We start from the raw sequence: 71,404 nt of genomic DNA on the forward strand, positions 1-71,404 counted from the left end.
TGATTGTAATTATATTTCAGTACATCACAGAAACAAAACAACTGAAACAAAGATCTAAAAGCAGTTTAGCAGCAAACTTTTTGAAAACTAATATTTATGTAATTCTCAAAACTTTTGGCCACGACTGTAGATCTCGCAGATCTAAATCACGTGAAATAAAATGGGAGTGCCCTTTCGGCCCAGACGTTTTCTCTGATTGGTAAGAAACGATGCATTAAATTATAATTCATATTTCAATTGTTTAATGTGCATTTACACTTCAGTGAATATTAAAGTGTATGACTTTGATTATATAGGAGAGAATTATTTTTTTTATTATGCTTTCGCAAACGTGCTTACATGTGACTTCAGTTACTTTACTCAACGATTTGTCAAGATGGACCAATCACAATCGTTGTGATTACAAAAGTCAAATAATGCTATTTGCATCTATTTCATAGATGTCCTGTGGCACATTTCTAATACGTAGAATTTAAATATGTATACATTTACTGTACTAATGTTTCCCATCAGTCAATTAAACGTCTTAAAGATTTGAACGCTGCTCATGTGGCATACAGCTTTCTGAGCCTCAAAGCGCCCTCTGCCGTAATACAAACAGAAACAGTATTAGCTAGTAACAAATACTCCCTCAAACACTACAAGCATTGACACTTCACGACCGAAATCTCAGCTCACGCTATGATTTAATATATGACTGACAGTTTGACTCTACTAGTCTGATAGCAAGTCACACATTAATGACAGTGTGTGTATGACAATTACTGTAAGAACCAAAAGTTAAAAATATAAAATGTCAGGCCAGTCATAGTAAGTGTGGAAAATATTGGATAACTATTTCTATTAGTGGCAATTAAAAAATAAATAACTATGCAACCCTTCAGATAGATAGCTCTGGATTTACAAAATGTACCAATGGTTTCTACCAAAATTTTATGCGTGTTACCTTGACAACATACAACCCTAAATAACTATGCAACCCTTCAGATAGATAGCTCTGGATTTATTTTTGCAAATGCACTTCTTTCTGAATCATAAGGAATCACAAAAATAATCATATTTGAATGTTTAATGTTAAAATACAGTGTAAATAGCTGGTTAAAACATATTTACAAAGCCATTGAAAAACTATACATTTTGTAAAAGAACAAAAAAAAAAAAAAAAAAAGGATTGCACACCAACATGACAAAGCATAATCAGCACACCAGTAGCAAACAAATTGTGAGTCACAGCCTGGTGCTTAGGGAAATATTAACACGTCATCATTCAGAGCAACACTCAAAATAACATGACAACGAAACACCTCTTAGTTAATCTGCGTGGTTGTGGCGGTGTGAGATGGTGTAAAACTACAAAAGCATCAAACATCAAGAACTTCAACACAAAACTGAGTACATAATTCAACGGTTTGAATTCTGAAAGTACCACTGTTTCAAAACTGTACATGAAATACCACGGAAATAACGGTTTTGGTGGGAAAAGGTCCTGACGGTCATTTAAAGCATAAAAAATGATGTGACCAAATGTGTGACCACATGTAGTGCTTAAAAAAAAAAAAAAAAAAGAACTGCCAGATCTACCAGATTTACCAAAAAAAAAAAAAATCCAAATATGCATTTACATCTTTATTTAAAAACATAAAACCAATGGAAGAAATTAAGGTTTAAAGGTGTATATTCATATACGCCATTAGAAGTTCAACTTTGCCAATAAAATGATGGGAACCGAGCCGTTACTCCAGTGTGGCCTGTGCTCCTTTTTCAGTCATCCGCAGTAAGAGCATCTCTGAATATTTCTCCAGGAGGGCCACAGCCCTTTCGTCCCTGAGCTGCCGGCCGGGGGATTCCTCCGGGACGGGACGGGTGCTTTCGATCGAGGGGCGCATCTCTTGTGGGCACAGGGACTTCAATTCACTCTGTACCCCCACAAACACCTCCTGCAAAATACTCTTCATCTGTTCCTGCTGCTCTGACAACTCCGGGGTGGAGCACAACTACAGAGAGGGGACAGAAGAAGTGTTTTACCATTTGATGGATTTTATGGTAAGGTTTAGCTATAGGCATTTCCATTCACTCTCTAAGGCTATGTTTACACAACAACGGTGTAGTCACAAAATGGAAACGTTTTTCCCTTGCATTTTTAAAAGGTTTCATGTATAAACGGAAACATTTTCAAAACTATTTGCGTTTACACATCAGTGAAAACGGCAGATAACACTGTATTACGTATGCCAGGCCAGTAGTTGGCGCTGTCAGCTTGTTAGTAAACAGTACCTGTAGGGAAATGATGATTCTATGTTGTATATGAGCGTCTCCGCTGTTGGTTGTAATATTGGTGAAGTAAATCCACACTTTGCTGAATAAGCATTAGCAAACTCTTGAGCAGCAACAACAGTACCATGTTCTCCGCCATTGTTGTGTATGTTTGTTCATGCTTGCCTTTAAAATTAGCTCGTACTGCAAGTCTTCTGCAACTGTTGTCAAAGATTCCCATATTGGGTGTTTACACGGAAACAATAATGGTGCAGTTTTCAAAAACTTGCACTTTTAAACCCATCTTTGATTGGACTTTTCCAGCAGACTGTGATCTAGATCTAGTCCCCAAAATGCCACTGTCGTGTAAACGAACAGTCAAAACGCTGTTTTTGGCTGAAAATGTCATGTAAACGACCCCTAAGAATGCTACAGAATTCCTTTTCTGAGAGTGTTATTGTTAAATAAAATATGTATTAAATATATTTTCCAAAAAGAATATACATAAATGACAATTTTTTTCCTTGTCAACCAATGCCAGGTTCATAATGCACGATTTTAGCCCCGATTGTCACTCGCAGACAGCTTTTTGAAAAAATAAAATAAAATAAAATAAAAAATAAAATAAACCAATCGCAGACAAATGCCCGGAAATTGCTAAACATCTGGACATGCTTAACATCTGGACCTGTCGGCGACTCAGAGTCCTGCAGTGTAAAATGTATTTTGACTTGAAATGACATTGGCAATAACCTACAGCCAATGAGAGAGCACAATAAAGGGCAAAAGAAAGATCTCCAACGAAACATCAGCATGAAAAACTGAAAGATTATACTATATAAAAAAACTGAAAACTATATCTGTTCTCCCTGACAGAGGTAGAGATTTAGATAAATCACCTTGTTATAAAAGCCAGTTGCTTTATGGATGGTCTGCCAGAGTTCATTCACCATCTCCTTACACATCTGGACACTCAACGAGTCTGCAGAAAGTCCTAAAGACAAAAATGAACATTACCATCAATGGCCGCGCAGATAAATAAAATCCCAATATTAATCAGAATTCAGTCATATTCTGATAAGGAACATGAAATGTCAACAGATTAACCCAATTGGAAAAACCTAATTAAGTAGAAATGTGAAGCAGACAGTGAACACCCTCAGGCTACCCAAGATGTAGTTGGGTTTGCGTAAATATATTCTGCAAATTTTAATTTTGGGGTGAACTATTCCTTTACTCTGAATTTTGAGCAATGTAAACATGATTTGAAATCTGTGCACATCTATATGTAATTACTTATTTCCCTGATACTATGGAACACCAGAGCCCAGGTGTTCATGGTCAACTAATTTCTTGCTATCTTAATGTATTGTAGCATGTAGAACACAAAGTACCTGTGTCCTTTTGTGAAGGATCTTTTCTGTCTAGAGTCACTGAGTTGGTCATTGAGATCCGATCAGTGGCCTGTGTGTTCCCACATGACTCTGTAAGCCGCAGGTCTTCAATCACAGAATGACTGGTTTCTGACACTGTGGAGTTCCTGGCAAACATTTCAGACCCAGTCGAGAACCTGCTTGAAGTCTTAGAAACCAAACTCTGCTCAATATTAATGATCTGCTTCCGACACTCTTTCCCCAGTGACCGCATCTCTGTGGGCGTCACCAAAGCCTGTCGACGTGGAGACTCGGGACGTTCAACTTTCCCTAGATGGCTCTTGAAGGCCAACGGTGACAGACTGGCACGATTGGGCTCAATGAGGTCCAATCGAAGAGCTGCCCGGGCACTGTGGTTACCCAAAGCAGGAGTGGAGAGAGCTGGTGTCGGTTGAGACGATCCAGAGGAAAGAACTGAAGAGGAAGGAGGAACAATGTTCTCTTTGCTTTGGTCCACAGTTAGGTCCAGAGACGAAGACGGGGTGTTTAACTCGGTTTCTTCTGATGTACATGTCTCCACAGAGTTGCTCTGGGTTATCTTAGCACGGGAGCTTGCAGTGAGACCCATGTAGCTTTGGCGGGAGCGTGTAACAGATGTGTCACATGCACTGCTGGTAGATTTGGTGGTGAGAATGCCTGTAGTGTTATCATGAGCTTTGGACAGAATGCTCTTATTTGTGATTTCTGAAAAGACATATTAGAAGTTTATTAAAAGAAGAAAACCCAGATGTCAATTTTAAAGCTTGTGGTTTAACCCCAATTGCACAAGGCCAACCAAGAACCAAAAACCAAGATGTATACAAACTAAAAGAGAGAGCAAAACAAGCATGAAAACACCAAGACACCCATGTGAAACCATTCTGATTTGGTAATTTGGTAAGCCCGGACAACACACTCTCACAGACCTCCCAGAGCATTTTTCCAGCGTAAAAAGGATAAGTTCTGGCAAGATTTCCGAGCAGCCACTGAGGAACGTTTCTTGGTAACTGGAGGACAAGAGTTCAGCATATATATTGCATACAGCATATAAATTATAATTCAGCATTATATTTACAATTACAAAACAGTGCAAGAACTTCTGATATCTTCTAATTAGACTAAGTAATAAATTCTAAGAGGAAAATCAAGGGCAATAAAAGCAGTTGTATTTAACATGGAGCAGGGCACCTCATGGGGGCCGATATGTTGAGATCACATGACCAGTCAGATACTGTCAAGGCCTGATATACTATAAGAACTAAACAACAAACTGGTATGCCTCTATTTCGATCAAAATCAGTTCATTGAGTTCCGATGCGAATAAAACATGAACACACTGGAGAGCTGCTTCATAGTAGAAGCTAAAGTTTGATTGCATTTTTTTCATGTCTAATACTGTAAAGCTGCTTGCTTTAAAGCAATCTATTGCATAAATGCTATATAAATGCCAAGTGTCATAAATGGAGTGCTGAATTGCAGAGCTTGTGCAAACATATCCACATCGCTATGATCACATGCTTTCTTAACCACTGTTTTCTCACTGCTGTCGTTATTGTTGTGTGTTCTTTTTGTTATTGAGAGGAATAAGCGCAGCACATATTAACATCTGAACACTGCTTGCAGCTGTGTGGGTGTCGTCAGAACGCTCGAAAGACAACAAAAAAAAACAAAAAAAAACTTCCGCCATTAGTATTTTGGGGCCTTTAACCTCCCTGTTACGGGACACTTTCACTCATGGAAGTAAAATTCACTATTAACAGGCAAAAGGACATACCACTTTTCTCATTTTCTTCAATGGTTCCACTGTTGTTTGAAAGTACCTTGGACTTGTCTTAAAAGCAGGAGAAAAAGAGAAAAATTAACCCAAGATAAAGTCCCACAGACAACTTTAAGTCTCATCACCTCTGAAAGATTTTGTTTCTACTAAGATAACCTACAGTATCTTATCCTAACGTAATATTTCTAGCTAACAGTTTCACTTGAAAAAAGTTTTGTGGTTTTTAATACATATTTTTGAGGTCAATTAAACTAAAAGTGTAATCCTAAATAAACGGAGCAATTCCAATAGGGTCCTCGCACTGCAGTGCTCGGGCCCTAACAAGGACAATTAACTATTAGCAGATATACACTTAAGATTTAGGCATAGTTCACCCAAAAATGAAAATTCTAACATACACAAAATATATAAAAAAAAAAATATCACATTTTTTGTGTGTGTGTGTTTTTTTTTTTTTTTTTTTTTTTTTTTCACAGTTAAACATTTATCAATGCACAGAAATAGAGCACATCAAATATTGCCACTGCTGCTCAATTATACTGACTTTACACATAAGGACAAACCTCATTGGTTCTTGCGGAAAGTCCAATCATGCTTGAGTGAGACAAAAGAACAAACTTTGTTGGTTCTCTAGCATCAGACAAGCATGTCTGAGCTTCCATTTACCATTTCTGATGAGCTATATATACTGTATACATTTATCAATGTTTATATAAGAATACAAGTCTAAACTAAATCTTTTCATCATAAAAAGCTATTGTGTTTTTTCAGAAGACCTGGATTAAACCGCTTGATTCATGTAGATTACCTTTAGGATGTGGTGTTATGATTTCAGTAGAAAAAAACTAATGTATGAACAGAAAACATTCAGGTTTCATTACATATCTTCATTTGTTTTCTTAAAGAAACTGCACCCTCATTCAGAGTACATTATTCATGAAACTAAGCATCCTACCATTGTTTCATCGAAGGTTGGACAGCTATCACTGGATTCATCCGGTATACTGGGCAGGCAGGCTGCAGGCCGGCAAACAGCACTGCTACTAGTCCCAACAGTGCTGAAACAGCAGATACGTATAATGTCATCTACACTATGACACACTACAATATGTAGTTACACACTGTTTTATTTAGATCTCAAAAGGGAAGGAAAGGACTATAAATGTAAAATTATATTTCTCTATTACACAGTTTGAACAAAGGAGTCAAAACATGGATGTTTACTCACCGAAAGCGGCTCTGAAAGCGGGAGAGGAAGCGCGTGGAGATGCTGAGACGAGGATTGAGGAAGTTACTCTCTGTTGTGGGCTGCAGACTGCTCAAGTCCGTATTGAACTTTTCTACAAGAGATTGCACAGCAGATAAGATTTGCAATACGGGTTTCACCATCATCATAAAGGAGTAAAAAAAAAAAATCCTGAAAATTTAGTTCCGTTTATATCCAAGATGTAGATGAGTGTTTCTTTATCACACTGGTTCTTAATTCCAGTCCTGAGGACCCCCTGCTCTGCACATTTTGCATGTCTCCCTTATTTAACACACCTGATTCAGAACATCAGCTCGTTAGGAAAGAGATCCATGAGTGTCAGATAAGAGACATACTGTACTAAATGTGCAGATATTTGGAGAAAATTAGCATTACACCACTTACTCGCCAATGGGTCCTCTGCAGTGAATGGGTGCCGTCAGAATGAGAGTCCAAACAGCTGATTAAAAATGCACAAGTAACCCATACAAGTAATGCACAATTATTTCACATGTCTCAGTTAAGCAAAAAGCAACAGTTAAAATGCCTAAATGATGGATTTCTTTCTTACAAACATGCAGATTTTCAGTTCACAAGACATTAAAAGATGGACTGGAGTGGTGTGGTTTACTTGTGGATTGTGATGTTTTTATTAGCTGTTTGGACTCTTTCTGATGGCATCTCTTCAGTGCAGAAAGGATCAGAAATCTGAACAGATTTAAAACACCAGGCAACACACACTCGTCGACTTTGTAAATGGTAACAGTGAAAAACTGGGCATCATACACTAAAGACTGAGAATCACACACACTATCAGATTTTAGAATTGTTTTAAATGCAACAAACTCATGCAATAATGTGCCTTGGTGCTAGGAGACATAAAAAAAAAAAATCCAATGTGTTTTATAAAATCAATCATAATAACAAATGCATTTAGTATACATCATGTACAACATGACATTTTTGAAGCCAATAAAATGTTAATTTCCACTTATACAGTAAAAGAGCAAACATCTACTAGGACTGTGAGATATGGGGAGAATATCTAATTGCGATTTTTTCGACAGATATTGAGATTGCGATTTGAGTTGCGATTTTAAATTTGCAAAGGTCAAGCTTCAGCTCAATATTGTCAATAATGTGCAGCACAGTATGAGTATCATTACCCTGCTGGAAAAAAAAAAGCAGAAATTCTTACATTAAAACCAATACAATTCCCATTATAACCCTGAAATCCATTCAATTTTCAATTGTGGTTTGGTAGGGGTTCAATAAATTTTTTTGTTATTTAAAAAAAAAAAAATGCAGAAGACACGATTATAATGGTATAACTACTTTTACAGAATTAACTTAATTACTGAATTTCACTGGAAAGATTTGTTTATTTTTTTTTATAAATAAAGAACTGTGTTTCTTTAGTCAATTATTAAAGTTTATTAAATGTTTAATTTCATCCAAGGGATGCTCTTGATATACATTGTGATGCAGCTCTTGCAAACTATCTTTTTTGTTTGTTGTCTGTCGTTTCGAAGCTTAAGTTACATAACGTTTTTCTTTAGTTTTAATTTGCCTAACTATTGATCTGACCCTGTAGACGCCATAATCCCACTCTGTCTCCCGTTTAGTTTTTGTTTTTTAAATGGTGGGCGTTTATGCAGTTGGCTAGAGCTGTGCTGATTGGGGAGAACGAAGGTGCGCTCACTCTTTTGGTTAGTAAGACTGCCACTCAAGGCTGGGAGTCAAGCATATGCTCTGGAACAGAGTAATATCGCGTCCACATCGCAGGCTTTTGTGATTAGCAAATCGCAACGTCTCAAATCGCGATTTCGATTTGATTTCAATTAAATCGCACAGCTCTATCTCCTACCATTAGCAGCCACACCCAGGGTGTCAAAATGTTGGCGAAGCAAAGTTCCAGATTCTTCTTCATCCTCTTCAACTCCCGAGCTTCCTGTGGAGCTCACTTGACTGAGGGAGTCTGTGTCCTCTACAAAAGCAACAAAACAGAGGAAGCCACATCAACAGGTGGACCTGCAACCTTTTAAAAGGCCACTACTAGTGTCTTACTACCTTAGGTAGTTTCATACACTAAACACAGCGTGTAATAAAACTCACGGTCATGGGGCTGGTCACTATGGGAGGCCGAACTAGCCGAACAAGCGCTATCTGGGCTCAGCTCCTCTTCTTCTGGGTCCTCATCTGCACCCTCACACAAAGCTTTAACATCAAACTCTCTGGAGGGAAGAAAAAAAATCATTGAGTGAAAAATTCTAATTACTATGGACTTTCATTTAGCAATATTTAGTTTACTCTGTGTACAAAGTGCAGTTTCACTGTATGTAAATGAAAGAAACAGGGTTGTATAAAGACTGTCACACAGTTTAGTTGCTTGGTCCCATCCAGAGCTTGATTCCAGCGCATCAACTTTTCATAAATTGTGTAAAAATACCTCCAATCAAACTAACTCATGGGAGACTGGTGACAGTCATTTCAAGCAACAGCCGGGATTCCTCAGGGCTCGATGCTTGGCCCCCTTCTCCTTTCAGTAAATACCACAATACTACTCAAAGTCACCATCCAAGCATTTTTTTAATATTAAACCAAAAACAAAATGCATTGCAGCATCTCTCATGTTGCTGGATATGTATCTGCTAAATTAATGAATGTAAATACACCTATTTCCTAAATGAAAAATTAACCAAGCCAAGATGCCATTAAAAGCAATTTACCCTTCTCCAGTGGACAGGGCTGTGCTGTTGGCTGGGTACAAAATATAGCCCATCTTCTCTGGTGAGCTGAGCTCTGGATGGAAGTTCTCCTCTCCATGTGGCAACTGCAGAAAATCTGGCCCTTGGAGCGAAGAGCTAAACCCAACTTGGGTTTCCTGTAACAAATGTTACAAAGTTAATTATAAGGGATAATCATTTGTCTAATACATGTTTTGAAATTATTTGCAAATATATGTGAGTTTAAATTAGATAAACTGTTCATCAGGTTAATGTTTTAACACACTAGCACTGCTGTAGTTTACATAACACTCTCCAACAGTAGAATGTTACTTCTTTAGCGACAACTATTACTAGTTAAATTATAATGATATTTTTACATTTTATCAGCAATAAATCTCATCTGATTCCAATCTCCAATTGTGCAGACTACAGCATAGAGATTAGGGACATGTAGCAGCGCTGGCAGTGTGAATGGCGCATTAAAGAACAGTTCACCCAAAAATGAAATTTTGAAAATTTACTCTCATGCCCATCCTGTATAAAATACAGATGAGTTTGTTTCTTCATCAGAACAGATTTAATTATTCCCACATGATGAAGAAAAAACGGCTAGTTGGACACCAGCTTTGCATAACTTACACTGCAAATCTTTTCCTCCTCCTCTTGATCATCATCGTCAACATCTTCATCCAGCAGGCTGTCCAAACTCTGCGGATGAAAGCGAGAGTCTTCCTCAAACTCTTCCTCTCCCACGGCTCTGCTAGGAGTGTGTGAAAGGGGAAGCTGCATGCTCTTCATCTCCAGTACTGTGCGGATGGCTAGTGGATCTGACTGCACTGCCCAGCGTCCCTGTGGCTGGTACTGAGATCTACTAGTTATGCCACTACCATCATTTTCACCTCCTCCACCCTGTAACATCCAAGAGATCCATTAGTCATGAAAGAAAACAATCTGCACAACATTTTATGATAACAGGAACATACATACCAGTCTACGAATCCACATGGGCATTTTGCCATTGGTTTGGAGCACCACCGAATCCACAGATGCTGAAGTAGAACAGTCAAGCCCATTAAATTCCATTCTAAACTGCATTCTATACATTTTGCTTTTGCACTTAATGTGACCAAGAGGCCCATGACTTCTCAATATCACCACAGAGGAGATAAATCAACACACCATCAGTAGAATCAAGCCTGTCTGGAGTTCTGCAGTCCTCCACATCTTCGTCTGGAGTCTCCTCTGGCATCAAGCTGCCTTCCTCTTCCTCCTCCATGTGAGGCAAAGCACTACAGGGTACAGTGATGTAGGTCTCTCTCCTGAGCAATAGGAATTTAATTATAAAATGAAATGAGACACCAATTTGAATTGCTGGCAATATTTAATCATATAACCTCAAATTAAATAAATATTTTAAAAACAAATAAAGTAAAAAATTCATTGGTATCTGCAAAATTCATTATTGGAACCTCTAAGGACTGTGTTAAGCCCGTAGAATGCACAACAGCGACGATTTTCATTTTTTTTAACGTGCAGTGCTCATATCCATTTTAGGGATGTTCATTTTAACTGGTTAACTGTCCGTAAGAATTTTTGACTGATTAATACAATCAGTTAAATCATTTTAAAAACACACTATTCATATATATAAACAAAAAAAAAAAAAATTTAAAAAAAAAAAACTCGCATACAAGTCACATTTTATTATTCGAATAGTATATATATATAATATAATATATACACAATATTATATATATATATATATATATATATATATATTATATATATACACATATATATACACATATATATATATATATATATACTATATATATATATATATATAATATCATATATATATCTATATATAATAAAAAAAATCATTAAAAAAAAAAACAAGTAACTCGCATACAAGTCACATTTTATTATTAAAAAAAAAAAAATCGCATACAAGTCACATTTTATTATTTCATTCAGAAATAGGCCTAATGCCGACACAAAATGTTTACAAACATTATAATAAACACTGTAAACATAGCTAGGCTATTTTAGTTCCCCTCACTCTACAACAAATCCTTTCAATTAACAGTATTTAGAAAAGAACAAGAATTAAAAATATAAGCTGCTATAGCTATATAAACAACAAGCCAAAATGAATTCATTTAGGCTAAAATGAAACTGAAATCAACATTGGATCTCTCATTCAACACAAAATAAAACGTTTCTGTATTTGCAATGTATTTGAATGCCAAAACATTATTTATTATGTAGCCTACTTCACTCACGTTCCAATATCCACGTAAAACAAAATGTTTTACATAACGGCAGTAAGGTGATAACGCTTAATGGCACAGATTTTACTACATATTTAAACTGAACAGTGTTTTTTTTTTCATATGTCTGACTGACTGTATTTTATTATGATAATGAACAGGCTGCATTGTCAAATTAGCAAAGCTTAACTGTGTGGGTGCATGCAGCAATCATTTGAATTTTTTACTTCTATCAGTGGAAGCAACTACTCATTTTAGTCAAAGATAATCGGAATTGTAAAAGGTTTGCTTTTATTTATGTACATTCACAATAAAAAAAAATATATATATTTGTGCTTTTGTAAAATAAGCCTAAAGAGAAAAAAAATGGGATGCCACTTTCTGCTAGATAGATAGATATAGATAGCCTAGCTTTATTATGTTTTTTTTCCACTTGCAGAAACACTGCAGGTGCGTGATGTGATATGATGACCATGTGAATCCTCATGTTCTGTTTGCTGCTTTTTGCAAATGTAAAATGAATCCCTGGGAAACAAATATTAGTATTTTTAATGGGTCACAGACACTTATCCTTTCAAATTGAATTCAATAATTTAAAATAATCTTGTCGGTTAACAGTTAATAATCGTTTACCAAGCGTCGGTTGTCGGTTAGAAAAAATAACCGAAATGAACATCCCTAATCCAATTTAATAAAAATAATAATTAAAAATTATTTAATCATCACATAATTACCAATGCCGCAGGGATGATGTATTTTTGTACATTTAGCACTACCGGTTCCATTCTCCCAAAGTCTAATGGTTTTTTGAATAGGTTTTTGGTTAAATGTCTGGAATGATGTCTCATGCGCAAAATATTTTTGATTTATTTTATGGCATAAATACATAAGTAATACCCTCCTTTATCTCTTAAAAAAAATTTTTTTTTTGCTTGTCTTGAAAAACATGGTTGCTAACAAGTGGCTAAATGGGACTGCAGACAAACAGGTAAACTCATCTACAACCACGTTTACGGTCTCATTTTGTTTATAATCGTGCTCTTCTAAAACTATTCTAACAAACTTTTGGGGAAAATGACTGGAAGAGCTGTCAGCAGCTTAAAGTCTAACTTTGTAATAATACAACCCCAAATCAGAAAAAGTTGGGACAGTATGGAAAACGCAAAAAAAAAAGAAAAAAAAAAAAAAAAAAAAAAAAGAAGTGATTTCTAAATTTACTTTGACTTGTATTTCATTGCAGACAATATGAACAAAAAATATTTCATGTTTGTCTGGTCAACTTCATGTCATTTGTAAATATGCATCCTTTCCTGGTCATCCAGACCTGCAACACATTTAAAAAAAAAGTTGGGACAGTAAAGCATTTACCACTTTGTAATGTTGTCATTCCTTTTCACAACACTTAAAAAGACGTTTAGGGACTGAAGACACCAAGTGAAGAAGTGTTTCAGGTGTAATTTTGTCCCATTCTTCCTGCAAACAAGTCTTAAGGTGGGCAACAGTACGGGGTCTTCGTTGTCGCATTTTGTGCTTCAAAATGCGCCACACATTCTCTATTGGAGAAAGGTCGGGACTGCAGGCAGGCCAGTCAAGTACCTGTACCCTCTTCCTCCACAGCCAGGACTTTGTAATGTGTGCAGAATGTGGTTTTGCATTGTCTTGTTGAAATATGCATGGACTGAAATACTGATTCATCTGACCACAGTACACGTTTCCACTGTGTGATGGTTCATCCCAGATGCCTCCGAGCCCAGAGTAGTCGACGGCGCTTCTGGACACTGTTAACAAAGGGCTTCCTTTTGGCACAGTACAGTTTTAACTGGCATTTGTGGATGTAACTACGTATTGTGGTACTTGACAAAGGTTTGCCAAAGTAGTCCTGAGCCCATGTGGTGATATCGCTTATAGATGAATGACGATTCTTGATGCAGTGCCGCCTGAGGGATCGGAGATCACGGTTGTTCAGCTTAGGCTTGCCCCCTTGTCCTTTATGCACTGAAATTCCTCCAGATTCCTTGAATCTTTTAATTATGTTATGCACTGTTGAATGTGAAATATCCAAATCTCTTCCTATATTTCTTTGAGGAACATTGTTTTTAAACATTTCAATTTTCTCACGTATTTGTTGGCAAACTGGCAATCTTTGCTCCTAAAGGATTAGACCTTTCTTGGATGCTCCTTTTGTACCAAATCATAATTACAATCACCTGTTGACATCACCTGTTTCAAATCACATCATTATTTAACCATTTTACCTCATTACTAGCCCTAAATTGCTCCTGTCCCAACTTTTTTTTGAAATGTGTTGCAGGTCTGAATGACAGGAAAGGATGCATATTTACAAATTACATGAAGTTGACCAGACAAAACATGAAATATTTTGTGTTCATATTGTCTGCAATGAAATACAAGTCAAAGTAAATTTAGAAATCACTACTTTCTTTTTTTTATTTTCGTTTTCCATACTGTCCCAACTTTTTCTGATTTGGGGTTGTACAAAGCAGGTTGAAAATCAGCAATGTCGGTAGCATATGTAAATGAACAATGTTTTCTCTTTCTGCGCTACCTGGACTAAAAAAAATCATGTTTTTTTTTCAGCAAAAGTCCACCAGATGACACAAAACAAACTTTACTTCCGCATTTTTGTACCCCTAACCACAGAAAGTCAGATCGACATGCCATGGTTTTGTTTACTACACATAATAAAGCATGCGTTACGCTCTTTTTTCATTGCCTGCGTATCACTATATGAGACATAAACACGTGAACATCATCTCCAGAGTCAGACTTGTAACCCAAAGGTTGTGAGTTCGAGTCTCAGGTCCGGCAAGAATTGTAGGTGTGGGGAGTGAATGACCAGTGCTCTCTTCTAATCTCAATACCACGACTGAGGTGAGACCCTTGAGCAAGGGACCAAACCCCCAACTACTCCCCGGTGCTGCAGCAATATGGCTGCCCACTGCTCCGGGTGTGTGCACTTGGATGGGTTAAATGCAGAGCACAAATTCCGAGTATGGGACACCACACCTCACTTCTCTTTTACGTTACTGTTTCATTAGAGAAAACTTCATGGTCTTCACAACAACCCTTCAAAATAAAACCTCACTCCGTTAAATGGATTCGACTCTGATCAAACCTATCCAATAGAAGCAGACCGGGAGTGGCCTCGGACGGTAATATGCCCAGTGCATTATGGGTGAAGTTTTCCTACCTACTTGGCAAAAGACAAGAGCCTTTTTTCTGCTTTCTTTAGTCAGTTGGCACACTTTTCCATAAAAAAAAAAAAAAAAAAAAAAAAAACTTTCTATTATTTAGATCAGATTTGCAGTGACTCTACCTGATGGCTTGCTGTTGGCTGGGGGCCTGTTGAACCCTCAGGCCTGCTTGCTGCTTCCTCTCTGCCAGCCTCTTCCTCATGGAGTTGGTCATCTGAGAGTCCAGCCGCCACACAAACACACAGCTGGATACACACACAAACCCCAGAATAAGACTTAGATTTGAGGAGTTCTTAAAGGGATATTTCACTCAAAAAAATGAAGATTGTGTCATTATTTACTCACCCTCATGCTTTCTTCTATGGAAATTAAAAGAAGAAAGTTGGTAACCGAACAGTTTCGGTTCCCACTGACTTTCATTATACCTTTTATGTTCCACAGAACAAAGAAAGTCATACAAGTTTGGAATGACATGAGTTAATGACAGAATTAATTTTTTTGAGTGAATCACCCCTTTTTTACACACATTGAGGTAAGGTCAATCAATATTGATCGATGTGAATCTTAAAAATACCAATAATAAACAGAAAAAACTAAGAATAATGCAGGACGTTTAATTATAAGCCCAAAATACACAGGGACTCTTATTTTGCAATGTTTATGCTTCACTACTTCCAGCTGCTCAAAATAGGACAGTTAAAAATAGCACTTTCAACCATCTACATATTAAAGGGTTCGTTCACCCAAAAATGAAAATTAGGGGTAGTCGGTGATTTAATTGCCGTTCGAATCCAGGATGTCAGTGTTTTTTTCTCACCACCCCCGTAAAAATCCCCAGCCAAATTACTGTTTTTTGACAAACAACAAGGTCGTGTGGGAATTTAATTGCCGTCCGAATCCACATCTGAGTTTACAAGAAGAAATTTATTCAAAATTCAGTGCTTAAACCCTTTTGAGCACTCCCGAACACCGTAAGGTACGTTGACTGTTGTACTTGTGTAATTTGCATACATATTTACTTCTTAAATGCTGGAAAGTATTTAAAAGAACAATACTTCATAACTGCTCACAGCGACAGGGAGCAGAAAGAGAAGAAAAGCACGCAAACATTCGAAATGGGTCTTTATTATGGCAGCAGCAGGTATGTAATAGTTTCAAAATGTGTATTATAAATGGATATATAGACTACATAACTATATCGCGTATAATTATATACAACTAGAGCGCATCTTTTTAAACAGGAGATTTAGTAAATCAAATAATAAATAGGATTATACATTATAAAATATGCTTATAGGAATAATAAGAATACATTTTACATAAGTATTTTTAAATGCATTTTACACAATAAGAATACATTTTGTAAATAAAATTCATCTTATTTACAGCAGACAATTATGTGACTGTTCACGTGAGCAGCGCGTTCCCAGGTTCGTAGGATCACAGAACTCACTCACTCCTCTGTGAACAGATCGCCATCCTAATCTCTGAGTTTTATCACTGAGGTGATATGTAAATTCATTTTTACAGGCATCCACATGAGAAACAATTACCGTCCGAATCGGGCTTTAGGCTGTGTTTTACCCACCCCCAAGGCAACCAAGGTGTATATGACTTTGTTCTTTCAGACGAATCCAGTCGGAGTTATATTAAAAACTGTCCTGGCTATTCCAAGTTCTATCATTGCAGTCAGCGGGTGTTGCAGTGCATCAGTCCAAAAGAAGTGAAATAAAAAGTGCCCATCCATTAAAAAAAAAAAAAAGGCCTCCTGTAGGGAATTAATGCGTTTTTGTAAGAAAAATATTCATATTCAAAAAGTAATAATCACTTGAATCTAGCTTGCACTCACTATTGTTAACGGAAGCAGTTCCGGGCAGATTACGTATGAGGTCGGCATTGCGCATGCACCGCTCAGAAGTGACGAACATGGAAAAGCAGCAGCGAGATCAAGACAAAGGTCACTAATTAGAAGTACAAAACGAGGATTTGTAAAGAAGAATGTCAGAGGATTTCGATATAAGCCAAGAGGTTTTCCTTTGCTAAAGTAAGGAAACTTTTGCTTCCTTTGCACCTGTTAACAAATGCTGGTTTTCACGAGACTCACCGGCGCATCTGCAACGCTGACCCCATACGTCATGCTCTCGGAACTGCTTCTGTGTACAACTGTTGGCGCAAGCTAGATTAAAGTGATTATTATGTTTTGAATGTGGATACTTTTCTTACAAAAACGCATGGATTCGCTACAGGAGGCCTTTGTTCACCCGCCCCAGAGCCGTGTGAGACACTTTATTTTATGGATGGGCGCTTTTTATTTTACTTCTTTTGGACTGATGCACTGCAGCACCCGCAATGAAGAAAGGAGAAAGTCATATACACCTAGGATGCCTCTGGGGTGAGTAAAACACAGCCTAACTTTCATTTTTGGGTGAACTAACCCTTTAAATGTCAACATATTAAAATACACACACCATGAACTCACAATTCATCAACAGTAGATCATAAACAACTGCTTGGCATAAACGCACAATTATTCATTGACAGCAAACTGCTGTGAAACCATGAGTCTGTATAATGGGCAACAGCACTACATTTTGACCTTGAACATTCAGCGTTCACATTAATTTAACCAGTCTTTTAATCACATTAAGTTGTGTCACGCTAAAAAAAAAAATAATATGTATGATATATTAATAACCTAAAAAAATAACAAAAATTATTTTATTTTTTCCTATATTTAATACTGTAAAAAATAAATAAAAAATAAATAAAAAAAATTACAATAAAACATAAAAAAAAAAAAATTATTACATCAATAATTAAAATAAAGTAGTAAAATATATACATTTAAAAGATTTACCTGTCACCAGAGACTGTGATCAGATGCCTGCAGTCCTGGCTGAACTTCATACCTGTAACAATTTCTGTGCAGGGATAAAAGTTTGTTCAACAATAAGGAGATTTATGTGGAGAAAGAATGAATTCAGCGATTAAGAACAACAATCTTACCCGAATGTCCAAATAAGGTGGCTACACATTCGCCTGACTCATAGTCAAAGATACAGATATTTTTGTCTGAACAACTGGTGGCCAGAAACATCCCAGAGGGATCCAACTGAACCTGAGAGCAAAAAAATGAAGTCATTGCCAAAAATGAAAAGATTTTTTTAATGAAAGCATAAACTACCATAAACGCATTATTCACACCACACACAAACCTTAAGCAGTGTCCCATCATCATTCAGGGAGCCCTTGAAACACTTTTTCATCTTGCCACTCTGCACATTGTACACTCTGAAAATGTAAAAGTGGCTTTAAATGGCATTCATGCAAATAACTCATGCCTTATGCCTCTTAAACGGGCACAATTTATTATCATAATATCAGCGTTAAAAAAAAAAATGTAAAAAAAAAAAAAAAAAAAAAAACAATAAAAATGTATAAGTAGAAGGAAGTAAGAACTCACACAAAGCCCTACCTAATGTTCCGGTCCTGGCACGCAATGGCCGTGTGTGTGCGTGTGGCGTCCAGGTCCATGTCATACAGTGTGCTCTTCTCCACTATGTGATGGGATCGTGAGAAGCTCAAGCCTTCCGAGGTCTTTCAGAAGAGAGACACAAACAGATGAAATCAAACGCAAAGCCAAGGCATCTATTTGCATGTTTACTGATTAACCGTCTTACATGTCCACTGCCATTTTATTTTTTTCCCAAAAATTCCATCTTACATTTTTTTTCTGGATTTCCTTTTATTTAATGGTTTAATTAAATTTCATTAAACCAAAATGTGTGTCTGATTAATTGAAACTGAAACACATACAATCTAACAACAATACACCAAAAGTTCATTTTTTAGGGCTCTATTTTTTCCAAGCTCTGCGTTTTCCCATCTAAATTTTTCTGGATTCCATTTCTTTGGTTTAATTCAATTTTTATAACAAAAATTATGCCTTTTTTTGTGTTGCACATCTACTGTTAAAATTAAAGAAAAATAGAAGAAAAATAATGAATTATGGAGAATCAATGGGGAAAAAGCCTAACTTTATATTTAAAAGTAAATAGGCATAAAACATTCTGTATGTAAGTAGACCATGATGTTTATATAATATATAATTTACTATTACATTTCATATTTTTGATTTTTAATAAATTACATTTAAAACATTGAGCAATTTTATCCTTTTTCTTCCTCATTTACTAATTCATGTATCAGAGGCTTAACAAAAAAAAAATTAAATGTTGAATATCTCCAGAATCATGGCAATATTCTGAATTATCTGAATTATTAAATATTTCTATTTATCACTGGGTAATCTCTACACTGTTTATGTAGTAGATAGAATAAGAAACCTCTATAATATAGCAGCAGTAACACAAAAAAAATAAATGAAATGTAATTCCAGCATCCTTACCTTTTCAGCAGATCGAAAATAGATGCTCTTGTCGGCGCCACAGCTGACCAAACACAACTCTGAACTCAGTCCTACAAAGATACATACATAATATGCTTGAGAAATGTATGATATGTCATAATCCAAAATCATTAAGTGCTTATATCTATTGTGAAATCACCTGTAAACTTGATGGCAGTGATGGAGGCCGAATGATCGTAAACTGTCTGCACTAGATTGCATTTCTTCTCCATGTCAAAGATGTGAATGAGTCGATCACGACTGGCAGAAGCCAACAGATGCAAACCTGACAGGAGAAACACGCTCATCTACACTGACGATAATAGAAATTTGTAGTTTTTCACAGCTCCACTCGGCATGCTTAACACTAATATCCAGATTTCAACTCAAATTAAATTAAATTGTTTGTGCAATACAATATATGCATTTGGAAAAAAAGACAAGGTTCATTACCAGTCTCAGTAGGGGAGAAGGCTAGACACAAGACCTCCGAATCATGAGCCTCGATTTTCTGCAGCTCGTCCATGAAATGCAAGCCAAAGATTCTGCAGAAGTTACCGTTGATTCAGCATATGTTCAGTTATGATTTAGTTCTCTACACAGATCCCTTATTCCTCTCACCTCAGGTTTCCACTGCGGTCTCCGGCAGCCAAAAGTTGCCCATCTGGGCTGATTTCCAGCACCCTGATCCCAGATTTACCATCCTGGCTTGCTCCCTCAGCTTTCTCTGCCTCGGCTTTGAGGTATTGCGTGTCGCCGTCCACATACACTATCCTTGCGATATCCTGGAAGATATTCACACACAGGGAAATCGGTGAAGACAAGAATCATCAATTACTCACCCTCACATCATTCCAAACCCATAAGCCTTTAGATAAACTAAGGTATTTCAATGAAACCTGAGAGATATTTGTACCTCCATTGAAAGTTTTTTTTACCAAAATTAAAAAAAAAATGTCAAAGACATAGTAAAGGTAATAACAAATGAATTAAGCAGCTTAAGTCTTCAGAAACAGATGTATTAATCAAAGATTTGGTGGAATAGACTGTCAATGGAAAGAAGAAAATGTCTCGGTTGAAGATGAGCTAAAGGCTTTTGAAAGTTTCTTGAAAGTCTTTGTAAATTTCATTTTTGGACGAGCTATCCTTTTTTAATTTTTCTTTGTTTTTGGCTTCAATGTTATTTAGTTTGTAACAGTTTAGGTCTGTTTTATTTTTTTTAATTCATCAAAGTTACAAATTAAATATTACAAGTACAAATATTTAATTCAGTCTCCTAATTAATATTAGGTTATAAGATCTGCATACACAATTATAGCTACTTGGGGTGTGTGCGATATGGCAAAAATACAATAACACCAAAAATCATAACACACAAAAAAAACAATCAACTATAATAACACAATTCTTTTACAAATTTGCAATACAACATTACAACAAAACTAAGCATTACACAATTACAAACTTACCTATTTTAGAAACAAAGCCTTACAAGGTAACAAAATATTAAAATAAAAAAGAATGGCAGATATTAGGCTAAATTGGGCAAAGATAAAAATTGTTGTCATCATTTTATCGTAGTTATTACAAAATAACAAAGATACACATGACCAAAAAAAAAAAAAAAAAAAAAACAGTGCTTTATTTTTCGGGTACAGAAGGTATTTAGCAGTAGCATTAATATGAAAAAACACTAACACAGTTGCTTTAATAAGAATTAATGTATAATTTATACAGTGAAGTGACATAAGAATAAAAGTTTTAGTATAAATAAGGGGGAAAAAAAGAATTATGTATGCCAACAACAAAACAAAAAAACAATTCTATAAATAAATCATTCACAAACAAAGATGCTCTTATAGTCAATAATCACATGCTGATGGCCAGTTATACAGATGGTAATCATACAGATGTGCCATATAGTCAATAATCACACTATTCATATAGACTGCATTCACACTGATAGCTGCGATTACACAGTAATCACACGCTGATGAGCGCTCAAACAGATGGTAATCATGCAGATACAGCCACATTCCCCACAAAACACACACGAAAAATGTTGAAAAAAAAAAAAAAAAAAAAGAAAATTGTTTGTACAAAAAGCCGATCGATAAGTAACGCCCCCATCAGATCACATGCGCCACACAACAACTCAATAAGCCGTCACCATAAATAGAAATATCCAAAATAAAAAAAAACAATATTATCTTATACTTTACTCTTTTTTACTGGATGGTCTTATTCTGTTTGTGACACTGTATGTTACAAAACCATGCTGTTTTTTACTACCAAGATGCATTTTTTTTTTTTGAGCGCAAGATATTCCATAACGGATACAAACAATACTGTCTGCGAAGAACTGAGACGTAAACAAAGGAATTACCATCCATATTACAATGTTATTGCTTCGTTTGGGATGTCATTCAGTGGACCCTTACCTTTCTAACTAAACCAGGATTTACAGCTGTGGATGCGTTTATGACTCATTATTACGACGAATCTGGTATGTACTGCATTTTGATTATGCATGTTTTGATGTGTACTGCGTACACAAATTTAGCAAATACATTACTTATAAGCTTTCCATTGAAAAACAGCGATCTGTCGTCGATGCTTGAGGCTTAGACCTTTATAATGATATATAATTTGTAAAGATTAATGCTGCACGTTAAGGTTAAGAGCTGCACGTATCCAATTTACAGGCACGCATCAGTTTCTCTCAACTGTTTGCTTTCACTTTAGACATAACCAGTTGTGTTTATATGTAAACCTTGTGTGTTTTTGACAGTATTAGCGCAATCAGATGTGAAAGATAACTTAGTCCAGTAATCAGGCGCTGTTGGACAGGCTTTTTCGTGGATGCACTCTTCAGGTGTACACGCTCAGAACTTTACTATCATTACCTGCCCTTATGCAGTCTAGCAGTAGTCAGTACCTGGCTGTAAAGGTTGTGGCGAAGGCCTTGTTCTGAGCCATGACTCTGCGTGGACTCGCTCTTCCACAGGCGGATGGTGTTATCAGATGAACAGGTGAGGAAAGAGCCAGGTGACAAACACGCCACAGATGAATCTTCAAGCTCAGGGTAGGTCTGCCGAGAATATTCATGCATTAATAAACTGGCCTATAGCATATTATTCATCTGATAATCTCAACATGAACTGGTTTGTCACCAACACACCTCCACACTCCACACACATCCGCTGTGGTACAGAGCTGAGTAGACCTTCCCTACGTTTCGAATGTCCTGCACGTCCCATACGTACACACTGTGGTCATTATACACACACGACAAGTGCCTGGTCACAGGGTCAAAGGTTAAAGCCAGGGTATCTGGATACTGTGCTTCTGGGTTGGCGCCAAACAAATGCCTATGAAAAGAGTTAATCAAAGAAAAATGTATAACATTTGATATTATTATGTTGTTTTTAACAAAAAATTATGTTTAAACCATTATACAGATAGATAATTCAAACCACAAGAACTCAGGTAATGGACTGATCTTGCCAGCATAATATCTGGACTTTGAATATTTAAGCCATATGTTGTCTTTACATTCTGTTTTTCAAGGTGTTCACCTGATTTGCCTCAACTTTATTCAGTATTCAACGTGTCATTTAAAAACACGGTAGATCAGTTATATATTTTTTACTTGTCAAAATAAATCATTATCTTATCAAATTCGGTCAATGCAACAGTTCAGATGTTGGCAAATTAGAAATGAGCGGTCTATGCGTTCCTACAGAAATGCTTTATCTTGAGGGTTTCAGTTTTTATCTCTCCTCACATTTTTAAACATTCAAGTTTGAGCCATGTCAAGTTTATTTACATTTATTTCCCACCGTTTATAATGAATGGCAATTATAACATTGTTCTCTATACAGAGTTAAATTGGAAGAATTTTTTTTTTTTTTTTTTTTTTGTGGAGTAAGGGAAACTAAAATACTAATTTAGAGTGTTTAAAACATTTGTAAATGTTTTATGCACCAGCATTTTACATTTCAGAATGTAATGAAGTGTGTTTTATTTTATATTTAGATCTTTTTTCTAAACTATGCAATTTCAACCTGTCACGACTATTCCAAAAAATATGGTACACTGAAAACTGAACTAATTTTAACATGTGACTTAAAGAAAAAACACCACTGGCATGCAACCACACAATAACATTTGTTTAAATAGCAAAGAAAGGAAACAAATGTGTTTTGTGTGATTGATTAAAAATATCAACAGATTAATAGAGTAATAGTTGCAGTGGTATTACATTCCTCATTAGTCCAGGTTTTTCTGATGTCTCTTACCCTGGCTGGGTGCCCTGAGACACATCTACTCCCAAGCAGTGCGGCCGGTGCAGAGTGCTGATGTAACGCAGGTCCTGTGGGCTGAACACACGCACTGTGCCATCTGCACAACCGCAGAAAACAAACGTCTCGCTCACCGATAAGCACTGTGCTGATGTCGTCTACAACAGCAAAACAAAGACACATGACAGGATGCTTTCTGAATAACATCCAATAAATCCAATCCTACTTGTCTCCAAGACGTGTTATGCATTCAGTGTTTGAATTTCTTATACTGGCTTTAAAGAAATAGTTCACCCAAAAATCATTCACTGAAAATATAGTCAGGCCATCCAAGATGTAGATGTGCTAGTTCATACTGGAACAGATTTGAAGAAATTTTGCATTACATCACTTGCTCAATGGATCCTCTCCAGTGAATGGGTGCCGTCAGCCAAACAGCTGATAATAACATCACAATAATCCACACCACTCCAGTCCATCAGTTAATGTCTTGAAGAGAAAAGCTGCATGTTTGTAAGAAACAAATCCATCAATAAGGCGTTTTTACTTTAAAACGTTGCTTCTTGCCAAAATGCCAGAATAATCAAGAACAATGCTTCCTTCAATGAAAAAGTTCATCCCCTGTTGTCCTCTCACTTCAAAATCTACTGACATATTTGTTTAGAACTGTTGTCACTTGTAAACAGTGTTTTCTCTGTGCATATTTCTCTCCTGATTCAGACAATGGAAAAAGCAATATCGTGGATAAAGGACTTGGATATTTGCCGGAAGTAAAAGCGAATCAATGTGTTTTTGTAAGAAAAAAAATCCATATTTAAAACTTCATAAACAATAATCTCTAGCTTCCACTGGCTTCCTCCATCGTACGCACATTCATCATAGAACGCCTTTCTGGTGAATGACATACAACAGTTAGTGGAAGCTAAAGATTACGGTATATAAAATGTTAAATAAGGATTTTTTTTGTTTGTTTTTACAAAAACACATTGATTCGCTACAGGAGGCCTTTATTCACCCCGGAGCCATGTTTTATGATGCAATGATGCGCTTTATTGGACTTCTTTTGGACTACTGAAAAATAACACCCACTCACTGCCATTGTAACGCATGGAAGAGCCAGGATATTTTATTTTTAATATAACTCCGACTGGATTTGTCTGAAACAAGAAAGTCAAATACACCTAGGATGGCTTGAGGTTGAGTAAATCATAAGCTAATTTTTTTAAATTTTTGTGTGAACTATCCCTTCCAGCAATAAAAGTGGGGCAAAGTGTGTTACTTGCCTTGAGATCAACCCAGGAGTCCAGTTGTCTGTTGCTATTGAACTGGCACAGCAGACCCGTGTGTGTGATGCAGTAGGTGCTGCTGGCCATAGAGCCACGGCCACACGCCAAACCACAGAACTGACTGTTCTGATGCTCCCCGAGCAACCCTGAGCGACCAATCAGAGGCACTGTGCTATTCACCTGGAGGAGCCAATCAGTAAAACAACAGATGATCTTCACAAATGCTGCGAGAAGAAACTGTGTGCATATTTGAACAGAAGGTTTGTGCTCCATTTGGCAAAACAAAGAACCCAGAGCCACAGAAGGATGTGCGCATCACAGGAAATGCAGGTATGAATCAAGAACTTTTTACATACAGACTAGGGATATAACGATTCACTTAACTCACGATGCGATACGATTCATGATACTGATTTGACGATAATATTTTGTCACTTTTTTTTTTTTTAAGTATTGATTTTATGTCTCACTTGATGACTTTTTTGGCGCAGGGTGCAGACTCTTTTTCTAGTGTTCTATTCAATCACTTAGTCAGCAATCATTTAGTTAGCTATACTGAATTAGTTTTAGGTCAGCAATTTTTTTCAGGCATGTATACACACACATGTATATGTATGAAACAAAATACTCAAAAACACATATGCAAGCATAAAAATATACAAAATATATATTGTTTGCATACGTATTTGTTTAGTATTGTATTTCATGCATCAGCCTTTTATGCCTCATTTGCAAATTATTGCAATTAAGTGATTGAGAGATTTTTGACATTTATTTTTTAACATGAAAAAAAAAAAAAAAAAAAAAATGTACATAAAAAAAAGTTAATCCAAAATTGAGAAAACCCTAGCTGCTTCAGCCCAGTACACGTTCATCCTGAATTATTACTAACAACATAAAAGTTATTCTTACTTTTACATTATAAGTCATTAATGATTTCACAGCAAAAAGACTTTACTTGTTAAAAAAGCATGAACTGTCAATCACAGGGCAGGAGCATCAGCAAAGTTTTGATCATGTTGATCATTTGTAGGCCCTAGAAATTTGCATTTCAAATATGATACAGCAGCCTAATATATTCATAAATCGACATTATACTTATTGGTTAACAGAATGTTACAACAAATGTTTACTGTAAGTTATGAGAGAATAAAAAGTTTCAAACAAGCATTCTGTTCAATCTATTTAAACCCCCAAAGGGCACAAACATTCAAATAAATTTAAACTAAAAGTCTTGTTATTGTTTTTTTTTTTGTTTTGTTTTAAATGGTTTATGGTCTTGCCCTTTTTAGGGTATGGTTTGGGGCAAGATCAAAAAAAAAAAAAAAAAAAAAAAAGAAGAAAAGTGAATACTTTTATTCGCCAAGGATGCATTAACTTGAAGTTAAGTGACAGTAAAAGACATTTATGTCACAAATTATTTCTAGTACTAATAATTTCTGTTCTTTTGAACTTTCTATTAAAAGAACGCTTAAAAAGAACCCTAACCCTTTTCACAAAACCATTAAGCAGCCAGAACTGTTTTCAAAATGTATAATAATAAAAACTATTTTATCCGTTTTCTCAATAAAACCTTTACTTGCTTTTGATACTTTATTTGAACTAATTGTTGTTGCCTCATTATGTATCTTAAGTAATTTTAAAAGCTGTTGTTCACTTAGGTCCATTTTTATTACCACAAAAAAACTTAATTACAATTATCCGATTACTCAATTAATCATCAGAATAATCGACTGATTACGCGATTACCAAAATAATCACTAGTGACAGCCCTGAGTGTGTGTATCAGTGCTTTTTGCACATTTCCAGCACATTTTAACAATACTGTGTAAAACAGTTTGGACTGACACATTATTTAAGAGACTCAAATATTGTATAACTTTGGTAGATCTCAGCCAGGTTGCAGACCCCTGGCATATATGAAAAGTAAACAAAACATTTTCAGTAACTGGAATTTCAGTGCATCTGTAGGCTGTAGCAATATGTCAAATATGCCAAATGTCTCACCCTTCTTTCCTTTGAGGCATCAAGGTACCAGAACTTCACATGTCTGTTCCCTGCGGTTACAAAGTAGCTGTTGTCCTCTGAGAAAGATACAGCAAGCACGCGGCTGGACACCTTATTGGATGCAATAACAGTCCCCTTCTACAAGCAAAAAAAAAAGGAATGAAAAGCATTATTTCTTAAACGTTCTTGTAAACCAGACTCAGTGTTCACTGCTCCCTATGCACTGAGAATGGGACATCTGTTAAAGTTCAGTTCACTTCACAAAATGCATTCATTCGGAACTCTCAACAAACAGTGATGGAGTCGATAACACTTTGTAAGGGACGTGTCAATTCGAAACATGGCCAAAACTCTAATCTATAATGTATAATATTACATAATACAGTAGAATAAAAAAAATTAACTTTGTAATATTATTAAAATCCAATATCAGTCGGGTCATTTTCTTTCGGATCTGTGTCAGCTCGCTGTCATTTAGTACCCACCTTCCACTCCCAGACGTTGACTGTCCTGTCGTGCTGGTATCCCACAGACACTATGTAGCTTCCGTTAGGGGAGAAAGATACACACGCCACCCCGTACTTATGGCACTGGACCTCTGCCACCTGTGTCCGCTCTGCCACGTCCCACACCCGCACACAGGGCATGTGCCCGCTCTGCCCAGCAACAGAGAAAGAGACACTGAACAAAGGAACAATGATAATGCACCAAATCATCATCATATATATATAACAGACTCCATGCACAGATATGTCTATCCAACTATATAACAGAGTGACACAGTCAGGTTTCGGAAGTTAAAATGGCATTCATTTTCTCCATAGGGAACTGATTTTTTAATTGATCATTTATAAAACTTTTATGAACTACAAGGTTTGCTGAAGCAAATCTAAATTTCCCATTGATCTGCAAATAATCTCCACCAATCAGGTAAATGAAACAAGCAAATTCTGCCAAAAAAACATCTTTAGTGCCGAATTGCCGACCCACTCGCGTCTTTTTTTTTTTAATTGTTCTATTTCAATTGTAAATAATTCTTTATTTACAATGTTTCCGTTTACAGCTTTCATTCCCATTTATATTCATTTCTATTACAAATAATGAGTTCTGATGTCAGACATTGAAACATACCAACTGCAAATCAAATCAACTAAATCTCTCAAGATCTCAGCAGAGAATGATTCAATAACACCAAAATCAGCATCACTTCACTGGGAATACTGAAGTTTATAAGTTCAGATAACTACATTGGTCAAGTTGAACAAACTTAGAGTCAGTGCAAAAAGATAAATCAAAGTTGAGTGAACCTTTTTTTTTAATGAGTGTAATAAGTGTGAGTGTAGCATGTGTGTATATATACAAATTTATATAGTTAATATTCTGTTTCTATAGACATAACATTTGAATTAAAAGTTGTATTTTTAGTCTTAATTTTTGTCATTAACAAGAGTTATTTTTCAATCTTAATGAATGGGAAATTAATTACATTTAATACGACTATTAAATAAAAAGTATATAGTACTAGTAATATGCAAAATTTTATTTTGATTTTCATTTATTTTAGTGTTCAACCAGGTCAGATGATGAAAAGCATGAGTGGAAAAAACAGCCACTAATAAATAATGCTGTGTATCAGGAAGTAGGACAACATGTGCCTTCCGCGAGTTTAAATGGTGACTAATACTCATCTAGATGCAGCTGCAGTGATACGAATACAACATAAGAATCTTCAGATTACACTCAGACCTAAACCGCTACAGCAACAGCTCACACAAAAAATTACAATTCTGCCATCACCCTTCTGCCAACAACAACACACAGCTGACATACACTACATGAGAACAACATTTTCATTTTTGTGTGAGCTATTCCCATTTGCCACCTCCCCTGTGCAACATGCACCATTATTAGTCAGATGCCTAAAAAAAAGCAAAGCAGCCATTGCACTACATTTGTGATCTGCTGTTGCTACAACGATTCCCTGTTGGTTTAGTTGGGACAGACACTGGGCCTCACGATGGCAACCAGGGAGCTGGAATGTGTCTGAACGTGCAGCACAGATATCCGAGCAGCCCAGTCAAAACTCCTTTACCACATATACATCATAACCATACGAATCAATGATAGACTGCCTCCCGTCCCTTTTAAACGTTGCACAGAAGGTCATTTAGCACAGTCATTTTTTTGGCCCTCATAAAACATCCCAGAGCACTTACCTCACCAGTGACCAAATATTTTCCATTCTGTGAGAAAGCCAAGGCACTGAAGGTTTTCCTGGGCAACAAGCACATGATTTGGACTTAATTAAGTTGCAATGTACAACATAATGCTGAGGAATTAAAGATAAGAATGTTATTTACCTGGATGTATTAAATATGTGAGTCTGCTTGTTTTTCTTTGGACTCAGGATGACAATAACACAACTGAAACATACACAACCACTGCATTAGTTTACAGATGATGCATTATATATATTAACACACACACACACGTTTGAATACATAACTACTGTTCAAAAAAAAAACTTTGGTAAGCTGTTCATTTTGAAGAAGTCTCTTATGCTCATTTAGGCTGGATTTATTTAATCAAAATACAGTAAAAAGAAAAGTATTGCAAAATATTATGATTTAAAATAGCTATTTCCTATTGTGATCATTTTAATATTGGCTGATTTGGTGCTTGAGAAACATTCCTTGATGTTGAAAACAGTGCTGCATGATATTTTTATGGAAACTGTGAAATATAATTGAGGATTCTTTAATTAATCAATGCAAAGTTCAAAACAGCAGCATTTATTTAAAAATGGAAATCTTTTGTAACCTTGTCAATGTCTTTAATTTAGTTTGATTTAATATGACAATGTGTCTTTAATATGAGAAATGTCTTTAAAATCGTTTAATTAATTTAATAAATCTTTACTGAATAATAATGAAAAAAGAAACAAGTTACTGCCCCTAAACTTTTAAACAGTGGTGGAAGTCACACCTAAAAAACTCGTGAATGTATTTGGACTACCTTATAATGAAAGTGAATGGGGGCTGGAGCCATGAAGCTCCAACCACAGGAAAAAAGCACAATAAAAGTCCCCCAAACAACTTTTCTCTAAACAGCTTTCAGTCTTCTGATGTCATAAGAAAAAATAAAAATAATATCATCCAGAATTAAAATTGTTATAAGCTCTCAAACTGACTTAAAGAAAACATGTCTCATGATTAACCATCATTGACAAGACCATATTTGACAGCTACTGCGAAAGGAAGATTTCATTATTTGTCTGATCAACAAAAAGTATGGCTTCAGAGGACTACAAATATAGCGCACAAACCATATGGAGTACTTTGCTTCCCTGATAGCACACGTACATCACGGAGACGTCTATCTGACGTCTACAAGACTTGTTATTTTTTTTTTTTTTTTTTTTTTTATTTATTTTTTTTAAAGAGTATTTGCTCACCTGCAATACGTCTATAGGACGTTCCTATCAGATGTCAAATAGACATTTCGAAGATGTCTTTAAGATGTTTACAATTTAGAATGCATGTAAAAATTACATCTTAAAAGGTTACTCCACTGCAAAATGAAAATTTTGTCATTAATCACTTACCCCCATGTCATTCCAAACCCGTAAAATCTTCGTTCTTTGGAACACAATTTAAGATATTTTGGATGAAAACAGGGTGGCTTCAGACTGTCCCATAGACTGCCAAATAAATAACAGTGTCAATGTCCAGGAAAGTATGAAAAGCATCGTCAGAATACTCCATCTGCCATCAGTGAGTCAACCATAATGTTATGAAGCGCCAAAGATACTTTTTTTTTTTTTTTTTTTTTTTTTTACACGAACAAAACAAAAAATACGACTTTATTCTGAGCAGTACGCAGGCGGCGTATGCTCTTCTGTGTCAGCCACACTGTGCTGATGTCTTTCAAACCAAAGCATAAATACACGTAAAAAAAAAACGTATCCTTGTGGCGCAGCCGACACAGAAGAGCGTACGACACCTGCGAACTGCAAAAATGGTGCTATGCTGATTTGGAGAGACACAGAGGAGAGGAATTGTTGAATAGAGTCAATATTTCAGTTTCCATTGTGAAAACAAAAAGTATTCTCGTCGCTTCATAATGTTACGGTTGAACCACTGATGGCAGATGGAGTATTCTGATGATGCTTTTCTTACTTTCCTGAACCTTGACACTTTTACTTACTTTGCAGTCTATGGGACAGTCTCAAGCCTCCCGGTTTTCATCTTAAATATCTTAAATTGTGTTCCGAAGACAATCAAAGTTTTTATGGGTTTGGAATGACATGGGGGTAAGTGATTAATGACAAAATTTTCATTTTGGGATGAAGTATCCCTTAAAAGACGTCTATCAGAGGTTTGTACAAAGCGATCTTTAACAGACATCTTGCAAACGTACGTGTGCTATCTGGGGTTTTTTTTTTTTTTTTTTTTGATCAGCTTTGAACTTGACAGCTCCAAGTCCCCATTCCCTTCCAATAGAAGAAAAAAAGCAGTAAGGATATTTTACAAAGACTCACCTTTTGTTTTACATAAAGAAAATCACGTTTGGACGAGAAAAGGGTGAGTAGATAATTTTTTTATTTTATTTTTTTTTTAAGTGAACTATTCCTCAAGTATGGACTTGGACACAGAAAACATGTTTAGAAATGGTCCTACCCTGCCGGATAAGCCACTAAACCAGTGCTGGGCTCACAGGTTAAAGCACTGCTGCTGGAGGCAGTGATGCCCAGGACCTTCTCCAACACAACCTGCAATCACAACAACTCCATCAACTGTGGCATACACAAACACTAATGCTTAGAAACTGCGTCAAAAAGTTGATTGCGTAAGATTGGCCGTAAAAACAGGAAGACTCGTTGTGCGTTCTCTGGCCTGCTCTAAAGTATCTTTACGGTCAACACAACAGCATCGTACCCGGCTGTGAATGTCTCTTCTGTGGCTCTGTCGGGTCTTTCTCCTCGTGTTCGCTGCTGTTGAAATGCTGCTGCTGCTGTTGTTGTTGACTTTCTTTGCTCGAGAGGTCAAACAACTTGAGTTTGGATTCGCTCCAAAGACCAAAGCTCCATCCGCCATAGTGTAACGCACTTCTTTAAAACGGTTCAATAAATAAACCAAGCTCTATGATCACATATTAGTTTACATTTAAAAAACAAAGTTAAATGCTGTCCATTAATCAAAAACGCAAATGTGCGGCTATTTTATACTCCGGCCGACTTTTTAATACTGGTTGCGGGACAGAAGTTTTAATTCAGCGAGTAGGACGAACCTCTATTTTTTCAGCCGAAAACGAAACTTCGACAATGTATACAGCTGTAAGCAATGAAGTCCGTGTAACGTGATCTGATGCTGGCCGTTTCAAACATACACCGTCTCCTGTGATTGGATGAATCGCGCACGGGAGGCGGGCTCGTTCTTGTATCTCACTTACTGTTGGTCAATTTATTATGACATCATTTATAGAGTTGTTCAGACTTTGCTACAGATCATAAATTAATCACGGATCATTTTTAAACACAAAATAATCAAGACTAAACAAAATGAAAGCAAGGATCATTTACAATTTTTCAAAATTACAGATACATGAATAGTTTCAAACATTACTGCATGAAAAAGCTATTTACATGTGTGATGTTATTAAGTAAACAGGGCACAACTGCTTTACTAAGAGCGTTTGTTTATGTTTTAAGTTTATGTTTGGATGCTATATTTTCATTCACTGATTTTTTTTAATTTTTTATTACAATATTGCATTACTTCCTAAAAAAAAAAAGTAACCAATTACGTTAGTTAATTTTTATGGAAAGTAATGCGTTACGTTACTTTTGCGTTATTTTTTCTCATCTGCCTTGGCCTAATTTATTTATTTTTTTCTATTCAGAAACAGAGAGAGAGATGTTTTAAGTCATTTTTGCTCATTAGTATGGCTGAATTAGATCATCGGAGGTCAGCAGCAAAAATACTGGTTAATAAAATGGAATTAAATGCATAAAGGATATTTGTGTTATTTAACATGTTTGCGTCATGTCGCGAGATTGCATTTGACTGTTTATACTGATTTTGAAGAATACTGAATCTTTACTAGTTGAAAAAAGTAATCACACTTTTCTGATTGGTGGGCGGCTTTTCAGGATTATGGGTAGTGTAGTTCATCACCGGAACAAGATAATTTGTTTTATTTTATTTTATTTTTGTAATTAAATACAATCACACTCGTGGCTCACTTAATCATAGATCTAAAAGCTAAAAATCAATTCATAAATGAATGGGATCGACTCTTGCGCTCTATGACTGTAACTGTAGGCAAGCAGGTTCTTAACAGCATCTGGTGAATGTCATTCAGAGAAGTGCTGTGTGCCTCCATGAACCATGACTCTAGAGAACAGCTGAAGAGTGTCCACTGCTGAGCAATGTTCTTGGGCTTTGTGGTCACATGTCTGGTGACATAATCTTAGGAAGTCCTTTCTTATGCCTTCATCCATCAGAATAGCGTCTACAACACTTGTACGTGGCAGTATGATGCTCGTGACCCATTTTAAAATAGCTAAGGTGCTGCTGTCATCATATGGCTTCTCCGTCAATGTCTTGAAGCCCCACTTGAAAATTAAACATGCAGTTGCATCATCTAGATTCCTCGACTCAGGTTTGGATTCAGGATTCAAGGATTCAGGCTTGGAACAAGAAACCTCTTTCTCTTTGGGTTCCCAGTGTATTAGGATGTTTCTAAGAAGAGGTTTACACTCGTCCAGCAAAACCTGCTTCTGTTTTCCCCCTTGTCCATCTCCAGTTTCTGTCTGTTTTTTCAATTTGAAATTGAGCATGCTTCGCTGAGTGGCATTTTCCTTGCCCTTTCTCTCTTCCATAGCCTGAATAAACACAGGAAATATTTAGTTAGGAACAAGAATGTGTCAAAACACGTGATCTGTGTGTCTAACATTCATCTAGTTTCCAGAAGGCCAAGAACTGGCCATGTACACTACTGTTAAAAAGTTTGGGGTTGGAAATATTTATTTTGTTATGTTTTCAAAAGAAGAAATCACTTTTGCTCACCAAGGCTGCATTTATTTGATTAAAACTACAGAAAAAACTGTATATTGTGAAACAAAAACAACGTTGCCCAGTGCTGCAGGAGCCCGAGGACTTCAGAGCACAATAGTTTCTGTGGGTGCAGTTTCAGCCAGCAGGCCTCTTTGTGAGCATTCAGAGCTGTCCCCCAACACAACAGTACAGAGGACAGTGTGTGCAGGAATGCCTTCATCTGAAATGCATTCACACCACTCCTGATCAGGAACAGAAGAAAAGCAAACACCTCATTAAAAACTAGATTTTTGCATTTGATGAGTAGTGACTGCATGTGGCAGATAACTGCCTCAACCAGCATGCAAGATTTTTTATATCAATAACATTCACGCATTAGCTTTCGATGACCATTTCCCCTCTCTTGCACTGTTCCTCATTGTGTGTAGCACCTACTGCTCTGCATGTTCTAAGATCCTGTATTTCAGCATGAATTGTTTTATAAATCTATGTAATGTAGGCTTTGCAAAGATGCTGTTGAAGAGGATATGTGGTATGCGTTCATAATTAATTAAATCACATGTAACATTCAAATAAACAAACTGTGCAGCACAATGAATCGAAATAAAACTGAAATTGCAATATATAGTCATATTAAAATAGATCTAAATAAATCAAACTAAACACTTCCTAAAAAAACTGGAGAAAAAGGTAGATATCTATTTACTTGAATTGTGAATGTGTCACTAAATTATTGCAATATTAACTTCAAATATTAGGGAGTATTTCAAGTAAATATTTCACATCTAACTCCGGTTCTAAGGCTAAAAGAGAGAGTGCAAAATGGATGCAAAAAACACATCTCATAAAAATGTATATATAAAAAAGGCATGCATTTTTTATTGTTATTATTATTATTATTATTATTATTAATTTTGTCATTAAGTTGAATTTTTCCTCACAGGAAGCCCGTCTTTATCTATGAACCTGTGATTGCAGACGTACCCCGGGTGTCTGATGATGGTGTGCACAGGAACTCATTGATGATTTGCAGAGGAAGACTTTTGCCTGAAGTCTGATGTAATGCTGTTTGCTTCTGGTTTACTCTCTTTATCACCCAAATTAGTGAACCACAGAGCATGAAGCAACTCAGTGACTGAACTCATCAGCTTGCTGTCAAAAAACCTACAGGAAACAAATAGAATCAGTTGCTACAGGGGGCCCATGAAGAAAATTAAGCTAACGCCTGTAAAATAATACTCGCTGTACTATCCATGTTAAGATGCCATGTTCTTTGGTGAGGTTGTAAGCTGCTTTATTAACAATGAATCCGGAATGGCAGAGCAGAAAAGTCGTTTAAAATTTAAAGTTGGAAATAAAGTTTAGGATATTAAAAATTTTAAAACAAAAATTATCATACAGACATTACAACAAACATTAAGTACTCAAAATTCAGGTTGAGGACAGGTTTAGACCTGTAAACACTTTAATATTTAATTTAACACATTTTTACAAGTTCTTCCTGATTAATTGAATTTAAAGGGGTCATATGATGTTGCTAAAAAGAACATTGTTTGGTGTATTTGGTGTAAGGAAATGTGTTTATGCTGTTTAAAGGGTTACTCCATCCTTAAAATGAAAATTTTGTCATTAATCACTTACCCCCATGTCGTTCCAAACCTGTAAAAGCTTAGTTTGTCTTCGGAACACAATTTAAGATATTTTGTATGAAAACCGGAAGGCTTGAGACTGTCCCATAGACTGCCAAATAAATAACAGTGTCAAGGTCCAGGAAATTATGATAAGCATCGTCAGAATACTCCATCTGTCATCAGTGATTCAACCGTAATGTTATGAAGTGATGAGAATACTTTTTGTACACAAAGAAAACAAAAATAACGACTTTATTCAACAATTCCTCTCCTCTGTGTCTCTGCTGATGCTTTGGTTTGAAAGACAACAGCGTACTCTCTTCTATCAGCGGAGGAGTACACAGAGCTGATACACAGAGGAGAGGAATTGTTGAATAAAGTCATTATTTTTGTTTTCTTTGTGTACAAAAAGTATTCTCATCACTTCATAACGTTACGGTTATGAACTTTAAAATTTTTAGATAACTATTTTATCTATCTACACTAAAAATCATTTATACTAAAAATCACATTTAAATATTGAAATAAAATGTAGGATCAAGTTTGAAAAACAAATAAGCATTAAAGAGCCCCTATTATGGGTAAAAAAAGGTTCATATTTTGGTTTTGGGAGTCCCCAACAACAGGTTGACATGCATGCAAGGTCAAAAAACATTTTCATTGTCTTATAATATGCGTTTATTTTTACCTTATTTGCTCAACGACTCCCAAACGATTCTGTAACAAAGTTCATAGTGGGAAGAAGGAAGTGACCAGGGTTGGCATTAGGAGACTCGGCTAATTTTACTCAAAAACTTCACAACAACAAAAGTAGTGTATCCAGCATGTTAACAAAATGTTAAAGGCACAATTTCAATTCTCCCAGTGCTCTCTCTCCAAGCAGAGCAGTGTCCGAGTCTCCGTCCCATCTCTCTATGTCACCATATTCTCTAGCCTCTCTTTGCACTGGTCTTTCAAGGCCAATTCTCCCGACCTACTCTCCCGCTGCAGACTTCGCTGAGCCACGCCCCCCTTGCCATATACCCCCACCGCCCGACTCAGGCCGGGGAGCCCTCCAGCCTGCGAGTCATTTCGAGCTAGAGGTTGGGAGCAATACAATTCGCGTATGGTACATGACATAAACGGCGTGCCTTGATTAGTGATGTCCTGCCATAGGATTACAATGAGCCGCCTGGAAAAGCATTTCCCGACGGCTTTTCGGAACTAACAACTGAGTTGTATCTTGTTTTGTCTGAGCGTCTTGGGGCACTCGATACAACCTATCTTTTAAAATAGCAAAATAGGGATACGAAGGGGACTGTGCCAGCTGGAGAGGCTGCCCGTCGATGGAGCTGCCTCCCCCGCCTGCACGGCCACCTCCCATCCCTGCTTTTTTTTCTCCAAGAGACATCCACACACAAATACCCAAATAAATGACTAAAAGCTGGCCAATTGGTCCCCAAAATTAGCGGATGCCTGAGGTGCAGGTTAACCGCAACCTCCACTTTATGCTTCTGACCCCGAAACTGCATAGCTGTTCGGGGTTCAGGCCGACCGCTGGAGGATGGCTCATTTGAGGTCGTCGTAGACCAGGAGGTTCTGAACTGGCAACTGTTGTGCGGTCATTTGTGCCTCCCCCAAAAGCAGCAGAATGAGGCGCACTGGCCAATTCGTCCGGGGCCACCCACATGCCTCCGCGGTCCTCTTGAAGAGGTTGATGAACGGCTCTGGTAGATTGACTTCCTCTAGCCTGAACCTCCCGGTCGATCCAGCTCCGGAACAGCTCGCAGACCTCTTGCTGCGTCTGGACGAGGGCAGATTTGCATAATGCCGCTCAAACATTCATGCAAAGAAAGAAGGCGTATCTTTGATTCTCGCTGTAGTATTGTTGCTGCCACCATGTTGTGGAGACGCTGTGTGTTTTGTTGTGAATCTTCCAAAACATTACACAACCATAAAAAATATGACACAACTAGAAATCAGTGGTTAAGTTGTATTTACAACACTGTTCCAGAACAGTTTGACTAAAATATTCAGATGTGTGCAGCGCATTTTATTTAGGACGAGGACTGTTTCCTGAGAGAGTAGCCTACAATGCTGGTGTCTGTTTCTATAACGCGACGCGTAAAAGGACAGTGTAAGTCATTATAATCAGTAATTATGTCCCCACTGGATGCAGCAAATGCTTCATTTATAATGGGTTTTAATGTTTTTGTCATTTGTTTTGTTTCATTGTGCCGGGAGACTGCATCACAGTATGTTAAAGGGCGTAACAGTTTCGTCACACGCTTGAGGCATGCGGCCAATCACAATGCACTGGATAGCTGACTAATCAGAGCACACCTTGCTTTTTCAGACCGATGAGCTTTGTAAAAATCGACACATTTCAGAAAGGCTACAGAAAGAAACAATAATGTACATTATGTGGAACATTTTGTGTTTTTTTTAAACCTTAAACCGCATAAACACATCTCATTACACCAAATACACAAAATAATGTTCTTTTTAGCAATGTCATATGACCTTAATGTTTGTGAGCACAGTGCTGCTTTGTGTACAGCATTACCTGGCTACTGTAGATGACACAATTATCATTTTTGAGTAAACTGTGCTATTTCACTTTATTTAAATGTTTATTTTTACTCAATGATCTTGTTTCTTTAAATTTGCTAAAGGAATAGTTCACAAATGAAAATTTGCTGAACACAGGACAAAAAAAAAAGTGAAAGCGACGTGACATGTGGCCAAGTATGGTGACCCATACTCAGAATTCGTGCTCTGCATTTAACCCATCTGAAGTGCACACACACACCGTGAGCACACACCCGGAACAGTGGGCAGCCATTTATGCTGCGGCGCCTGTGGAGGAGTTGGGGGTTCGGTGCCTTGCTCAAGGGCATGGTATTGAGGGTGGAGAGAGCACATTTACACATGTACATTTTGACATGTACATTCACTCTCCCCACCTACAATTCCTGCCATATATATATATATATATATATATATCATATTTTGAAAGCTTCTTTTAATGTTGATGAGCTATATCCCAGCTAACAGAATTTTGTTACAAGAACATTCTCCAAATATTCAGTGTTGGTTCTAGGAACATAAAAAATGTCCAGTTTACTTGATGTTAGAAGAACATTTTTAAAACGTATGATGTTCTTCAAACAGTCTGTCAACTTAATTTAGATTTAAAATTCAACATTCTAGGAACATTGATTTGTAACATTCCAAGAACTGTTAATCTAAGTCTGTGGCTGAAGAAAGTTGTAGTTTGTGTTATTTCTCTTTCTTTTTAGTGATTGTTCACAGCAGGTGTTAGAATGAGTGAAAGAATGTTTCAGGAACATCATACTAACCTTTAAATAACATTTAACTTCTTTAAATTAATTTCTGTTGTTGTTTTTATTTTTTTTTTATTTTTTTGTCCATACAATGGAATCCATCAAATGCTCACCAAAATGGTTTGGTTATCAACATTCTTCAAAATATCTTATTGTATGTTCTGCAGAAGAAGGAATGTCATACAGGTTTGGAACGACATGAAGGGGAGTAAATAATAAAATAATTAAAATTTTGGGGGTGAACTATCCCTTACATTAAAAAAGTTTTTAGATCCTAGACATAAACTATTAAAATATATTTTTGAAAGGCTAAATACAGAATCAAAGTGATCATGAAGTAGCACTTCATTGACAGCCACTGGGAACCGGGACACATCCAGAGTATTAGTTTTAACACAGACAGATCAATAAACTTAATGTGATTCACATGCGTCAGTCATAAGCATGGGCATCGCTAGGCCATTTTTAGGGGGGCTATAGCTCTTTCAGCACATTCTTTTTCAATCTGCAGACTGAAATCCAGTTTACACAATATCATGGGGGAGCTGTGTGTTTATTGATAGAATGTATCAATACACCAACCAACCAACACACCACACATAAATCCACCATACAAAATATCATGGGGGAGCAATAATCCATCTACTGTTTTCACTGCGTTCACCCCTCATCACACCACAGCTGTTTCCTCCAGCAAAAATGAAGCACATATGACAGCATACTTTACAAAACAATCATGTTGCCATTTTCATTTGAAAATCAATGTTTGATTTTCGTTGTCGTTGAAAAGGTTTGCAGACTTTAAGTCTGTATGAAATGGAAGTAGCGATTGTCTTTTTTTTTCAATACTGTGACGTCTATCCGACGTCTATGGGGCGTTGCTAACAAAATGGAGGCAGATCTGAATGCCAGTTTGCAGTTACCCTGTGTATCAATTTTAAACTAACTTATACTACCCCCTTATACTACACCCGTAAAGTATGTACTTTTTTGGTGAAGAAAAAGTACACAGTTTTGAGTGTGTAGTAGAAGAGTAGGCAAGCTTTGGGACATACCATCACGTCACACAGTTGCGTCATTAAAGGGCCACTCTGTAGCACCTGTTACACACACCCTGTCACTGTAAACTGGCCTGTCAATCATCTCGTCACAGTCCACATTTCATTTCATTTAACTTCCTAGTGTACTGGAGAGAAAAGAAGGCTCGTTGATCTGCCAGTTGCTGGTCTTTCATGTGGAGAACTCTGATCATATTTTCTTCATAATAATGCATTTTCATAATAATGCATTTAAAAGTTAACTACCAAATGGATGTTATAAAAGTTCACATTGCTGTTGCAGATGAAATATAACATGCATAACAATAAATATTTTAATTTTTTTTACCAGGTTAGTTTTTCTAACGCGCTTTATTCGTGTTTGTAGTTCTGGACCGAATCATTCGCCAAAGCGCAATGGATTGTGGCCAATTTTAGCCTTTAGAATGTGCATGGATCCACACTTCAAAAATCGACCTGAAGTAGACCATCTGGGGACTTTTGGCATACTCTTTTCAACATACTATGTTTTGGGACACACTTATTCTAATCTCACATACTATTTAGGATGGATAGTATGAACATTGAGACACAGGGTTAGTTGTGAGGGGATTTCTCTCCACTGGATTCACCAGCGACACCCTAGCATAAAGAATTTTTTGTTTATTTATTGAGGAAGATGACGAGATTTTCTCAATGGAGAAAGACTTTTTACCAACATTTGTATCGGAAAGATCTGGATGTACTATAGCACCCCACATTATACACAACACCATAAAATCAGTTTACACATTTTGTTTTATATGATCATTTGTTTTCTTTTAATATTTCAAATAATTTATCATATATCAGAATAAATAAACATGATGTGAATTAGCGTGAGAACTTCAGGTATCCAGGTTCAATGCAATTTCACAAAGGCTTTCAGTAACAGCATTTAAAAGTTGGAAGCAAATTATGTAACTCGTCAGGGCTAAATTAATGAAATACTCACAAATGAGAAATATTCTAATATTTCACAATGTCGTGCAGTATGAGGTACTGGTGTCATACCAATTTCTTGAAAATGTTATCCTGTATAGTTTTCAATAGTGTGTATATTACATCATTCTAAGAGATGAATCATCTGTTTCTGCTGCTAGAGAAAGCAAGATAGCTTTTGGACTATTCTCAAACAGGGCAGCTCTGTTCTGTGTCTGGCCCTTCTTTACCCAGTGTCCATAAATCTTGAATGCGCAGGCATCGATGAGTTTGCGAATAGGCTTTACAGCATAAGGGTCACTCTTGATCACTTCTTTGGTAACTGGCTTGGCACGTCGATAACTGCAGTAAATGCGCATTGTTGCCAGAACTGTCATGCAGATTACTTAAAAAAAAAAAACACAAGTGTTTGCAGTAAACCTACATGGATTTCCATTGGGGTTATAGGGGCAAACTTTTTCTGTATTCATCATCTTTTTTGTTAAATTCTTAAACGTGATCATTCGATTCAATTTGAATAGACATTATTACTAATCAAATGAAATCAGCATCAACAAAATCCATCTTTGCACAGTTGGCGCAGAAGTGGCATTTAAATGCATTTACACCACCTGTTTAATGCATAAATACTACAGTACAAGTACAACTGAATGAGATTAATGTTTTACATATGAAATTATGAAACCAGAAACATCAGATGATGAGGTAAAAAAATAAATAACAGCCTACTTTTTCTCAGTGGGACACTGAATCATTCACTCAGCCGATTCATTCAAAAATACAGATTCATTCATTAACGATAAACCACTGGGTGTTGCTCAGACACACACAGCAATCCTCCTCTGGTTTATTTATTACATAATTAAATAATTATATTATTCTTAATTATATATGGACCCCACCTTGAACTTCCGGTATGGGCTGAAATGTCGCACCTCTGCGACCACATACTGCTGGAAGAAAGGGTGGTTTAAGGCATCTATGGCAGTGTAACGTGCCTCAGGATTCACCACCAACAACCTGGAGATCTGAAAAAGTTTACACACACCACAGAGTGCAGGTTAGTGGATCTACTGTAGGCTTGTATTCATTGTCTAGTTAAGCTGATATTCCCAGATCTGCGTCAGACGCACCAGGTCTTTCACAGTGTCTGAACGGTCATCCCACTCTGGAGAGGTGAACTCGTAGCTTCCCGCCAGGATCATGCGCAGCATTATCATCTGCTTCCTGTGCCAGAAAGGAGGAGAACCTGCAAGAAGGGTGTACATGATCACCCCTGCACTCCAGCTGAAAAACACGAGAAACGGTGCCATTTCACAATTCAGCCCTACTTCAAAGTAGAAGGTAAACTGCTTTCATAAGCGTGCCTTTGGCCATCAAGACCAAGCTTTTATATGAATGTTATGAAAAGTGTTTCCCCAATAAATGAGGGTTTTTCTCACAGATCAACGGCGGTCCCGTAACCCTGGTGGTGAGGATCCATAGAGCATTCGATAATCTCCGGGGCTAGATAGCCTGGCGTTCCACAAACCTCTACGCGTGACAACACAAGAGCAAAAGAAGCTCTAATGAAACACATATTTGTTATGTTTTTGGGATCTTAATATGTACTATTTATATCAGCATGTTACAGTATAAATGACAATTTTTTGGTTGAATCTCATGTAAAGCAAGTTCATTTTTTATTGTATTGTATTAATGTAGTATATTAATGAAAAACATTCTGCCCAGTCACATTTTGCCCAGACTAAATTGTCAGCAAAAAATTTAGATTAAATCAGCATAAATGTAGATAGTAAAAATTATGGAAGCCCGTTTCTGCCACTGAAATTTTTTTCTAAAAAAAAGGTTATTGCGACTTTTTTTCTCAGAATTGCATGATATAAACTCACAATTGCCAATTAAAAAGTCAGAATTGCGTGATATAAAAAAGTCAGAATTGCAAGTTTATATTTCACAATCATGACTTTTTAACTCGCAATTGCGTGTCAGAATTGGGAGAAAAAAAGACAGATTTGTGAATTTATATCACGCAATTCTGAGAAAAAAAAGTCAGAATTGTGAGTTAAAAAGTCACAATTAACTTTTTTTTTAACTTTTTATTCAGTGGTGGAAACAGGCTTAACATAAAAAATATGATATAAAAAAGAAAAAAAATTAATAATAAATCTTATATTATTATATCTCAAATTTATTACAATAAATATGATAAGGAAATATAAAATATATTTTATAAGATTATATTAAAACATTGGATACATTAAAATATTATAATGTTTTATTTAATGATTTATTATATGTATTATTCATATAAAATCATACAATAAATTATAAGAATATTATATACCTTAACAGAATAGAATATCTTTACATATTATATTTTAAAAGATACATAATGATTTTTAATAAGTTTTTTTTTTCTTTTGCATTACAGTAATGAGAATATGCTTGATGAAATTCACCATCATAATAACGTGTATTAAACTCTCCCTCATTAGTTAGCCATGTGTGAAACATTCATTTATGTAATTGACTGGTCGTTCTTGGAAAAGTGACAGCTACTCTGTTCCTGGTTAAAGGTCAGAGGGCACACCAAATAGCTATTAGCTCCTCCAGTTCCAGTAACATACTGAGCTCTCATATAAGGACAGCATGAAACCCGAATCCAAGGGCTGCACAAACCTGACAGCTACTGGTCAGAAAATGTAGGGCATGTAGCTAGTAGGGGTATAAACTGAATATTTCATCATGATACAATCTGACATTGATTCTCTTACGACATATCCACAATATGATTAAAATTTGTTTCGATTCAGGGGCCTGCGATCGATATATCAATATTATGATATCATGTAGCTATTTTCCAGTTACATACACAGGTTTAGTTAACAAAAAACATCAAGTCGCATACCATTAAGTTTTTGTCCCGGTGCAATCTGCACAGCAAAGCCAAAATCAGTGAGTTTGATGTTCATATTGTCATCCAGAAGGATGTTTTCTGGCTTTAGATCTCTGTGCACAATGCTTTGAGAGTGAAGGAACTGAACCACCTCCAACAGGGACCGCATAATCTTCCTGGAAAACCAAAACATAGCGCTGCAAATACATATGCAAAAGGTATGTTGTACATTTCATCCTAAAGTCAAAACAAAAAACAAGAAACATATACAAAGTTGAATAATTTGTCAATTTAAGAGGACAATTCTGCTCAATCAGCAGAACTTGTGGCATAATGTTAACAACAGCAAAAATGCATTTCGATTTCTCCTTTTCTTTAGAAAAATAAGGCAAAATATTGGTTACAGTGAGGCACTTACAATGAAAATGAATGGGGTCAGATCTTAAAATACCCACTGCTTCATTATTATAGCTACAAGACATAACTTGTACTGAACTCCAAATATTCCTTTAAATCTGCATAAATTGACTGAAGTACAACAAACACTTTAATGATGTACAAAAACTTTTTTTTTTCCATTATGGCATTGAGAAATAGATATTTTTACATTACAATAATGAGAAGTAAAGGGGGAATGTGCTTAATTGTCATGAAAATAATGATCGTAATTATTATTATTATTATTATTAAGCAAAAAAAATTTGATTTTGTGGTGAAATATGACCTGCATGGGTTTTATGTGATCTATTATAAATGATACTAACCGTGTCTCCTTTTCACTGAGCGTAACCTTCTCGGTTAGGTAATCAAAAAGCTCTCCTTTCTTCATCCTGTGAGAACAATACTTACTGCATAAATGGTATGCTATAGTTAAATGCGCACCACATGTGACCACGTGTACCTCAAGATGTGTTTGAGACTCATTATTCCATTTCTGCTCATTAAAAAGGCCTGTGAAACTTGTTCAGTTTATGTCTCAGTGGTTCAACTTTTTATGTCAATACAAATATTCACTTGCTGGAAATAAAAGCAGTTGAATGTGAGAGGACGTTTCTTATTTTTACTTAGTTTATTTTATGAAATCACACACAATGAACTCTACTTACAAGTCAAACACTAAGAAGAAGAAAGCTTTAGTTTCGAAGGAATCCTTCAGTAGAACTGGAGGAGCAAAGAAACTGTGTTCAAATCATAGACTTTCTCATCAAGATACTGTTCCATTTCACGATTGAAAGCTGCTACTTTGTGGATACTTACTGATATTTTCTTGGCCACACACTTTCTTGAGGATGTCTACCTCTTTTATTGTGGCATTTCGGATCTCCTCGATCTCCTCGGGGCTCATCTTATCTGATGGCGTGATGTCTATGATCTTGACTGCATATTCCTGAGTGCTGCGCTTATGGATGCAGCGTCGAACCACACTGCTCACCCCTCTGCAACGCAGTCACCATCATATTCTCAATATACATAAACCTTCTGAAGAAAATAGTGGGTTGTGTAGTAGATAACAGATGAAAATGAAATATTTGATGGCAATAAAGGCAATTTATTTAATAAATCATAAACATTTTAAATATGCATTAAAAAATACAACATACCACACATTTTTTAAAAACAAAACAAAAAAAAAAAAAAAACACCACATAATATTTTGCTCACTTGGCAACTAAACCTGACTTAGGTTTAAAAATTCATTCTCCTCTAGTTGGATCTGGTGTTCATTAAATTACTGAGATTATTACTATTGATTATAAATAATCCAACAAAAGCTTTCAAATATCCATTTTGGGCAAAATAAAACAAAAAATTTGAAAATTAATATAAGCAAAAAAAAAAAAAAAAAAAAAGTCAATACTATGGCGTGAAAATGCTTTTTGTTGTTTTGGCCTTAAAAATATGACCTGAATATTTGTTGGTCTTCACTAATTTATCTGTACAATATGACAATACCTTCCAAGGATCTCCTTTGGATCATACTTCTCATAGAAGTCTTGTGATTCAGCCCAGTCAGGAATTTCATCTTCTTTGGTCATTATTATAAACTCACCTGTGAGAAAACTGGGTTATTGCAAACCTACTGGACATCAGACATGCATGCTTATTACGGTTAGGATAAATCTTTATAAGTTTATTATAAAGTAACCAAATAATCACAACATAATAGTATAAGTTGTAAACTAACAAAATAACACACTAAATATATATATAGGCCTACACAACTCAAAACCTTTACGTATGTGAATTATGGTAATACCAGGGTACATTGAAATATACTAGGCTACTAAATAATCACTACATTTAAATACCATGGAATGTACATGTATGGCACATGTATGTAATTCAGTGATTTATTTGCCGTAGTAATACCATGTTATTGCTCTACACCATGGTACTACCATGCAATACCATTTCTGACATATCCCATGGTATTCTTTAGAGTATTATATGTATTTATATATTTATATGGGTCAGAAACATGAGCGTTTTACGCGTCTGCTGCTTTATTTCTGTTACTGTTATTATTTGTAGCGTTCTGACATTAAAACTAGGTTTATAACGAGCTGTCCCGGCAAAACACCACGCATTCGGTCATGTAACGTTACTCGTGATGTTTCAGTGCGGCAGCGGAAGTATCAGATCCGCATCAACCGGAGGCGCAGCATCATGGACGGCGGCGGCGGAGACCTGCGTGACGGGGATCTGTTAACACACGAGCGGATTACAAGCACCAGTTCACGGCGTCTAAATTCGGCATACCTGCTAGAGCCGCTATTAATCCCGCGGTTCAGTGTCGCTGTCCTTCGTCTCGTGCAGTCGGCGGTCAGTCCATGTTCCAGACTTCCCTCGTTAATATACCGGGAGAGATACGACGGGTCTGCTGCCGTCAACAACACAGCGCCGAAAGGGCAACTGTGAATGTCAAGATCCAAAAATAAAAAAAGCCGTATTAAAGACAGGACAGTCCCATATCGTATTATCACTGCCGGTAATGCACGCTAATAATAAGAAAACCGGTGCACACAGGCATTTCTGTATCAATTAATTATAAAATAAATAAATAAAAACACACATTTACAACTGATTCTTTTAGTTAAATGTAAGATCATAAATGGGGGATTCGATACCTGGTCATGCTTTATATTTGAATGGACATTTTGGTGGGAAAAATGACAGAAAGAGCATTTGAATGTTTCTGATTCTTTTATTTGCAATTCAAGATCACATCATTTGAGTAAAACATGTAAATTATCCTGCAGAGAAATACACATCGTGATCTCTTCTACAGAAACTCAAAAAAAAAAAAAAAAAAAAAACACCAAATCAGAAAGCTGAAGTTATCTACACCAATATATAAATACTATGCATCACATATGTTACACAGCATTTCTTCCAAGTCACTGATTTTATTTTTCACGTAGGCCCTCATATCTGATTGAAATGCATTTTAAGAGGAAACTGTTTCCAGACACAAGCAGACAGTGAATGGAATAGTCGTGTCTCCAATCCAAACCTCATGACAGTCCTGTGGGAGGAAAATAAATACATAGATAAATAACTTTAGAACAATACAATCAATATACTGCAATGGAAAACCATAAGAGGGGAAAAACACAGCAAAACAATGTTGTCGGAACAAACTGATGTAGACATTACATAATCTATAAACTGTTGCATACACCATATATTTGCAACAATGGAACAACTTTGCATAAATATAATGGTTCATGTTAAACTTCTGGTATTAACCATCTGTTCAGCTATTGATCAGCAGTTAACAGTAATCGACTGCTGTACTCATCAAAATGACAATGCATGCGATCAGAACAACTAATATTAATGTGAATGATGCATTTTTTATGAAAAGGTCATTCTGAAAACTGCAAAGTAATTCTGTATTTGGCTGCTATTCTTTAATGATCCACCAGACGACGTGGTGTAATGCTTTACTGTGATCAAGCTAAAAACACCCAAATATTGTTCAATACATTCGGTAATAATAAACGTTCAGTCGATTTCTAAAAATAAGTGCCTTACTATCCCATCAGTCTGGCAGCAAATAAATCAAATAATTAACATTTAATTATAACTGACTAAAAAGCTGGTTTACATTAGACATGTAGGTGCAGATTTCACTCCTTTCACCATACTTTAAAACATATGCTTTACTGCATTTCACTCAAAGCTTTAAATAAACTTTTAAAAGCATTTAATTCTACAACTTTGCAAACTGGTGCCTCTAACAACTTGTGTGTACATACCACTGGAGAATTTGCATTGTTTGAGCACTTCGCTGAAGCCCTCACAGAGTTTGAGGTCGCTCTGCGTCTGAGCACATTCAATGAACTGCTTCAGCTCATAAGCGCAGGGATTCTGCTGCTGCTGCTGCTGCTGGTACGTGGGCTGAGCCTGGTAGGGCTCCTGTGGGGCCGTTTAGAATAAAGAAGCTTTCAGGATTTGGTTAAAGTCATTATATTGTTATCTTAAAGAAGAAATCCAGAAATCATTTAGCAAGATCAGCCATAATTACTAATACATGGATGTACATGATGTTTGTCATGATTTCTACACAAGGATTTAAAAATATATTTTTTACAGACTGTACTAACAATCAGCAATTTCATAGCTTTTACAATATATTAGTCCTTGTGAAAAGAAGTGTTTAAATGCAACTGTACTCCGTAACAAACAAAAAAAAATAAAAAAATATTTTATATATAAATATTACTAAAAATAAAATCAATAAAATAAAAATAAAACACCATTATAAAAAAAAAGTGTATAAATATATATTTTTAAAATTGTACTGCAGATAATATCAATGAAATAAAATTAATGAAATAAACAAAAAATGCACTAAAAAAAACACTGTGATATAAAATTAAGTTTTACATTTCATGTCATTATGTTTTAATAATCTTTTGTTGAACACTTATTTTGATATCTTGACTTACATACTAAAGTACTTAATTATGATTGTAACTGTATATATATATATATATATATATATATATATATATAGTTAATTTTATTTTTTTTTACAGTTAATATATTCAAAATGTACTAAATTGCAACTCCAACATTATAAATCTGCAATTACAAATATGTTTATGTACATGAAATACAGGTTTCAATAAAAATGACAAAAAGTATACTTTAGTTTACCATAAACTGATGTCAGTACTATATCTCAGTAGAAGACAACAGAATGAATTGTGTACTAATAACATGAAGAATCCTACAAAAGTGGATATTAAAAACACTATTGCAATTAACATGTAATTAAGCGTCCAAAAACATATTCCGTTTGCAATTCTAAAGTATGTTATTTCTGTAACAAGTACTCTTTTGTAATGTGTGCTACTTTTTCACAAGCTGAGCGTAACTATTCAAACAATAGTTTGGATTTGTGCTCACCTGATAGGTAACATCAGGCCTGGCAGCTTCTGAGTGTCCACCTCCACTGAAGCCGCCGGTCATGGCGTGACCTATCGTGTGCCCGACAGCAGAGCCGACCGCAACGCCCGCCGCAGTGGACGCCATCTGGGCGAACATCCCCGGCTGCCGGGGAGCAGCAGCAGGAGCCGCCACCGCTGACGGTGCAGGGGGAGCGGGCGCCGGGGCGTAGGAGCGTGGAGGAGCTGCTCTGGACATTGGTGGAGGTGATTGGGAGGAGTAACTAGAGTCAAAACATACAAGAATTAAGATCTCTTAATACAAGGTTCACACGCTAATGAATTTCCATGACAGATTTGGGTTATCGTCAGTTTTTTATATTTTTATGGTTGTTGGTTCCTATTTGGTTGCTAGGGTCAACTGGGTGGTTGCTATGCAAGACCAAATAGTGATTGATTTTTATGGCTGTTGGTTCCTATTTGGTTGCTAGGGTCAACTGGGTGGTTGCTATGCAAGACCAAATAGTGATTGATTTTTATGGTTGTTGGTTCCTATTTGGTTGTTAGGGTCAACTGGGTGGTTGCTATGCAAGACCAAATAGTGATTGATTTTTATGGCTGTTGGTTCCTATTTGGTTGCTAGGGTCAACTGGGTGGTTGCTATGCAAGACCAAATAGTGATTGATTTTTATGGCTGTTGGTTCCTATTTGGTTGCTAGGGTCAACTGGGTGGTTGCTATGATAGACCAAATAGTGATTGATTTGATACACAACACATATTGGTACCATATGGGTTTTCACTGACATGAGATACTTTTTAGATATTTATCAGTAGATATTTTACATTACAATTAAAAAAAAAAAAAAAAAAAATCATTATGCCTGTTTCATTCTTTTTTTAACAGATTTTTTTAGATACAATTTTGTCCTCATGTAACGTTCAATATTAATATTTAAAAACCTAAAAACATTTTTTTTTTTTTACTAATTTAACTAAAGCCTGGCCAAAAGTTTGAAATAGTTTGAAAAGCTTAAAGCTGAAAGGTTTTAATGCCAGCCAGCAAATAGATAGCTAGGTATGCAGTTCATAGGATTTTCTGGATGGTTGCTAGGGTGTAATTAATTATTATGCTATTCCTATGCAATTCAATTAACAAATAAATAATAAACTAAAATGCTAAACTAAACTCAACTCAATATGATTTACCTATTTTTTAAGCTTAAACATAAATGTTAAAAATAAAAATAATTTAATAATACCTTTAAAGAATTTTAGAATTATAAAACAACTGCAAATTGATATCCACACAAAACACAAGGTGCGTCCACTGATCTATAATATAGAATCTAATATATAGATCAGTGGGTGCGTCCCAAATCACGTTAAGTTACTTATGCACTATTATTCGATGACGTGCTTAGCATAAAATAGCGTGTTTACTCTGAAAGTTCCAGAACGAAAAAGTGCACTTTAAATACCCGGATGATGCACTTACATAACTGAAAAAATAAATAAATACGAAACTTGCAAGTATGCTCTCTGTTTTACACTCCGAACACTACCTAATGAAACATTTTAGAACGGACTCAGCGTAGAATAATTAAGTGTTTTAGATTATAATCATACGTAACATAATACATTTGATATTGTAAACAAATACTACCCGTGACCATCATAATTGCTAATAACTCAAATGCTTTAAGGGACATTAGGTGACTTTATATTCTTAAGCTGTAGCTGTCAGTGATGGTTAAGATGTTTGTTGCTGAATTAAACTGTTGGTTAAGTAAGTTAGCAGTTAGCTGACACATCTCTCTCTCTCTCACCTTGGAGGACTCATCCTCGAAGTTCTGCTTCGGCTTCCTCTGGGCATGGTGCTTTTTAGGACGAATTCCAGAAAGATCCGAGACTTGCTGAAAGCTCTGGTATTTTAATATTTCTTTGCGGCAACTTACTCTGTCTGCACGCTTCCGACCTTCTGTACTTATTATCCGGGAACTTTCTAGCGTATTACATCATAACGCTGAACTTCCGCTCCTGCGCATGCTGTATGAAACGGATTGTGTAACTGTAATCAATCGAAACTTATTTTTAGTATTAATTTTAAATATTAATTTAACAATTAATATATAAACAATTTTGAGAACAAGTCTGATCGACTTTAAAATGTGAAAAATCAATATTATATGCAATGTAAATAATATATAATTCTTGTTTAATAATAACATCATCTATTCTTTCTTCTTTATTACTTAAACTGTGACTGAATCTTTATTATTATTCAAGTATACAAATTTATACACAGAAAACAAAACAGTACAGAAAAAAAAATAGACACAAACCAGGGTAACAAAAAAGAAAAGGGATACTTCAATCTATTTTTGGAGTACTACACTGCACTACATTATTTAAATAAAAATCCATCTTTTCGTGTTATAAGCTCTGTATATGGCTAGATATCAGTCCATTATAGTTTCACTGCTGTCACTGTAAAGTAACTGTTGGATTGGCGAGTCTGCATCAAGATTCATCACATCATGATTCCTGACCCTTTCGACATGTCCATGACCTTCTTTATTAGTGTATAATTTTTTTAATTCATTTGGGTTTCTGGGCCTCCATTCAGAGAACAATCAGAGAAATTTACCTTGACTATAGAAACATTAGTTTAATTTCTCTGAGTTCTCAAAGCCTGGAAATCACAATTGTAAAACGGTCTAATATTTTCTTGACTGCTGGAAACCTATGAATGCATGTGTAAGCTTGATCTGCAATTATCTGCAAGTGGAAGTAGCCATTTTTGAATACACAGATTATTTCTTTATTAAACTGAATACATTTTATTTTTCCAGATTCCAAATATACACTGGGCAATAACATCCAGGCAGCTTTTGAAAAAAAAAAAAAAAAAAAAAAAAAAAAATTGAACCTGCTGTAAAACATTTTTTAAAAATGAGTCACAATTGTTCCCTTGCTAAAGCAATAACAGAGACCCATTATCACTATTTTAATTTGACAATCAAAAAAACAAAACAATGCGGTCTTCTTTACAGGGTGACATTTCTAAAACTAAGGTGCTGAGCCCAGAACTAACAGTCAATCATGGTAAGCAATACTAAAAAAAAAAAATACACTTAACAAAACCCCAATACTGGTACAAAAGCATTTCAACTCTTCTCTTCCATTAAAAACAACGAGTTCAGTCAGTTTTACTCTCAGCTTATGCTGCGGCTCAATCAACATAAGATTAACTCAACACGTCTGCACACCCACTCACACAAACGAGCCATCGAGGACAATAAAGTAGCAGGAAGATGAAGTGATGGAGTGAGCGATGGAACTGGGGCTGGGACGATGATGATAAGACAAGATGCTGTTCAGTTTGCATGCTGTGCAGTAGAGAAGCACAGCTTAAGTGTATATGGGTATGGGCCATCTGCAGAGAGAAACAGAGAAACAGCATAAGTACACATTTTTTGACATTACAGCTGGGTGCAGTGAGGAAAGCAAGTAAGAACGAAGCCAAATTCAGTTCACTTTTGTGGCTTATTGTGTTTGAATGGATAAATACACAGCTGTCAAAATGTGGAGTCTTCACGTGAACAGCAGGTTATGTCTTAAAGTAAACGGTTGTGTGAAAATCGTATGTTAATCAGTATATTAGATCTGTGCATTCAGTCAGAATGGGAGAGCAGCCCAATTTAAATGCTGCTGTCTTTGTCATGAATGTTAATCAAACAACAAAAGACTAAACTGTATTTGTCCTATTGTTTGTAATTAGCTTTTTTTGTTCTTATTTTTAAAGACAAGATATATACACATTTAACAGTGAAATACAATTTCCCTTCCATGCAAAAAAAAAACGGTTGTTGAGGTCACTTACTGGGGTTTTTCATCTGGTGATGGTTCATCATAGCAAGAGCTTCCATGGCGTCATTAACAGACTCCCACTCCAGAAGCCCTGACGAGCTCCTCTCCGATGTGGAACCTTTTCATTAAAGAAACGAAGCATTGGACACATTACAACAACAAAGGAGCACAGATGACATGAACGAGTTAATACAGTGCACTATTATATAAAAGTTTGTGCTGAGCTTAGCTTTCTGTGCTGTTATTTGCAATGCTTCAGTTAAAGACGGCACATTTTCACATACCTTTAGCTGCAAAAAGTTTGACATTGGAAGGAAAATATACAAAAATCTCAAAACAAATCAAAAGTGTAGGAAAAAAAAAGAGATGAAGTTTGTAAATGTACACATCAAATAACATCATGTGACAAGAAAGGTCCTGACTGCGTCTGATGTGAACTGACCCTGGTGAAGGTGTCTGGTGAAGCCTCGGGTGCAGCGTTGAAAAAGTGCAGGACGTTGCTGGGATGCTGAATGCGGTTCTTTGCCGCCTGCTCTGGAGAAGTGAAACGGTTATTTCTGCTGCCGTGAAAGTCTTTGAAGCTGCTGGTCCCGTCTTCCAGCTCATAGGACTGACCGGGCATGATGGCCTGCTGCTTAGACACACTGACACGAAGAACAAAACACAGATCAAAGAGTTGAACTATCTATATAAAGAAAGAAACTAAAAAACTAACTAGCAGTTTACTCTGATACCCTTCAAAACACATTGCATTAAAAAAAAAATCTCAATGTAAATAAATTAACTTTTTAATATCGTATTTTTAATGCATTTAATGATTAAACGATGTTGTCACAAAACTATCCAAAAATTCCAAAAAATATTCTAATCCCAATAAGCTTAATTTGTTTTATGTCAAATATGCAATCAGCCTACCATTACTGCATAGTAAACAAAAATTGCACTTGTAACGTACCATACGTTGAGCTTCTGATTGAACAGGAAGTTGTTGTTGAGATGTGAGATGGCACGGTCCACAGCATAGCAGTCTCCCATCTCCACCATAGCAGCTCCAGGCTTGCTCTTCATGAATTTCACCTACATTTAAACGGGAAAAGCAGATTTCAAATAAAGCTGTTCGCGTTTTGACAGTATCCAACTTCCTTTTAGCTGTTCTACATACCCGCTCCACATTTCCATACAGGCAGAAGATGTTGAAGACCCTGTCTGCGTTTATCTTCGAGGGATCCAGGCCGTAGACCATGATCACCGGTGAGTCTGCATGTGCGCCATATTCACCGGGGGGCGGAGGTGGGGGGCCGTACTGTCCACCGTAACGCTGACTGGTCCCACCACGCCTTGGACCACCTATGGGCGGCCCCATCCGTCGGCCTTCATAGGGAGCGCCGTAGCTCTCTTCTTGGTATCCGTGATAACCACCTGAGAAAACACAAACGACAAACAGATCACGTTGGGGTGGGGGCTGTGGGCAGGTTAGGGCTAAACAAGCATTTTACACACCCTTCACTTTAGTTTAACTTTTAATGTCAACACAGCACCATCTTGCTGCCACTGTGATCAATGCACCCCAATTTGTTGTTGTTTTAACATCCACTCCCCTGTTTGCGAGCAAATGAGGCAAATGTGTTAACACGTGTGCCCCCGCAAGCCTTACCATACTCTGGAGGGTGGTCTCCCAGCAGAGCCGGCTGCCTCTGGCGCTTGTTGGGGTTGGCGTTCATATCTGAGAGGCGAGAGAAGGAAGAAGGCCGAGAAAGGAAAGAGGGAGGGGGAGAGAGAGAGTGAAATGAGTCCGCTGAGAGGCGACAGGACAGGACACTGACTTTGTGAATGTTAATGTGATTGGCATGAGCTTTCATTTCAGCAGAGAAGGGGACACATAGGACACCAGAAAAAGGGCAGGTAATACTATGGTGAATCTCACAAAAATGCAGGTAACATTACACCCCAAAAAACATGTACATTTGGGTAAAGAAAATGAAACCTATCTTTAAATGATTGAACATTTTCATGACAAATAAAGCACATCTTTAATGTCTGAACATCCTTTTTTATCTCACTATCAAAGGTGGTTCTTATTATAGTAACAAGTGTATTTTTATTACATTAAAGTATAAAATAATACAACTGGTTCAAATATTTTTAAATTGCAGTAATGAGACTTTTAATTGAGGTGGGGCTTTTATATTAATGATAATCACAGGGTTCATATTCTTTTTAACATTTGGCGTTTCTTTCTTTTGATTTTGGGGTGAAATGTTATATTTTGTCAGGTATTGTGAGACTGACCTATGAAATATGACCTATTTATTACTACTCACAAACCTGTCTATCACAGTCAGCTGTTTAATAAACATACAGGCTTTCTTTTGGGGTGTACCAGCCCCAAACAAAATCTGCTTTGTTCGCTGTGACAATGTATGTATGTCATGTATAATGTTTGGGAGTGAGTGGGTGGGGGAGCACAGAATGTCTACTGCAGACACACACCTTGATTGCCCCCATTGCCATCAGCATCTGCACCTGTTCAGGTACACACAGTGCAAACATCAATCTCAGGGACATTTCTGAACAATCACATCACAGGTTTCTTACACTATTCAGGATCTTAGGCTTAGATCTGCTTAGGGCACCGTATCTTTCTGTTAAGTAGTTAGGCAGCACAGGAAACGTGATCATTTACTTTGTGTGATCTAGTTGTGTTTTACATTCGGCAGACTGATTAGCGGTTTTGAAAACTTGCCTCAACCAATGATCCGAAGCCCAAAGAATACTTCAATTTTGAAGCGAAAGCTCAGCGTATGCGTACAGCCGAACACAGCGTTTCAAAGTATACTCCATTTGAAGCATGCGCAAACAGGTGATTGACACATGCACAGTAAAGTTTCATTCTTGTCCAGTGCCTGCGTGACTTCTCTCCAGAACTTACGACCAAAAAAAAACATCTTTATACTTATCAACGCAGCTGTCCAGTGTCGCTGCAGTCTCCTGTAGGTTGTTGTTAAATCTCATCCACTTTCTTATTTTTTAGTAATTACGTTGTCTATGGAAGCCCGCTTCTGCCACTAAATAAAAAGGTAACTGCGACTTTTTATCTCACAATTCTGACTTTTTTCTCAGAATTGCGAGTTGTAAAATCAGAATTGCAAAATATAAAACTCGCATTTTTTTCCCCTCAGAATCGCAAGATATAATGAAGTTCATATCTTGCAATTCTGACTTTATAACATGCAATCGCGAGTTTATATCTCAAAAATCTGACTTTCTTTTTTTCTCAGAATTGCGTGTTATAAAGTCAGAATTGCAAGATATGAACTTTATTATATCTTGCGATTCTGAGAAAAAAAAAGTCAGAATTGTGAGATAAAAAGTCGCAATTACCTAGGGCTGGGCGATATATCGCATGTGATCACGTTCATTATCGCAGATGAATCGCCTTCGATAATGAATGCGATATTGCGTAGCTTGTCAGTGATCTACGGCTCTGTATATTAAATGGCGCTCCATTTTTAAAGCAGGTGATGGCAATTTAGCGGCAATCAGGGAACCGGCTTTACTGACAAAATGCGCGTGACAATCGCATGCGATATATCGCCCAACCCTACAATTACCTTGTTTTATTTTTTATTCAGTGGCGGAAACAGGCTTCCATAGTTATCACCTTGTGGAGCAAATTTTAAGAGCAAAAATTTTAGGTGCATATGAGAGCATAACATACAATATGGTTAGAAAAGTTATGGTGCACACGTACAGTATTACAGTGATGAAGAAATTTACACAGAACATTGTATGCAAACTCTAGCAAATGCATAAAACTGAAGTATATTTTGGGCTTTAGTGGCATAGCGGGCTGTCTTGTTTATAGTGTAAATACACAGAATGGTGCCACAGTTGGGAACTAGCACCCCGTCAGTTGAAAACTTATCATGCAAAACATCTCTGAGGGTCACAAGTATAATAAACTTGCTCACTCGCCCAACCCAGGAATACATTTTAATGCACCTTGCTGAACTATATCAATTGGTAGCCCAATGAGGAAGACCAAAATAAAAAAAGACAATCAGACTCCACTGGGGAAGAAAAGATCAAGTTAGTCAAACATTTGCTCATACACCCCAAAGAAACATTAGACTATAAGCGTATCACTCCAAGACAACAGAAGCTTGGGATTACTTACAGTACAAACGCAAGGGTTGAGGGGTTCAATGATGGGGCAAGTAGAACATGCCGTAAATTAGCCACCGTTGAGCGTCTTCATGGCATCCTCCTCCATATCGCACTTAAGAACTTTCCATTTCTTTCCCCCACCAGTCTTTTCCACTGATTTCCCAAGTACTCTCCTTGTTTGAGTCGGGTTTCAATGCTCCACTGATGCCAGCACAGACGTCGTATTCTCAATTCAATGCCTGTTTTTCCATGGTGGTTGAAAAGCTGGAGCAATTTATGCCCAATTCAGACTGACTGGTACTTCCACTAGAGACACAAAGCCAACCTGCATCATACGGAAGGTGTTACACAGAAGTCAAACGACTGGAAAAAAAAAAAGGGAAAAACGTCACATATTGACAGAAAGAGAGAGGAGGAATCGTGAAAGGAAAGGACTAGAGGAAGAAGACACATGTTGGGGGAAGACAGCGTATCTGAAACACCAGCCTCCAGGGCAGAATGTCAGGGCTTAACTGAGTAACAAAAAAATTGACGTGTCGCTGTCTGCATGTCAGTGCGTCTGCTTGTCAGAATGTTGTCTGCAGTGTCTTCAGTGTCTCGAGTGGTTTAGTGTCGTCAGCTGTCGATGAGTGAAGAGTAAGGCATGTCGATTTGTAGGTGTCGGGGGTTTGTGTTGCAACGATCGGCACGGCGAGAGAAAGACAACGTAGACCAGAAAAAGACAGACAGGTTCAGAGAAGGCTGTTTGTCTGTGGATGTCAGCAGTTTGACATGAATGAAGAGAAGAGGTCTGTTTGCATTGTGTTGTGGTGTCACTTGAGGATGCGTGTCAAAAACATCCCTTGTTAGCAGGTGATGTGTCACAGTGGAGTGTGTCTTGTTCTTGACCCGTAAGAAACAACGGGAGAAAGTTGAATGGGTGTGGGAGCCATAACTACTTGCACCGACAACCCCAAATCCTTCAATGTCTTCGTTGGCAGTGTCATTTCTGTAGGAGGTGATGAGTGCTAAATGTTGCGTGATCAGGTGTTTGTCGGGATGCCTCGCAGATTCACGAGAGTAAAATGAGTGTTTGTCCTTGTGGAGAGATATTCTCGCAGGTATAGGAAGCAGTTGTGGTTTGATGACTGGTACAGTGTTGGAAGTCTGAGGCACTTGTGTCTTCAGTGAAATCTAGGAAATGTCCCCCAGTGTCCAGATGTATTGAGTGTTCTGTTGTTGCACTTGATATTCTGGAAAGTTTTGTGCTTTCATATTGGTTTCTAAATGTACCGCATGAATGTGAGGAGCAAATGGCCGGAGTGAGCACCAAAGAACAATTCATTCAAACTGACGTGGAACTGAACTGAATTTCTTTGGGCACACCGTTGGTGGCCATGAATACCTTTAGAAAAAATTCATGAAATCCTAAAAGTCAACATGAAATCATAATTGCCCCCATTTACTTTTAATACATGTTTCCCATCGTTTTGTGGTCAAAAATAATCAAAGAACAACACTAGCACTGCTTGAAAACGACTTTCTCTTTTGAGCTCTATTATTTTCAAACACATTTATAAGAGTATAATAAATTACCAATAGACAAGCTCAAAAAAAAAAATGCAGATTTTTCTTCTTTAATATAACTTTACCTGGAAAAGTAAAATGGTTGCAAACATAGTTTCATGTTGACTGTAAAATGTGTTGGGGTAGACCAGATGTGTCAAACTCAGTTCCTGGAGGGCCGGAGCCCTGCAGAGTTTAGATTTAACCCTAATTAAACACACCTGATCCAACTAATCAAGTCCTGAAAGCTACATGGTATGTGTATTGGAACAAAACTCCGCGGGGCTCCGGAATTGAGTTTGACGCCCCTGGGGTAGACCATGGACTGATAATCTGCCTCTATGGTGCTAACCAAGTAAGCCACTTGCCCCTCACACTACTGGCATGTGACAGGCTTTGCTGGAAAAGGAAGCTTGTGAGATATCAGCAGGGCAACATTCTGAGGAAGCCTTAGAAAGATCACAGGAATACGGCTTTACCTTCCCCTCAGAGAGTCACGAAAACATACACAACATGCGGTGCAGACGTTGGTATGCCTAACGCTCAGCACAGGGGAGGTGAAACTGCGGATTCATTGCTGCAGTTCTAAGACGTCCCCATCCCACCCTCTTATTTCCCCCACAGTGGCAGTAAGGGCGCTGAGAAATGTCAGATCAGATGTTGAGTTAACGGTACCTTGGCTGCTCAGGTTTGGATTGGTGTAGTCCCATGTGTCCTGGTCATTCTTGAACACATTAAGGCGTGTTGGCTAAGAGTAAAACAAACAAATAAATTCATTAAATAACAATTATCTTTCGACCAGCTTGAGTAGGGATGGGTAATATTAAAATATGTGTGTAAAAAACGTATGCAAATTAATAGAGCTGTTTTTTATGCATCAGTATGTTTATTATTATATATTAGTGCATGCATTTTTTTTTTTTTTAATACTTGATTTTGACTGTTGTACTTCTTGCTTCAAGATTTTGACTCTTAACTGGCTACAAAATGAATGGTTCCTCTTGAAACCACATTTTCAAGCAATTCAGAAAATGCATTTAGACTGGAGTACCGTCAAATGTCTTGAAAACAATGATTTAATTATTTTAGCATTATCACCCAGTAAATTTAGACGAACCTCACCTTGGCATACTCAATCTTTAGTGTGCAACAGCCAGAGTATATATCAGCCCCATTGAGTGAGGCCTTGGCCCTCTGGGCACTCTGAACGGAATCAAACGTGTGAGGAATTAAAGAAAAACAAAGGGAATCATGTGTGCCATGACCACAGATGTCATTATTTAAAGTATTCTTGGAATGCAGCATACTTTAAGTTAATCGGTTTGTACAGAAACCTCCTAACAGTGCTTAGTCCACATGCAAAGTGGAATGAAAAAGTGACAAGATGCCTCATGAACACAAATTACAGCTGGCAGAATCTAGCAAACAGCTTCGCTCTGCAGTCTGAAACAGTAAAGGATATTCCACCATGGCCTGGACACCATTCTTCCTAAAGATGACGATTCTTTGAACAGGACCACAGTTGTTGCAAATTGTATAGAGAACATCCTGTAGAATAACAAGAACATTAGTGTGAAAAATCTAATTAGTAAGATAAAAAGCATCAATGATATTACACGGTGGATGTGGGTATTACCGTGGTAATGGGATAAATGGGGTTCATAATTGTCAATAGCAAGACATTATTAACACTGCGGGAATCGTCAGGGTCTCCCGGCCTGGATATCTTCTGACTGGTAGAGTAGTTTACAAACGCAGGATGTCCGGCGATGTAGATCTGGTTGTCGTTAGCATAAGTAACAGCATTGCAGGACCCATTCATATCCTCATATTCAACCAGAGCTTGACGCTTCTTCGGCATGAGTACAACGTAACTGCAGAAAGACGGAGATGCATGACCCTCAATGCATTTCACTACAGGCCGAATCAAGGTACGGGTACGGCACAGCGTCGGAGATGAAGCACAAGTTACCTGATGGTTCCAAACTCTTGCAGGGCCTCAACGATGTCTGCCTCCAAAACTCCGTCCACTAAACCCCGGACATGCACCACAAGAGAGGGGAGGGTCTTGTGCGGGTCAACATAGTCCTCCTATGAAATAAATCATCACATTAGTCCTGTAAACTGGCATAATCACGGATCCATAATTTATAACAACAAAAAGAATCTAAATACAAACATTGCAATTTGTGTGTAATACTGTGCATGCGGTGTATATTGTCCTTATTGTGTACAAACTGAGCACGTTCTATAAATGTATATGTATTAATGGATTTCCCACTCATTGTACTTAATAAGGCGCTATTCAAACGTGATTACTGTTACATGCAGCATAATCCATTCATTCAGCAGCGTATCAGAATATATGTGTGGCGTGGAAAATACGCGCATCTCTTACTAGCACATCAAACATTCGTTACATAATCATTTTCTGTTTTCGTGTTCTTGTTTTTGTAATGCTTTTGTGCAGAGATATCAGTGTGCTGTAGCTCAATTGTTTGGTTAGCTGGTGCGCTAACTATTGTTATTTAGCCAGCTAGCTAACTGACGCCAGGTCAGATAAAACCCGTAATAAAATATCAGATAGTGTGTAAGTAAAGAGTTGTCTTACGGTCGCCATTCCCCCCTCGGTTTCCGTTTTTTGTCGTTTTGTTGCTCTGCCACCTTCGCTGTAGTAGCGGGCCGTCTGCGTCGCCATGTTGTCCCGTTACGATTCACGCGCACCAAAATGAAATGGACGAAAACTACAGAAAATGGGTCAGGCGGGGGTGACGCCCACCAAGACAAGAACCGTCAATAATACAAACTAACAAAAACCACCAAACACCAATAAAATCAAACAAAAAAAAGCGTGGTTCTACGTTGAGGCCAATGATTGGACACTAAAGTTGTCACTCAGAATAGCTCACTGATATATAAAAATCTAGAGATTATTTATACACCTTCTAAAACTTCTACAATTTTATCTCACATTATAAGACATTATAATAAGTTGTTTTTCCAAGGTTGCGAACATTTTCTCACGGACACGGAATAAACACATATGTGTTTATTTATAAATAAAAAAATCGCATATAGTGCTCAATAAATATAAATATAGAATATTAGTTACATTTTAATTACATTTTATTTATCTGCTCATTTGCAAGATTAAAAAACACTGAATTTAAAAAAGGACTGAATTAAACAAATTTTTTACATTTTATTTTAAGTTTGTGTGTGTGTATACTGTATATAGCCTACACTACAAAAAATGAATTGTGTTCAATTAATATATTAACTGCTTCATTCATTCATAATAATACAATAAATATAAGGACATTGTCATAAACTTATGATCTATGAATTATTGAACTGCAAATTCTATTTGTTTAAGGACAAATCTGGTATACGAGGTCTTCTGCCCATCATCATTTATCAAAGGGTTAATTTTGATAGCCCTACTAACTGTATATATAATATTTTATATATATATATATATATATATTATATATATATATATATATATATATATTACACTTAAAAAAACAGTCAAGAAGAAGCTGCCAAACAAAAACAAGATTGTTTTAAAAAAACAGTCAAGAAGAAGCTGCCAAACAAAAACTGCAAAATTAAGGTAAAATATCAAATTTATATCCTAATTTTTCTTAAATATTTCCAAAAAACACTGTTACTTTACAGGTATTTCTTGGATTATCATAGTGAAACATTCTCTGTAAAATGTAAATCTCTTGCAGTCAACCATGCATAAGCATACATGCATGAGCCATTGTAACTATCACTGCATCAACAACTACACAGTTACTGACTTTAAATAAAGCAACATACAGCATAACATCCGTGTTTCTTGTTCTTTTCTTGGACTGAAGCACAAACTCTACTCTTCAGCACAATGGTAACCCACAAAATTAAAGTCAAGTCAAGTCACCTTTATTTATATAGCGCTTTAAACAAAACAGATTGTGTCAAAGCAACTGAACAACATTAATTAGGAAAACAGTGTGTCAATAATGCAAAATGGCAGTTAAAGGCAGTTTATCATTGAATTCAGTGATGTCATCATATAGTTCAGTTCAGTTTAAATAGTATCTGTGCAATAATTTGCAATCAAGTCAATGATATCGATGTAAATTAATTGTCCCCAACTAAGCTAGCCAGAGGTGACAGTGGCAAGGAACCAAAACTCCATCAGTGACAGAATAGAGAAAAAAACCTTGGGAGAAACCAGGCTCAGTCGAAGGGGCCAGTTCTCCTCTGGCCAGATGAAATCAGCAGTTCAATTCCAGGCTGCAGCAAAGTCAGATTGTGCAGAAGAATCATCTGTTTCCTGTGGTCTTGTCCCGGTGGTTGTCTGAGACAAGGTCTTTACAGGAGATCTGTCTCTGCTACTCATCTAGTTGTCCTGGTCTCCGCTGTCTTTCAGGGCTGTAGAGGTCCTTTCTAGGTGCTGATCCTCCATCTGATCTGGATACAGACTGGATCTGGTGGCTACGGTGACCTCGGAATAAGAAAGAAACAGACTAGTATTAGCGTAGATGCCATTCTTCTAACGATGTAGCAAGTACATCGGGTGTTATGGGAAGTGTTCCCGGTTCCGGTTTACCTAATTAATGCAGCCTAAAAATCCTTTAACAGATTTGAATATTAGAAGCGTATTAGTGTGTTATGTGTAAGCCAGGTTAAAGAGATGGGTCTTTAATCAAGATTTAAACTGGAAGAGTGTGTCTGCCTCCGAACAATGTTAGGTAGGTTATTCCAGAGTTTTTGGCGCTAAATAAGCCGGAAAAGGATCTGCCGCCTGCAGTTGACTTTGATATACTAGGTATTATCAAATTGCCAGAGTTTTGAGAACGCAGCGGACGTGGAGGACTATAATGTAACAAGAGCTCGTTCAAATACTGAGGTGCTAAACCATTCAGGGCTTTATAAGTAATAAGCAAAATTTTAAAATTAACAAAATGTTCAATAGGTAGCCCGTGCAGTGTTGACAGGACCGGTCTAATATGGTCATACTTCCTGGTTCTAGTAAGAACTCTAGCTGCTGCATTTTGGACTAACTGGAGTTTGTTTATTAAGCGTGCAGAACAACCACCCAATAGAGCATTACAATAATCTAACCTTGAGCTCATAAACGCATGGATTAACATTTCTGCCTTTGACACTGAGAGCATAGGTTGTAATTTAGATATATTTTTGAGATGGAAAAATGCAGTTTTACAAATGCTAGAAACGTGGCTTTCTAAGGAAAGGTTGCTATCAAATAGCACACCTAGGTTCCTAACTGATGACGAAGAATTGACAGAGCAGCCATCAAGTCTTAGACAACGTTCTTGGTTATTACATGCAGAGTTTTCAGGTCCTATAATTAACACCTCTTTTTTTCAGAAGTTAGCAATAAGAAATTACTCGTCATCCAGTTTTTTATATCGACAATGCATTCCGTTAGTTTTTCAAATTGGTATATTTCACCAGGCCACGAAGAAATATAGAGCTGAGTATCATCAGCACAACAGTGAAAGCTAACACTGTGTTTCCTGATGATATCTCCCAAGGGTAACATGTAAAAGCGTGAAGAGTAATGGCCCTAGTACTGAGCCTTGAGGTACTCCATACTACACTTGTGATCGATATGATACCTCTTCATTCACTTCTACGAATTGATGATGGTCATATAAGTATGATTTAAACCATGCTAATGCACTTCCATTAATGCCAACAAAGTTTTCTAGTCTATGCAAAAGAATGTTGTGGTCAATAGTGTCGAACGCAGCACTAAGATCCAATAGCACTAATAGAGAGATACAACCACGATCAGATGATTAGAGCAGGGCATTTGTAAATCTAAGGAGAGCAGTCTCAGTACTATGATACGGTCTAAATTCCTGACTGGAAATCCTCACAGATGCCATTTTTCTCTAAGAAGGAATATAATTGTGAGGATACTACCTTTTCTAGTATCTTGGACAGAAAAGGGAGATTCGAGATCGGTCAGTAATTAACTAGTTCTTTGGGGTCTAGTTGTGGTTTTTTGATGAGAGGCTTAATAACAGCCAATTTGAAGATTTAGGGGACATATCCTAATGACAATGATGAATTAACAATAGTCAGAAAAGAACCCATTAATTATCTAACAACCCTCTTTTATTAGATTATATAAAAAATTATACAACACACACTTTCCTATATTAGATGTTTTAACAATTTATACAATTCTTCCTCTCCTATAGTAGAGAATGAGTGGAACTGTTCCTCAGGGGATCTATAGTGCACTGTCTGATGCGATACTGTAGCTGACGGCTGCCTGGTTACAATTTTATCTCTAACTGTATCGACTTTAGAAGTAAAGTAGTTCATAAAGTCATTAGTGCTGTGCTGTTGGGAAATGTCAACACTTGTTGATGTTTTATTTTTTTTATGTTAATTTAGCCACTGTATTGAATAAATACCTGTGGTTATGTTTGTTTTCTTCTAAAAGAGACGAAAAGTAATCAGATCTAGCACTTTTTAATGCTTTTTAACAAGTTAATTTCCCGCCAAGCAATACGAAATACCTCTAGTTTTGTTTTCCGGGCTGCTCTCTTTAGGGGGCGAATGTGCTCATTATACCACGGTGTCAGACTGATTTCCTTAACCTTCCTTAAGCATAAAGGAGCAAATGTATTTAAAATGCTAGAAAAGAGAGAGTCCACAGTTTCATCATCAAGTTGTTCTGAGGTTTTGGATATGCTAAGGAATTGGGATACATCAGGAATATTACTTACAAAGCAGTCTTTTGTGGTAGAAGTGATGGTTCTACCATACTTGTAACAAGAAATAGAATTTACAGTTTTAGCTATATGAAGTTTGCACAAAGGGAAGCCGTGGCCTAATGGTTAGAGAGTTTGACTCCTAACCCTAAGGTTGTGAGTTCGAGTCTTGGGCCGGCAATACCATGACTGAGATGCCCTTGAGCAAGGCACCGAACCCCCAACTGCTCCCCAGGCGCCGCTGCATAAATGGCTGCCCACTGCTCTGGGTGTGTGTTCAGGGTGTGTGTGTGTGTTCACTGCTGTGTGTGTGCACTGTGGATGGGTTAAATGCAGAGCATGAATTCTGATTATGGGTCACCATACTTGGCTGTGTGTCACGTCACTTTTCACTTTTCATTTTAAAACTAAATAATGATCTGAGATATCATCGCTTGGCTGCATAATTTCAACACCATCAACATCAATTCCATGTGACAGTATTAAATCTAGAGTATGATTTTGACAATGAGTAGGTCCTGAGACATGTTTGTCTAACCCCAATAGAGTTCAGAATGTCTATGAATGCTGATCCCAATGCATCTTTTTCATTATCAACATGGATATTAAAATAACCAACAATTAAAACTTTATCTGCAGCCAGCACTAACTCGGATGTAAAGTCAGCAAACTCTTTAATAAAGGATGTATGGTGCCCTGGTGGCCTGTATACAGTAGCCAGTACAAACATCACAGGGGATTTATCATTAACACTTGTTTCTCTGGATAATGTTATATGAAGCACCATTACTTCAAATGAGTTATACTTGAAGCCCACCCTCTGAGAAATCCTGAAAACATTGTTATAAATTGAAGCAACACCTCCCCCTTTACCTTTTGGACGTGGCTCATGTTTATAACAGTAATCTTGGGGTGTAGACTTGTTTAAAATAATGTAATCACCAGGTTTTAGTCAGGTTTCTGTCAAATAGAGCACATCTAGGTTATGATCAGTGATCATATCATTAACAAAAAGTGCTTTCGTAGAAAGGGACCTGATATTCAATAAGCCAAGTTTATCATTTGTTTATCCGTATTGCATTTCTTTTTTATTTGTTGAACCTCAATTAAATTGTTACTCTTAAATTGGTTTGGACATTTTTTTGTATTTTGTAGTTCGGGGAACAGACGCAGTCTCTATAGTGTGATATCTAGGTGAAAATTAACTGACTTCTGTGACTGGAGGCGGCTAGCAGACGGTCGGTTTAGCCAGTCTGTCTGCTTCCTGACCTGGGCCCCAGTTAGTCAAGTACAACCTCTAAGACTATGTGCCATATTTCTAGAAAGAAGAGCGGCACCACCCCAGGAGGGATGACGACCATTTCTTTTCAACAGGTCAGGTCTGCCCCAAAAACTCGTTCAATTGTCTATGAAACCTATGTTATTCTGAGGGCACCACTTAGACACCCAGCCATTAAGTGATGACAATCTGCTATGTATCTCATCACCACGGTAAGCACGGAGGAGACCAGAGTATATTACAGTGTCTGACATCATGCTTGAAAGTTCACACACCTCTTTAATGTTATTTTTAGTGATCTCCGACTGGCGAAGTCGAACATTATTAGCGCCGGCATTAATAACAATCTTACTGTATTTACGTTTAGCATTAGCCAGCACTTTTAAATCTCACAAGATCCCAGTAAACATTGCACCATGTAAACATTTTAACATAGTTCTTACTACAATTAAAAATAAAAGAAAACAATTTAAAATAAAAGAAAACAACCTGGAAAAAAAAATCACAGTTATTTTCCATAAAATTAAGATTAAATATATATATATATATATATATATATATATATATGTGTGTGTGTGTGTGTGTATGTGTGTGTGTGTGTGTACACTGCCATTCAAAAGTTCGGTAAGATTTGTAATGTGTTTTAAAGAAGTCTCTTCTGCTCATCAAGGCTACATTTATTTGATCAGAAATAGAGAAAAATCAGTAACATTGTGAAATATGATTACAATTTAAAATAATGTTCTATTTTAATATACTTTAAAATATAATTTATTCCTGTGATCAAAGCTGAATTTTCAGCATCATTACTCCAGTCTTCAGTGTCACATGATCCTTCAGAAATCATTCTGATTTATTATCAAAAGTGGAAACGTTTCGCTGCTTAATATTTTTTTGGAACCTGTGACAGCTTTTTTCAGGATTCTTTGATTCTTACAAAGTTAAAAAGAACATTTATTCAAAATAGAAATGTTTTGTAATAATATATTGTTCAAAAGTTTAGGGTCAGGATTTTATTTTATTTATTTTAAAAGAAATGAATGCTTTTATTCAGCTAGAATGTGCTAAATTGATAAAAAAAAAAGTGATAATAAATACTTATATTGTTAGAAAAGATTTCTATTTAAAAAAATTCTGTTCTTTTTAACTTTGTAAGAATCAAAGAATCCTGAAAAAAGCTGTCACAGGTTCCAAAAAAATATTAACCAGTGAAATGGTTTCCACTTTTGATAATAAATCAGAATGATTTCTGAAGGATCATGTGATACTTTATATGATGGCTGATGAAAATTCAGCTTTGCATCACAGAAAAAAATGTTTTATTTGTTTAAAGTATATTAAAATCGAAAACCATTATTTTAAATGCTAATCATATTTTACAATATTACTGTTTTCTGTATATTTGGACAAATAAATGCAGCCATGATGAACAGAAGAGACTTTTGTAAAACACATTAAAAATCTCACTGATCCCAAACTTTTGAACAGCAGTGTATATTAATGACTTTAATGTTATTGAGCAAGGCGTAAACAAATATGTTCCCTTAATTTGACTTTTTTCATTTGGTCATAAAACAGGTGACACATCAGTTTAAGCCAGGGGCTATCCTAAATATCAAACGATATGAATCATATGAACTTTGATATACTGGTCTCAATAAAACACACCTATCATTAAACCTTTTGATGGGAGTTATTATTAATTATTAATTGACACTGAGATTATCAGAAACCTTTATTTGCTTTAAAGAAATTCTCAAACATGGAGCACCAATTAGTGTATTTGGTTGAAGCTGTTCATTAAAATTGATTTAATAAATATACACAGCATAACACCTAACCCAGGTGGGAATATCCAGTTATTTATGGAGTATTAGTTTTTCTTCTTGAAGACTTGATGGCAGAGTTTGTCCTGACAGTAGATGTCCTAAAAAGAGAGGGGGATTAGCATGATAACAATGGGCATATACACTAAAATATTTATTAATATACACTTAACAAAAAGTTCCATAGTATTACCATTATATGGGTATGCACAATGACCCTGGGGTATCATGTGTGCAAATAGAATGGTACATTTATATAATAATAAGTCAGTGGTATATAATAAAGTACAATCATTCGCCATTAACGTAAACATTTATTTCTCTCTTTGTTGCCTCATTTATTGACTTGTACAGGTGGCCTGAGGAAGTTCTTTACCAAGTGAAGCAGGTCTCCTTCAATCCATTGCCTCCAGCCACGGTTCTCCTTTTCTCCCTTTTGCACACACACCAGTTTATCACCCTCCCATATCACCAGGGTCTGAAAACAAATATTTCAGTTTTTAATCAATGTAAAAGATGAGTACTGTCATATGGGACACCATCATCCACGTACGGGACCCTGAGCTACACCTTCATGACATTCAGAGCCAATTATTATTCTACTTAAAGGGATACTCCACCGCAAAATGAAAATTTTGTCATTAATCACTTACCTCCATGTCATTCCAAACACGTAAAAGCTTAGTTCGTCTTTGGAACACAATTTCAGATATTTTGGATGAAAACAGGGAGGCTTGAGATTGTCCCATAGACTGCCAAATAAATAACAGTGTCAAGGTCCAGGAAAGTATGAAAAGCATCGTCAGAATACTCCATCTGACATCAGTGATTCAACCGTAACATTATGAAGCGACGAGAATACTTTTTGTACACAAAGAAAACAAAAATAACGACTTGCATACTAGTCAGATTTGTCAAAATGGCGCTACGCTGATTTGGAGAGACACAGAGGAGAGGAATTCTTGTTATTTTTGTTTTCTTCGTGTACAAAAAGTATTCTCGTCGCTTCATAACGTTACGGTTGAATCACTGATGGCAGATGGACTATTCTGATGATGCTTTACATACTTTCCTGGACCTTGACACTGTTAGTTACTTGGCAGACTATGGGACAGTCACAAGCCTTCCGGTTTTCATCCAAAATATCTTAAATTGTGTTCCGAAGACGAACAAAGCTTTTACGGGTTTGGAACGACATGGGGGTAAGTGATTAATGACAAAATTTTCATTTTGGGATGGAGAATCCCTTTAAATTTGAACATGGTATTACCATCACTGCATACCACTATAGAATATTCTTCTTATTGCATATTAAGTCAGAACAAAAAGGGAAAAACAACAACAAAACAGGGGTCATGTGACCCTGGTTTGGACTTTGTTGCATTTTGGACACCTACCTTAACAACTCTGTTGTCCAGGGCTTTTGTGCGCTCCTCAAACTCCTCCCCGATGGTGAAATCGACCTCATAGTTTCTGAAGGTGCTGAGTGTTTTGGTCTCGAATTTGTCTCCGTTCTGCACAATGACCTTAGTCTGCTTGAGATGCACTGCGATCTTACGGGTGGCAAAGTCAATGTCTAAAGGGGAGGAACAGAATGATCTATTAAAGTCTCAAAAAGGAAAGATCAGCACGATCCAAGTAGGGATGTGTGAAAGTATCATAAGGAGGCTTTGTAATCACTTTGGGCGCTGTAGAAACAGAGCCATAGTTCATGCTGTGGTGCAACAGACTGACAGAAATATTCATATGCTGGGACAAAGGTGGCTCATCTCCCACCTTTATCAAAGCGACTGATAAGATATTATGACCTTTGACCCTGAAACAAGCAACCCATTTATTGTTTCATTTCTGGCACAAGTAAAGATACTCAGTTTTTTCTTCTTTTAAATTAATAAATTAATTAATTAACAAAGATATTTATTTAGTTATTTATCTAAAGTTTAAAAATGCTATAAAAGTCAGGTCAGCATTTTTATTACTATTAAGCACAACGAGTACATGCAAAATCTGTTGCAAAATGAATATTACATTTATGCAACCCCAGTGTATGCATGAAACATCTTACCCCACTATTGTGCACTATATCCTCTTTTTTAACCTGATATTTTGCAACAACTGCATTTTCATTTTAGTTGTAATTAATGATAAAAACCCATATAAAGTCTTAAATATGAAGTGAGTATATGCATTCGAATCTGTTGCAAAATGAAAAAAAAAAAGAGAGACAGAAACAGACATGAAATGTCTGCCTCTATGCACTACATCATCTTCTTTAACCTTTGATTTCACAACAAGTGCACATTCATTTATGCATGGCTACGGTGAACTCGATAAGCTATATATAGATATAAGAGCCTGATCTGCATCTCTGGTGAGTAAATGCTCCTGTTGATAACTTTAGGATTCTAGTAGGCATTCAGTAAAATAAATCACATACCCAGAGCCTTCATGACATCCTCAAAGTTGTCATTGCTGACCATCTCCCATGTTCCATTGAAATCAGCCGGCATCGTGAAGCTGGAGGTCGTGTGTATGTGTGAGAGAAGAGTATAATGAGGTGAGCCACGGCCTTTTATTGCAGTGTGAGTGATCAAATGAACCGTGGGAACAGAGTTCCTTTGATAAGTCCCTTTATCTTCATTGAAAAAGGGGTGGGCTTTATTAAGGGGATGTACTCATGTCAGCATTTCATATGGTCTGAGAGAAAGATACAGACAAATTGTGTAGATAGT

At 36.7% G+C, this 71,404-nt stretch overlaps 5 protein-coding genes across 7 annotated transcripts; all 5 read right to left on the bottom strand.

The window, feature by feature from the left end:
• Positions 1-1,038: 1,038 nt before the first annotated feature.
• LOC109069202 (WD repeat-containing protein 62-like) lies at positions 1,039-32,285 on the bottom strand. 2 transcript variants are annotated; one of them, XM_042770871.1, is made up of 32 exons: positions 31,848-32,285; positions 31,590-31,681; positions 29,271-29,333; positions 29,127-29,184; positions 27,396-27,566; positions 26,911-27,048; positions 24,901-25,083; positions 23,615-23,775; positions 22,495-22,684; positions 22,252-22,404; positions 19,935-20,098; positions 19,767-19,858; positions 19,474-19,599; positions 19,314-19,384; positions 18,381-18,502; positions 18,121-18,196; positions 17,912-18,023; positions 17,763-17,826; positions 15,028-15,150; positions 10,597-10,736; positions 10,405-10,466; positions 10,057-10,326; positions 9,418-9,572; positions 8,804-8,922; positions 8,556-8,675; positions 6,671-6,782; positions 6,398-6,500; positions 5,440-5,497; positions 4,592-4,672; positions 3,648-4,370; positions 3,153-3,247; positions 1,045-1,994 (listed from the first exon to the last, which is right to left on the bottom strand). In XM_042770871.1, exons 1-32 carry the CDS (start codon positions 32,004-32,006, stop codon positions 1,734-1,736), a joined length of 4,617 nt encoding a protein of 1,538 aa, XP_042626805.1. In that variant the 5' UTR covers positions 32,007-32,285; the 3' UTR covers positions 1,045-1,733. The 2 variants fall into 2 exon arrangements, with proteins under 2 accessions (XP_042626806.1, XP_042626805.1); XM_042770872.1 differs by lacking the exon at positions 4,592-4,672 and having other exon boundaries at positions 1,039-1,994.
• An 8,324-nt stretch (positions 32,286-40,609) lies between these two features.
• LOC109097759 (phosphorylase b kinase gamma catalytic chain, skeletal muscle/heart isoform-like) lies at positions 40,610-46,825 on the bottom strand. Its single transcript, XM_042770881.1, has 10 exons — positions 46,603-46,825; positions 45,796-45,892; positions 45,100-45,278; positions 44,949-45,003; positions 44,607-44,672; positions 43,855-44,018; positions 42,386-42,476; positions 42,077-42,230; positions 41,846-41,971; positions 40,610-41,329 (listed from the first exon to the last, which is right to left on the bottom strand). Exons 2-10 carry the CDS (start codon positions 45,876-45,878, stop codon positions 41,063-41,065), a joined length of 1,185 nt encoding a protein of 394 aa, XP_042626815.1. The 5' UTR covers positions 45,879-45,892; positions 46,603-46,825; the 3' UTR covers positions 40,610-41,062.
• Positions 46,826-47,027: 202 nt separating this feature from the next.
• On the bottom strand, positions 47,028-51,260 carry LOC109097755 (coiled-coil-helix-coiled-coil-helix domain-containing protein 2-like). Its single transcript, XM_019111370.2, has 4 exons — positions 51,066-51,260; positions 49,261-49,522; positions 48,105-48,264; positions 47,028-47,368 (listed from the first exon to the last, which is right to left on the bottom strand). The coding sequence occupies exons 1-4, from the start codon at positions 51,110-51,112 to the stop codon at positions 47,358-47,360; spliced, it is 480 nt and encodes a 159-aa protein (XP_018966915.1). The 5' UTR covers positions 51,113-51,260; the 3' UTR covers positions 47,028-47,357.
• Positions 51,261-52,136: 876 nt separating this feature from the next.
• On the bottom strand, positions 52,137-61,588 carry LOC109097758 (heterogeneous nuclear ribonucleoprotein L-like). Of its 2 annotated transcripts, XM_042770878.1 has the most exons (14): positions 61,433-61,588; positions 60,794-60,912; positions 60,458-60,695; positions 60,284-60,369; positions 59,944-60,040; positions 59,497-59,569; positions 55,600-55,632; positions 54,764-54,832; positions 54,272-54,528; positions 54,065-54,186; positions 53,553-53,753; positions 53,394-53,452; positions 53,123-53,227; positions 52,137-52,675 (listed from the first exon to the last, which is right to left on the bottom strand). In XM_042770878.1, the coding sequence occupies exons 1-14, from the start codon at positions 61,517-61,519 to the stop codon at positions 52,617-52,619; spliced, it is 1,605 nt and encodes a 534-aa protein (XP_042626812.1). In that variant the 5' UTR covers positions 61,520-61,588; the 3' UTR covers positions 52,137-52,616. The 2 variants fall into 2 exon arrangements, with proteins under 2 accessions (XP_042626812.1, XP_042626811.1); XM_042770877.1 differs by lacking the exons at positions 52,137-52,675; positions 53,123-53,227; positions 53,394-53,452; positions 54,764-54,832; positions 55,600-55,632 and having other exon boundaries at positions 53,477-53,753.
• Positions 61,589-68,568: 6,980 nt separating this feature from the next.
• Positions 68,569-71,273, bottom strand: LOC109097777 (retinol-binding protein 2-like). The gene is made up of 4 exons (XM_019111402.2): positions 71,110-71,273; positions 70,070-70,248; positions 69,049-69,150; positions 68,569-68,773 (listed from the first exon to the last, which is right to left on the bottom strand). Exons 1-4 carry the CDS (start codon positions 71,180-71,182, stop codon positions 68,720-68,722), a joined length of 408 nt encoding a protein of 135 aa, XP_018966947.1. The 5' UTR covers positions 71,183-71,273; the 3' UTR covers positions 68,569-68,719.
• Positions 71,274-71,404: the final 131 nt, after the last annotated feature.

This window comes from Cyprinus carpio, chromosome A15 (genome assembly GCF_018340385.1).
Source record: "Cyprinus carpio isolate SPL01 chromosome A15, ASM1834038v1, whole genome shotgun sequence".
In the NCBI taxonomy this organism is placed as follows: domain Eukaryota; kingdom Metazoa; phylum Chordata; class Actinopteri; order Cypriniformes; family Cyprinidae; genus Cyprinus; species Cyprinus carpio.

What these genes read in the sequence shown, in the direction of transcription:
- LOC109069202 (XM_042770871.1), bottom strand. Translation starts at nt 32,006, where the DNA reads ATGGCGGATGGAGCTTTGGTCTTTGGAGCGAATCCAAACTCAAGTTGT. An exon ending in TTAGTGGCTTATCCGGCAGG is followed by an intron (nt 29,334 to 31,589) that starts GTAGGACCATTT and finishes TGTATGTTTCAG; the next exon opens with TTGTGTTATTGTCATCCTGA. An exon ending in CTTCTCCCCTACTGAGACTG is followed by an intron (nt 19,600 to 19,766) that starts GTAATGAACCTT and finishes TTCTCCTGTCAG; the next exon opens with GTTTGCATCTGTTGGCTTCT.
- LOC109097755 (XM_019111370.2), bottom strand. Translation starts at nt 51,112, where the DNA reads ATGCCCAGAGGAAGCCGAAGCAGAACTTCGAGGATGAGTCCTCCAAG. An exon ending in TCGAGGATGAGTCCTCCAAG is followed by an intron (nt 49,523 to 51,065) that starts GTGAGAGAGAGA and finishes TTTTGACTCTAG; the next exon opens with TTACTCCTCCCAATCACCTC. An exon ending in GGCCTGATGTTACCTATCAG is followed by an intron (nt 48,265 to 49,260) that starts GTGAGCACAAAT and finishes ACGGCCCCACAG; the next exon opens with GAGCCCTACCAGGCTCAGCC.
- LOC109097759 (XM_042770881.1), bottom strand. Translation starts at nt 45,878, where the DNA reads ATGACCAAAGAAGATGAAATTCCTGACTGGGCTGAATCACAAGACTTC. An exon ending in TTCTTCTTAGTGTTTGACTT is followed by an intron (nt 44,673 to 44,948) that starts GTAAGTAGAGTT and finishes TTGTTCTCACAG; the next exon opens with GATGAAGAAAGGAGAGCTTT. An exon ending in CTCAGTGAAAAGGAGACACG is followed by an intron (nt 44,019 to 44,606) that starts GTTAGTATCATT and finishes TTGGTTTTCCAG; the next exon opens with GAAGATTATGCGGTCCCTGT.
- LOC109097758 (XM_042770878.1), bottom strand. Translation starts at nt 61,519, where the DNA reads ATGGCGACGCAGACGGCCCGCTACTACAGCGAAGGTGGCAGAGCAACA. An exon ending in GGTGTCCAGGCCATGGTGGA is followed by an intron (nt 60,041 to 60,283) that starts ATATCCTTTACT and finishes AATTCCTCACAC; the next exon opens with GTTTGATTCCGTTCAGAGTG. An exon ending in TCACCAGATGAAAAACCCCA is followed by an intron (nt 52,676 to 53,122) that starts GTAAGTGACCTC and finishes TTCTCTCTGCAG; the next exon opens with ATGGCCCATACCCATATACA.
- LOC109097777 (XM_019111402.2), bottom strand. Translation starts at nt 71,182, where the DNA reads ATGCCGGCTGATTTCAATGGAACATGGGAGATGGTCAGCAATGACAAC. An exon ending in GGATGTCATGAAGGCTCTGG is followed by an intron (nt 70,249 to 71,109) that starts GTATGTGATTTA and finishes CCTCCCCTTTAG; the next exon opens with ACATTGACTTTGCCACCCGT. An exon ending in AAGGAGACCTGCTTCACTTG is followed by an intron (nt 68,774 to 69,048) that starts GTAAAGAACTTC and finishes CTCTCTTTTTAG; the next exon opens with GACATCTACTGTCAGGACAA.